Below are 60,948 nucleotides of genomic sequence, written 5' to 3' on the forward strand. Positions count from 1 at the left end.
TGTTGTTGTTGCCGAGCGGTGCTGCCTCTGGGATCGGAGCAAGCTCCGACTCTGCTGCAGATGACAGCGCATCACCGCTCGGCAATCCATCACTGTGCAAGGAGACGGACTCCTCGGCGTCTTCGTCGAACTCCTGTCCATCTGCGCCTCCAAGAATCGGATTTTGTCCTTCAGGCTCCGACTCCGGGGTCTGATCGTCGCCACTCGCAGTAGTAGCGCCCGAATCAAAGGCAGACAGAAGAAGGGTAACTAAACCCACGAGATATTCGTCTGTTTCGTCAGCGTAAGTGCCCTCCATAATGTTGACAACAATGTCTTCTAAGATTTCGAGCAATATGACGTTTACAGCGTCGATGTTATAATAGTTAGTTGCCATCTTTTGTTTGAGCGAAGATAATATGTATACGTGTACGTTGGGATTTAATCGAGAATTGCTAATGAGCTAAATACAAATCGTCCAACACAGAGACCGATCTCCGAGAAAATCTCCCAGACGACGACGACGACGTGTATTACTACTAGCCGGCCAGTAATATGTTTATTGTTCTCGTCAGCCCGCAGCATTAGAATTTCGAGCGCGTTAATTTTTCTAAAGACCATTATTGATATAATAATATTATACCTCAAGTTGGGGCAAAAAATGTAGAATATTTGTATAATTTATTTAATATGTCACTTGTATGAAAATATCACTATATTGTTACTATTTTTGACGAACTATGTGTAGGTACTTTTAATGTATTTATTTTATATTGTGGATACCAGTGTGCAGTGGAATTTACACTTGGTAAATAAATGTATGGGTAATGGGCATAAAACACCTTTATAATAAAATACCCAACCGAACATAACTTAGTCTATTACTAACTACGGCATCGAGTATCGACTGAAAATGGTAATTATCGGTAATTGTCGATAGTTAGCGACTGTGTAGAGGGGATTTCACAGGCGGGCGAGCCGACCGGAGCGACGAGGCGACGTCGTTAATTTTTCAGGGAACTACACCACCGCCAAAAATAGAATGCAAGCACCAAAGCACAACCAGCGCTCAGCAGCGGCTAATGTAAAATGAGGAACCGTTTACCGTTAAATAACGGTCATTTTCGACGGATAAATGACGGATAAATAATGTATTTGGTCTTGGACCAGGGTGAGAAATTCGTGTACTCAAAAATCGTACTGAAATATTTACAATGCCTGACGGTTGGTATTAAATTGTAATTTTTTTATTTGAGGTTAGAATTCGAACTCTTGATTAAGGTTATCAATTATAATTTCTTATCACGGGACCCAACTCTTATCACGGGGTCCAACTGTCCCCATCCCGTGAATAACATATTAATATTGTATACAAATACCGTACCAGCTGCGTATACGGGTCTAATGTATTAAATGAAAAAAATTAAATAATATTATAAAATATAAATACTATAAATAACATTTTATTGTTCCATTCAACAATTGTACATGAAAAAAAAATATAATATGCACTTTTTTTTTTTGCTCATCAACTTGACCATTTTGTATCTATGAAAGCGGGGCCTGTCCAATTGTGGTAAGAGCGCGGGGCCCGGGGCGTGAGCCCCGCTCGCCCTGCCCTAGGGACGGCCCTGTACAATGGTTTATCATTGTATTCAAATATAACACATCCATTACAACTACTGTACAGCAGAGTGGTAACCACTTGTCCGTATTTTATAAGATTGCATTTCTCATTTTTCGGGAGTCTTTATAGTGTACCAATTCAGGTATATAAGAAACAATTTGAATGCAGTCGTTCTATATAGTATATTATCAGCGATAGGTATTATACTACGCGTACTTACTTGGCCTAAAAATACGATTGAGATAACTGCTCGGGTGGCGCCTTTATATTATAATATGGGCTTAATTGTATAAAGCAATAACATTTTGTACCATTCAACCATTGTACCAAACAATAATGGGCCATACCTATATTATACTAGCTGATCCCGTGCACTTCGTTGCCCGTTAAATGTACCAACTGTATATGACTCAAACTTTGTTCAATTCGTTATTTAATATTCGGTGTATGGTGTTCGAAATGTATCTTATCTTTCTGTTTCCTGGAATAAAAATTCTGATTCGCAGCAGTATATTGTCAGGTAGGCAATTTACCTGTGGTAGGTCGCGGACCCAGTGCTGTTTGTACGTAAGTGTAGGATTTAACTCTAAATTATCGAAGTTTTACCAAGTTAATTTTGATATTATAATATAATTCGAATTGATGCCAGCTTGTACCTGATCCGCCCGAATAACCAATGGCAACCAATAATAAATAATTACTAATTTCTACTGTAGAGTGTAACCAATGGCAACTATTAATAAATAAAAATAAAATTTCCAATTTCCATCTTAAACCTCAATCTCCCTGTTTGAGCAGCTATTTAAAATGCGAATTTCGAAAAATCCTTTCTTAGTGCGCCTATACATAGTAATAAGTACATTTACTGAAAATTTCATATCCATAGCTTCAGCAGTTCCGGCTAGGCGATGATGAATCACCCAGGACAAGTCTTTTTATATATATAGATTATGCAAGCGCGTGTTTATAATATATGAACGACTTCGTTATTATTACTTAAACTAATTAAAACGTATATTAATACATTTAAATATTTCAATAGTTTTTATACAAAACTATTTTTGGCAGCAATAATCGATATTAATTAGTAATTAGTGTATTGCTAAAAATAATGCCAACACTGGTCAATTTATTTTATACTGTAATTATGCCAATATCTGTCGGTGATCACGCAGCAATAAACAGAATATTGATTGTATAAACATAATGTTAAACTTTTCAAAAAACGATTGAAATCGATGGTGGATAATATATTGGTAAACGATAGACGATTTAAACAGATAACGAAGAATGTAACAGAAAACGATAAACGATTGAAACATAACAGACAACAAACAAAAATATTAATATATAATTTTAATTTTTAGTGCCTACCTCTATATTACCTAATGTAACTATTTTGAGTCCCATAATTCAATTATCTACTGTTATTTTCAAATACAGATTTATAATTTTGGAATAACAATATATTTTTGTGAAACTGTTACTTGATAGGGCTAGTGATTTAAATTATAATCAAAATTAAATAAATGTTAAAACTAAATAGAAGTTTTAAGGTATTATTTTACATTTTGTAAAATCACATCCAATGACCGCCTGATGCCGAGGGTTTCATCAAATACTACTATAGTAGTATTAACTTTAATAATAATCTGATTATTAGATGGTTGATATAAATTGAGTTTGTGTGTTGATATAGAAAATCGAATAATTTTCTTTGGCTACTGGCTAGGAAGGTGCGTAAATGCTGAATGCTCGGCAGTATACTTACCATTTTATTATTCGTTTCTGTTTAATAATATACTTAATAAGTATATTATTATAGGTACCTATTATCAAAGATATATAATTAATCAATAAATAAACAATATATATTATAATATATTATATAAATAAATATTAATATTATACCATGACTCTAATTAAGAGATGTGGGTCATTGAGCTTTTAGCTTGGCAATAGATGTTTCGATAGATATATTCATTTTAATGTTGTTTTGTCTACTTTTCGTAGTAGAAAAATGGTAGAAAAGTGGTAGCATTAGCCTAACCGACAAAGTCTAATATTATAATATGACTAATGATTATTGGGAAAAGAAAGGATATGTTTCTCGCGTTCAAATTGACTGTAGAGTATGAGTAATTACGTCTTACATTTAATATTATTTTTTTAGTATTACACTCGTACTTGGTAGGTAGTGTATAATAATATATTTCGTCGATAATTCTGGAGGAATTGGTAGGGTTTTAACTTTAAATTCTATAATAGAAACGCATTCAAATTTTAATTGTGGAATGAAAATAACGACATTTAGGTAATTCTATGGGTAAAAACTAAAAATGTATGAGAGAACACTTGTGTTTTTAAAACATATAGAAATATCCCATTTTACCAACAAAACTAAGAAAATGACGACCAATATACTATAACAAATAACGACTAACTATAGTAACTACTACTATACTACTAATAATATATAGACATACCTACTGCCATACCATTATACCAATATACACGGTGGTACCGTTGACGATGCATATACCTATAAAAGTACAAAACAGTCATCTCGTCTTGATTCCCACGAGGCGACGACAACCGCGGTACCATACTATACCACCTATATATATATATATCTATATATATAAATAATATTATTGTATTATTTAGCAGGCTTCGATGTACAAAAACCGTGTTGGACATTTTGTAACACGCCATCGCAGTTGCCCTCTCTGCAGGCACACGGCCCTAACACGGTGAGTGTAAATATATATAAATTTATATATTACACACTAATACTCACGCGATATATATATATATAGACGTCTCTATGTGTGTATGATGGATCGGCTTGTCTTCGGCAGTTCGGCGGCCTTTGTCGACTCGACCGGCGGCGGTGGCGTACAATATACGGTGGTATAATATATATGGTAGGTACCTACCTCGCGGGCGTTTTTTTTGATTTCTTTGGCAATTTCACCGGCCACAAGTATACGCGCCCGCGCACAATGAACGCTATTATTGCGCGCGTTTTTGCCGATTGACATGTTTTATTCTTATCCCGCCCGGCTAGAGGGATATATTGTATGCGTTGCATGCGCGTATATAATGCTGCACGGAATCCTTTTCGATCCGCGTCCTTTGGCGACAGTCTCTGCCACCCCACCCCCACATCCCCCCCAGCATAACGGCCACAGCCGATCAGTCAAATTTTCCCGATACACATAGTGCATTCATTGCCCCTTATTTGCTTGCGCCCTTCGTCCGTAACCTATACAAGCGCGTTTAATCGTATATGAACATGTTTTTAAAAAAAAATATAATGCTATATATACTCGCGCGTTTCGTATAGGATTATTTTGGATATATTCAGATACACGTTTCCGATTCAATTCGCGAGCCTGACTCCACTCGAATACGTATTCAATACGTAGTGCATATAAATGTGTTGATATCCGTTCGCACTGTGTTGGGCAATCCGAAGAACCGGATGGGCGCGGCTTTGGTTCCGAAATAATGTTCCTGCCTTTTTCTCATTTTACTCTCGAATTACATTTCAACAGCGGGAGTCGCAAAAGTATTGTTTTGCAATCCCAGAAATAATATGTCTGCAATAAATGTTTTATTTAAAAGAACCTATTTTTTTATAATTAGTAATACTTATGGTTATAATTAAAATTATTCATGGTGAACACATAGGTAATATTTAAACAACCAAAGTTGGATATAGATATTTAATAATAATTTCACACCATTTATCAGCATAATATTTTTATCAATATTTAGTTATTTCAGATAAAATGACGGATTGTTCTTTGTTTACGGCTAGTAGTAAGTACCTACATTCTCAGAGATACATCATTCTTCCTTATCACTTAATCTTTATCATTCTTCACGATAATTTGTTTGCTAATTATTTAATCATGTTGCGGTCAACTAAATATTATGTGAATAATGAAGAATTATTAAACAATTATAATATGTTCGACTTTATGTATCAAAATGTCATGAAAGTAATCCATTTTCATCAAACATTCAATTTTAGATTCCGAGGGGAGCGATGAACGTATTGGTTTTACAGTGATTTGTGTTTTTTTTTGTGTGTGTCTAAAGAGTAAAGACAGTTTTTATAGTAGAAAAGTGTATCCATTTTCAATTTCTATTGTGATTTCCATCAATTATGATCTACAAATATGATAATTTTGTAGACCCCCAAAGTAAAAAGGTGTACGCTCTGCTGTACAGTGTTGTACCTAATGACTAATATGGATGTGTTCGATTTAAATTCAATGATAAATCATTATATATGTCAAACGATTCTAAGCGGATACTGTGTGTCAGCCAAGCATACTTGTATAAAGAAACAAATATAAATAATTTAAAAAAAAAAATTAATAAAAATAGAAAATTTAAATAAAGTGTCAAAATATTTTGAAAATTGTATTATGTATAGCTTATGATCATATTAACATATAGTGAAAATGTAAAGTATCTATGGTCATTAGTTTTTGAGTTACACCAAAAACATAATAATCGATTTTGTCAAAAATTCATTTCGGGTAAAAATTCCAACTTTTGTGAATTTTTGTTTGTTTTTCCCGACGCTTTCGAACTAATGAGAATTTTTAATTTTGACCACATGAATGCACCAACTTCATTCACTTTCCTATCAAAAAGATGTTGAAGTAAAAAATCTGAGCATTTTTACTACCCTTAATGTTGATGACAGACAGAAAAAAACCCACAACATTGTAAAATTGATAACTATATTATTTCGCTTCGCTCGAAATCTAAAACTCATTAAATTTGAAATTTTAATATATTATTTTAATCCTTTTATAGCTATTTCAAGTTCTAGTTTTTACGGAATTGAATATTTATTTAAATGAATAAATTATAAAAATTCATTAGAAATAGAGGCTAGATCGTCTACGTTCGTTAAGAATCGTTTTTCGTATCTGGTAATTTATCTTTAAGGGGGCTGGAGCGTGATTCATTTTCGGTGGAAAAAATAGCTCACGACTTCAATCGCCCAATATAATGTTCCGATATTAATTTTGAAAGCAGATTTGAATTCGTCACTAAGTTATCCATGCTTTGACAATTTCATTTTTCTGATTTTTATTTTTATTTTACTTAGAAATTTACTAACAAAAAGAGTAAAAATAGATCATATTCATAATTCAAATTTAAATACATTGATATAGAATATGAAAAATGTACGACAGTTAAAGCATAGTAAATTTAGAGAAGAATTCAAATCTGATTTCAAAATTAAAATCGGAACATCCTATACTGAGCGTAGTGATTAAAGTCACTCGCAGTATTTTTTGAAAAAAAATGTTCCTAATTTTATAAAGCAATATAATATGGTGACATGTACATGCGCATAAGTAAAATGACAGATGTACATCCCGGTCACTATGATGCCCCTATAAAACGTGATCAGTATTACGAATTACACACACTAATGTTCATTTACTTTCAACACATTCACACGACCCAGACAAACAGAAATATAAAATGCCTAGTTTTTACTCCTTAGAATTGATTACGCTCTAACCCCCCTAAATACAAATTCAACACATCCATTACAATTTATACCAGCAGAGCGACTTCCTTAGTTATTATTTTTAATTCATTAAATATTAAGATATCACTTAGAAAAATCATTTTGCCGTTATCTTTAAACTAAGTTCGAAAACTAAACTGCATTTTACATTTGGTACTCCAAGCATTGCCTGGACATTTTATTAAGGGGATTCTATACCGTTATTTTCTGTTTTTGTCTAACACACGCGCGACATAGTATTTTAGATGTGGTTTTTGCCAAACATACCAATTGATCTAATGAAGCCATAAGAATTCTAAAAACAGATCTTAAGTTGTCGTCAAGTCTACTTGAAATCGACTTTCCACATTTTTGATTTTTTGATTTTAATTTTTCAGAAAATTGAAATACAACAAACCTTAAATACTTTTTTTAATTTGACATTTTTAGGAATTTGGGGGATAATATCAAAAATGTGGGAAAGTCAATTTCAAGAAGACTTGACGACAAATTCAAATCTGTTTTCAAAATTCTTATTGCTTCATTAGATCAATATTGGTATGTTTTGCAAAAAAACACGTCTAAAATACTATGTCACGCGTGTGTTAGACAAAAACAGAAAATCACGGTATAGAATCCCCTTAAATAAATTACCATTTTTCAACCTTACCCGAAAGCATCAACATACGTGCAACATTCCATCATATTAGTTAATACAACGTATTCGATTTCAGTCTTTTTCGTCACCGACATGGTAGGCGTATAAATTTATTATATTTTACGTGACTCTATTCGGGAATATCTACGCGCCGTGTATGTGTGAAAAGCTCATAAAAACATTTACATTTTACACTGGATACGATTTGTTTTATATAGTTGTACGTGTTTGAGGTGATTTGTCACCTGTCTAAAACAGCATTGCATAGATTATCCGGTGAAGGATATTTAAACAAATCCGGTAAATATTTTTAACGAACAATTTAGTAAGTTATACGTCTTATTGAATATAGTTAGCGTCAACGCTTAGTACTTTAATATTATTTTATGGCATTTATATTTTAGCATGTCCATTATAATATCTATTATATTTTAAGTTATGATTAGAATAGTTTAAATCTTTCAGATTTGATCAGTTTATCTCTGAGTACTATACTGTCTTAAAATCGACCATTTTGCTGACATATGTGATACTTTTATAGTAGGAATGTATTTCCAATTTATTAAAAATTAAAACCAATTATTAAATGTTTGTTTCGTTAAGAATGTAAAATATGCGATCATTACATTTTTTTAGTGACTAATTACTAGCTAAAAAATAACGATAATGAAGATTAAGATACCTAGCTACATTTTTATTCTAAACGTACAACATTTAATATTAGTTTTATATGCATTATTATTATTAAAATTGTTGTCTTGGTATAATTTAAATGCTTGGCGACTTCATAACACTTGATTAGTAATACACCACCTATTTCAATTTCAGTAGACTATATTATTATGTAATATGTAGATACTCATATTATGCAATTGCATTTTTAAATTTTAAATTTAAGCTCCCAAGCTAAGTTCAATTTATTATTTAGCAGACTATTTTAACATAAATTATATCTATAGCTCAAAAACTTAGCTATAAAATGATATCACAATAGTTGTCTTATTATTTGTAAGTTATTGTAACGTGACTAAAAATAAGTAATACAATTCTTTAAGATATAAGTAATATACCTATACGTGCTACGCTTTATGTATTTATATATTATACACGTTTGTATAAATAATATAATATATATATATTTTTTTTTCCATTAATAAACCCGCGACAACTTAGACCATTGGGTGGTTTTTAACCATGTGTGTGTGTGTGGGGGGGGGGAGATACTGTAGGTTTTAAGCACGTGTTTGGCAGATTTTTTTAGTGCATTCCCCCGGATGGGGGATGGCGGCACTTCTCTCCAGACACCATGACTTTCCCGAAGAAAAATGCCGCCCGCAGCCGAGGTTTTTGAACCGGTGTCGGTGCACGTCACAACCGACCCTTTAGTCCGCTTGGCCACTCCATCCCCCATATATATAATATATATTATTGTTTCTTTTAATATTCATATTGTTTATATTGTATTACTAATTTCCACAGCAACAAGAATAGTGAGATAGATAAGCGCGGATCGGAGGACAATATTATTTTTACGATATTTTCGTCGCATAGGTATGAAAAATCGGGCTTAAAATTATATTTGAACATTTTTGGTTGTAACTTTTAATCCATCCAACCAATCTGCTTGCGAGTTGTTCCCCTGTTGACATCTGTACAATAATTCTGATCGTTTGACACCTTATAATAATATGTTCGACCGTTTGTCCTGTAGAGCGGGCCGATGGATTAGCACAAATTAGCACGGTTTTTTAATGTTATATAACTCTGGATCCTGTTAATATACGTTAGTGGCTATCTACTAGCTTTTTATTTTACTTAGCGCCACTACCGTCGCCCAGGATTTATTTATAATATAATATAGGTATCATTATAAATAATCAAACATTAAGACATTTTCTTACCGTTAATTCATAATAATAAAGGAGGCGTGAAATGAAAAAGTTAGAACACCTCTGGGGCTAGCGGATTTATCGTCGTATCCAGGTATATTTATACGACTAAATATTATAAATATAATAACAAATACATCACGTGGTTGCATTAAAGAGTTTGAGTTCGAACGTATACGCCCGCCAAAACACATCGCATGATGAAAATAACGCGCGAAATAATGGTAATGGCGAAGGGGCAAACGAAACGACGAAAAAAATATGTATAATCGAAATAACCGAAAAATTTTCTCTGAAATATAATAATAAAAATAACATAACAGGCGGCTTAATATATATAGAATACGGTAGCTGTAGGTATATACATATTATATAATATATATATATGGGAGCTTTTGGCGCGACGTGCAAAGGTCGTAGAGCAGTTTTGACGTAGGTTTTCGCGGGTCCCTGTATATATTTTATATATTATATAACTGTGTATATTATGTGTGTGTGTGTGTAATAATAATAATAATACACACGCCACTTTCTGCGCACATGCACCGGGTCGCCCCCGGGGGGAAACTCTCGCGCGCGCGGGGTCTCTCATAATCCATCATTATTATCAGCCGACTGCCACTCACTGCCACTGCCTTCTCGCCCCTGCAGCCCGCCACCTCCCCCGATAACGCCGTGACCGGCGGACCCCCATTGTGTTTTATTTTTACTCTTTTTTTCTCCTCTCTCTTTTTTTTTTTTTATGCTTCGTGTATGAGTGTTTTACCCTCCCCCCCCCGCGCCATCCCCGGACTATCGCACCCTCCCCGGCACTATCCGAGACACTCTATCGCACTCACCCGACACTCTCCACAACACTCTCCGCAACACTCTCTCACTCTCGCTATCGACGCGTATATACAAGGATAAAGTCGTCCACGCGTCAGTGTGTTTGTGTGTGTGGTATAATATATGTATTATATTATATTGGTGTGTGTGTGTGTATATATATATACATACGTGAGACGCGCAGACAGGCTGCAGGGACACATAATGGTAGATTAAAATGTCCGGTCCCTATTGCTTTCGGCCCCTCGCGATGATCAGCCGGCGAGAGAGTGGCGAGTGGCAGAAACGAAAAGAGGTCCGACGGATGAGAGTTGCGTTCTATTCTCGCCGCTCTATTGTCCACGGCGGCGGCGGTGGTGATGTTCCCTTTGCTCTCACGCCATTGGCAGGCGGCGGCGTATTATTATTTTTGTTACATACGCGCATATTATACAGATTATGTATGCGTGTGAGTGTGTGGGTATGTGGGTAGAAATTCTGCCCCGGGTCCCCAAATCGACCGCACTCCAAGAACAATATTACAGACCATAAACGTTTATATTATTTAGATGATATTATATCCTGTTCGGGTCCATCGACGATTTTACGACGTTTTTCGTTTTATCGAGTTGACCGATATGGCGTGATACAATATGCGGGTTTTAAACTTTCAGCGTCTAAAAATGCACTTAGGTTAATAATATAATACGACGTAATGAGGCGTGTATACTAGATGCTATTTTTTAAACGTAAGATATTAATTTTTACGATCAGATTTTGCTGAAATGTAGGTATTAATCTTCATGTTTTTATTTTATATGAATTGTCACATATTTTTCTTTATAGCAAAATAAAATTACACTGCTATTAATTGTCATCGTCTGATTACCTATGTATTATTCTTTAAAATGTCGTTACATAAATATTGAATAATTGTAAACCAAAATAATTTATTATATAAAATAACCATTTAAAATTGATGAGCCACTCCGCTTTTCGTCATACTTTCAATCATATTTTGTAGACGATTTCCTCCCTTTAGTTTTTGTTGCCTATGATTACAAATAATGTAATGACTACGATTTTCAATTTACAAGCTAATATAATGTATTTAAAGAAACATAAAAAGATCATAAAGATAAAATAAAATACCTATGTGACTAAAAATTAAGGTTCCTACAAAATATTAGGTTAAGTGAACTGTAATTTATTTTAAGACAATATTTAAAAAAGTGTTTAGCTAATAAGTAATAACTTATACTAAAGTGGAATGTATTTTAGGGGATTCATAAACAAATTCGATGAGTAATATATTATGGTTTGATCGTTTTAACTTTATTTTATAATACACATCGTCTACTACAAATAGTACAACACAAATAATATAATATATAGTATGTATAGGTATTTTATAAATCATAACACAACCGGAATTACATATTATTCGTCAAATACGATACGACCGAGATCGTGTTATTCCTATTGTATAAAATATAATTTATTATTTTACAATATTTGAATAGATGCTTTCACACTACGAATGTATATAGTTAACATATTATTAAAATATTATGTATTTATGTTCGTATACACAATTTTTGATTAACTAATATTTATCGATTTTAACCGCAGTAAATCACAACCCGAGTAAAAAGAACGGTTCTCGTGTGCAATGGTACAGAAATACATAATATAATATAAACGCAATTTTACCTAAAGGCCTTCTTTGTACGAATAGGTTAGACATATTTTGACGATTACACTGTAACATTATAATATATCATATAAATTTAAAAACTGTACCGGAGGATATTGCATATAGGATTAAAATTTAAAATTGTTCAGATAAGATACGTGCAATGTCAATATGTAGAGAAATATGCGTAATTATTAAGTAATTGTATACTGTACTGTACAGTCTTTACATATGCATGTATACATAATTATATAAACACGTAATAAGTCATATTGTAATTATGTAATATAAATATAATAATAATAATAATAATAATAATACAAACATTATATAGGAACTAAACGAAAACGGGACGGCCGTCAATCGTCATACAATAACAGATTAATTGTTAAAAAGCGCTTCTTGATCGCCGATTGTGAAAATGGCAATATTATATTAATACATGATTTATTACACTTTTACTGTAATATTATACAACAACAGTTATTGTTAAAATTACATTTTTATAATTTTTTCAAGATATACCTTTATTGCGTTTTTGAGAACGAAGTATTTATCATTTTCTATAGGTAGACAATTCGCTTATTTAATTTACTTATAAATAGTTTAACTAATGCCACATAACGCTATGTACAAACGTAATTATTGATTTGATATTATAATATATTATACGGTGAACGAATTCACTAGAACTTTCTTATATTTTCATAAAATGCCATGAATTATAGCACAGATAATATAGTTCATATTTGGTAAGTATTGTAATACAATAAGAAAATTAAATTTAAAATTTTATTTTTAATATTTTAGACTTAGGTTATATTTTCCGATTTTTGTGATTTTTCGGCATATTAAAAAAAATTAATAATAATCGTGTTTATTTTTGAATTTAAGATATTTTGTTTTTAAACTTTATCAGATTTTACTCACCTAACTTAACATAGTCAATTTTTTAATAATATCAGTCTCCCACTTAAATCGTTTAATTTGTCTTCGATAGGCACGAGTCAGAATACAAATATTTTACATTAACTACGGAAATATAATATATTTTTTTTAATTTTTTTTATTGATCGTGAAGCCCGGCAACTATGGCCATTAGCTGTTTGTTGTTGTTTGTAGGGGAAGGAACTGTAGATGGTGTAACACGTGTGTGTAGTTTTTGGCAGATTTTTTAGTGGGCACCCGTGGGTATCTGCCATGCCATCCCCCACCCGGGCATGGCAGATACCCACGGGTGCCCACTAAAAAATCTGCCAAAAACTACACATCACACGCGTTACACCACCTACAGTTCCCAATATAATATATTATATGATGCTCTAATTTTATTGCATATTTCGAGGAATGTATTATTCATTTTCAACCGAGATCAGATACAATCCCCGATTATCTTATAAAAATGTTATTATTATTATACTCGATTAAAATCAATTCTGAAAGATCCATACAATGAACAGAATCAGTTGGAAAATCAGATAGGTAGATAAAAAACGCGTAGAGTCGTTGCAGTAGTGCCAACGGAGAGTTTTTATTACTGCAGACTACATCATAGTAAAATGAATTAGAAGTGTGCTCGATTTGGATGAGGGCAATAAGTAAAAAGTCAAGCAAACGTCTCTCATCACCCTGGCTATCCTCGACAAACCGAATGCACAAAAAGTCAAGAGATGCACATGCGCGAACTGGGACGAAAATGCGTACCGTGTCGACCATACTTCTTATTAATTTTACTATAGACTATAGACTACAGTACCTCGTGCCACAGAATCTACGACGTCGGGGGCGTGGCCAGAGTATGTCTATGTATGGATCTGTATATACGTTTCACAATCGGATCACAACAGCACACTCGTGCACAATTTTATCTATCGTGTATAATAACCCTTTGAGAAGTAAATCATAAGGACACACGTGGATATACATAACCTTTAAAAAGTGTGTAAACGTCATCGCTCGTCAAAGGGTTAATGTAATGTGTCGCGAGGCCACACGTTATAATTCACGGCCTCTCGGACTTCTGCGTCCGGACATTACACGTTCGAGGACGCCGTCGGCGAGTTGCTGGTGCTACTCGCGCCGCTCAGGTGCATGGTCTCCTGTTGTTGTTGTTGTTGTTGTTGCTGTAGGTGGTGCTGTTGCTGGGCCACCGGAAGCAGGCCCTCCCGCTGCCGTTTCTTCTGTTTCATCCGCCGGTTCTGGAACCATATCTTCACCTGGGTCTCGTTGAGCTGAAGCGCAGACGCGATCTCGATCCGCCGGGCCCTGGTAAGGTACCGGTTGAAGTGAAACTCTTTCTCCAACTCGGTTAGCTGCTTGTTGGTGAAGTTGGTGCGGCCAGTGTTGTTAATCAGCATCATCGCCGCGCTGTTGCCACCGCAGCCGCCGCCACCGATTGCCTGCGAACGGGTCACGGAAACCGACGACTGGTTCAACATGTTCTGCAGTTGCTGTTGTTGCTGCTGTTGCTGGCCGCTACCACCGCCGCGGGCCGCGTCCGCCGCCGACATCTGCAGGCCCGGGTGGTGGCCGGCCGCCGACATCATTGACTGGGTGCCGCCGAACGCCACCGCCGCCGGATTGGCCGCCTGCATTTGGTGTTGATGGTGATGATGATGGTATTCGGTTTTCATCACTGCAACAGTAGGTAACACGATAAGCAAATTCAAAGTTGTAAGGATAGTATTTTATTTCACTTAAAACAGTTCTTTTCTGTTTTATACCGTATTTTCAATATAGTAAAATATTATAATGTCATTTAATTACATGTAATGTTTAATGTTTATCAAACTTTTGTTATCCTTTGCCCTTCGGGTAGAATTTTGGTACTATTTAACAATAATAATTAATAATGGTAATATATATATATCGATGAAGCTAATAGCGCACAAATACGTGATACATCATAATATCATAATGTATAGACCATAGATGTATATGGGTTCTTAATTACATAAATAATAACGACAGTGGTTGGCAAAATCTCATAAGCAATATTATTATTAAATTGAGAACAATATTTTTATTTGGAAATGTTAATATCTATTGCAATATATTATACTGGCAAGTCTCATAACAAAAACATAATTTTTCTGTCTAGACTCGTATAAAAAACACCAGTTGTTTTATAACCCACTATGTTTATTATAATAAAATATTGCATTAACATATTATAATCAAGAGTCAAGAATCGCGAAGCTGTTATTGGTGGTAGCACCAAAAAAACCGTAAAATTTCTTTTAAATATATTGAAAACAAGTTATCAATTTTTTTCAAGTACAGAATATATTATTGAATGTTAAACTAAACCCTACTCTCATTATCATAGAAAAAGCAACGTAATTATTGGATATCAGTTTTTTTGTCTATATATTTCTAACTACATACCTAGTTACAATTATTTTATAATTGGAAATTACAAATAAATATAAAGTAACATAATTTTCCTTTGTTTTCCAAAAACAATGTTGTATCCTTTGCTTAAATTGTTTACCAATAATTTACCTACCAATACTACAATCATTTTTTAGCCCTGATTAACTAACTATATGCACTATAAATTTAATCTTGGAATTCATTATGCGAGTACACAATCATTAATTAATCAATCGGAATATATACGTTTAAGTGACGCTTTTCCGTGATATATATGTATTAAAATAAATTAAAGACTATAGAAATTAAAACGTAATAATTGTATAATATTTTGTAGGGCACTATATAAGACTAAAACTAGATTGTCGGTTGATTTGTGGACTGTGTCAGAAATTAAACGGGAAGGATGGTGGTATACCGCACTGTTATAGTAGGTTAAATGCTATATTTCTATAATTCTATTCCATTATAATAGCGATCGTCGTAATTGTTCATAACTATTGAAGATACCTAATATTTGTAATGATTTCATAATCATACAAATGGTTCCAAATTAATAAATCAACACCTTCAATCTTGATTATTTAATATAGATCTCCAGTGAAAATCTACAGTTGTCCGTTGTCTTTGATGAATATTATAGGTATATTTAATTCAACTTGCATGCAGTAGCCAAATATATACGATAATTACCCGGTTGCTTTTTAGTGATCCTTATATAGTTGGGATCCAAAAAAATATATACCCTATCCCTAGGGCAATCCATAAGGTCCACTACGACATATTTTATGCACATTATCAAATCAACAATAATGTGTTTTACCTGTGCAGAGACCACATATGTATATATAGTGAAGCACAACCTAAAGTGTTGAAAACCGTTTGGGAAAGTTTTAAAAGCAATGCCAAATATACGATGTATATAAATAGTATGTATATATATTTGTTTATATACTTTGTCCGAAACTCTCTGAATTCATTTTTTCGTTTAAACTTTATATCTGCGCTCTTCCCTTAAACTAAATGACCGATGGAGAAACTCTGATAAATCACTTATTTGCGGGGCGCAGACACTAATTCGTACCATCCAGTTAAAAAAGACGGATTTGTCTTGATTCGTTTAAACATACTTTCCAAGTAGGATAGGGAGAGAAAATGCCCGTACAGTTTTCACGTCTGTTTAATCATTTCGCTTTTACCCAGAAAACTCCGTAGATATATTATAGCATTTCGACCATTTTGTAAAAATGACCATTCCTACGTGTAAGGTGTAACCTGTGTGACTGTGCGAGAATATTCTATATATTCGTTTTTGGCGTTTTTGATACTTATTTCACATGTCTACGCCGTTTAGAAGACTGCAATATTATATTATATTATTTATTATTTTCTATCGTCGAGATACCTACAACCTACATAAATTCGTAATATTATACAGAGTCACAGAGACATTTATAAAACTATAAATTTAGTGAAATATTACATTCATACATTTTGTATGGTCAGTGGTCACGTGTGACACCAAAAATATTTCGTGTTTCAATTGTTACTGCAGAAATATGTCAAGTTCGAAAATTTATCATACGAAACAATTGGTTATATACCTAGTCAAAATATATTTACCACAACATTGTAAACGGAATAATTGTACACAATTGTATGTAAATTCTATTGTAATAAAAGAAAAATGAATGATTTTTTTTTACGTACACTATTTTACCGGTAGTGATTATATACCTGTTGACTCAATAGCGTGCGTTAAATGATTATTATTATATAATTTAATATTAAATATATATATACATTATTTATGTCGTATGTAGGTATACTGTATAGTCATAATATAATAGGCGTTTAAAGTTTTTTGGACGGTCTTAGCTGCAGTGTATAGGTTCATTTGATATATATTAAAATATTAGAGTATCAATGTCACTATGATGTCAGGAAGACGTAACCACGTTGGATCTCGTATCTAACATAAAAACCATTAGGTATCAGTGCATCATATAATATAAAAACAGGATGTATACATGTATGCGTGTGTTATGACGTGTTGTATTGTGTTTGTAGAAAAACGCGCCTGCCCATTACATTACAGAAAACGGCCCACCGCTGTCCGCGTGACACTGCTGAGTGAAAATATTATGGTGAAGCCTGCAGCTGTTGTACAACGCAAAATTCAGTACGCGTACACGATTTTCACATTATTGAATTTACATTGCAGCTCGTGTAGGTACATCATAAGCAGTCCATATAGTATGATGTTACACGATAATGATAATATGTAGGTATATCCGGGGTATATTCGGTATACGTAACTCATTGTATAGAAAATAGCTCGTAATGTGTCTGTGATGAAAAATTAGCTTTTATATTATGTATGCAATTTTCTGTGATCAAATTATATTAAATAATATTGTGGTCTTGGAAAATTTTGTTTCTTTGGTATTTGTCCATCCATAGACACCGGACGAAGTGAACGATTACCTTAAAGTCGACGCGTATCTGCCTATGCTTATTGGCTATTACACTTACACATTTACACCTCTTGTTGTATAGTTTATTTTCTTATCCATTATAATATTATGTAGGTATATTATAATACAAAGCGTAATAATATAAATTATTATTTTTGTCCCTAACAATAGATTTTACATTTTTAAATAATGTATTAATGTAATATAGTGTATCACATTTATTTGTGTTAAATTCTAATTTCTAAGTATTTATTAACATAACTAATAATTACGTATTTACGTGTATTTGAATATACTAGTGAATAAATAACTGTACATATTATATACTATGAGTATGTAAATAAAATAAAACACAATATTGCTTTTAATGAGTTATCTCTGTTATAACGAACAAAATGCCCAGCCCTAGAAATTTACTATAGAACCGGTTTTTATATTAAACATTATAAGTACGGATAGTAATTTTGACAGGCACATTATATAATTATATACGCATAATTATACTTTTATTATTACTGTTTTTGTTACATTAAACACGCGTCGTCGGGTATGGGATGAGAATTTGAAACACAGCATATTTGGCCACGGTGATGATTTATATTTTATTAATTAGCTAGAGATTATAACGATATATGATAAATATAATATGCACCTATTATATAATTTTAATTATTTTGTATTAATATAATATTATAGTGACGACATTAATAAAGATTGAGTACTACAGTAAGCCAATATCTAAATAAAAGTTGAATATTTATAAAAAAAAAATGATTGTATGCATATACCGATATATTTTAAAACAACTTAGTTAGTCAATACATAAGAGCGTTTCATGTCACATCATAATAATATGTTGTCAACAAAATGTTACAGCGTCTTACAATTAATAGTGGTTTCACTCATAACGTCGTAATACTAATACGTGTTGTAGAATGCAACTGAAGAGGATTTTTAAGAGTATAATTGAACTAAAAAATAATTACACATACCATTTGTTTAAAATATTTCTTTTTAAGTGAAGGAATGCCGTGTATTGTATATTATATATCATCATTATTTATTTTTTATTTATTTATTTATTCAGCCAAAACAATTACAATTCAATAATTACGATAAATTAAATTGATAATAACTGATACAAACACCAACTATAAGCTCGTATCTGGTAACGGAGCTTATCGATTTTATAGTAAAATACTTATACAAAATATAAAAATACGATTAAATGATGTAAACATAACATACCTATTTAATAGATACTTTATAAACAAAATTAACATCAGCGTTACATATTATAAGATATTATGAACATAGGTATATACTTTTTATAATTTTATTGCTACACATATTATCATCAAGATCACTAACTATTTTATTTATTGCCTTTTTTGTATTAGTTAACCCGTGGCAACTTAGGCCATTGGGTGGTTTTTTACTGTGGGGGAGGGTACTGTAGGTTTAAACACTTGTGTTAGTTAGTTTGGCAGAACTTTCTAGTGGGCACCCGTAGGTATTTGCCATGCCCGGTTGGTGGATGGCGGCCTTTCTCTCCAGACACCGTGACTGCCCGAAGAGAAATTTTTCCCGTGGCCGAGAGGTTCGAACCGGCGACGGTGCACATCGCATCCGACGCCTTAGTCCACTCAGCCACACCGTCCCCCCATTTGATTTTTTTGAATTTTATTAATTATATCATTGGTATTATTGGATTGACTTTTTATTTGACTCTTTAATTCGTTATTTAAATTGTTCAATATAGTTTTTCCCGTATAATTGGGAGAGTTTCTTGAACTAATTAATACTGTATATATATGATAGTTTAATGCATGTATTATAGTATGTAGAATATTGAAAAAAATTTAATATCTCCCACTTATTTTGAGCCACTTCGACCGCTATAGTTTAATATACGTACCTGTAATATATTATATTATTATTATTATTATATAACACCTATACTATACTGCAGAGTATGTGTGTGTGTGTTTATCATAATACGGCGACGCGCTTTCGCGAGGGTCTAAACGAAAATGTCAATTTTTCACGTATTGGAATCGACCGAACCGAAGTAGCCTATACCCCCCACGCATGTATACGATATTCGCGTACAACGTGAGTATACACCGATAACCATAAGTGTCACCGCAACTCTCACGGGAATGGTATACACGGTTTTCCCTGGTATATAATACACATCGCGCACGACGTGTGTATACCGTACAAAAGTCAAAAGAAACTGGGAACTTCACATACACACACACACAAAGCACACGCTCACACTGGCTGCTTGGGGGGATTGTTTTCCTTTAATATCCCTTGTCTGTGATTGATGACTGGGTGGACAGAAACCGAAATGTCCTCGGGGCTAATGCGAGCGCGTGCAGCGGTGTCCTACCACCTATATGTCCTATTATATATATTAAGTATATTATATATTATATAGACGATGCAGCTACGCGTGAATCTCTCTGGTCGTATTCTCTGATTACAAGGGAAATAAATCTCGTCAGCGTCATGAACACCGCGAGCAAATAACAATAAGACGTCGAAATGTATGTAGCGGTTCTATTACTGTGCGATATGATATTATGTCAAATCGCCCGCGAGGTGACCGCCGCCGCAGTGAAGGCGTCGTAGTTAAATCTGTATAGTTATTGTAGTATTGTGTGTTACGCGTTTTTACTCGATGACATGTCGTGTTATATCAATCAATTACAATAGTATATAGACTATTTATGTGTCCCTAACATTATAGTTTATATGTATACCGTAGAGAAAGTATAGGTATAGGTACATGGAATGTGTTGAGTGTTGACTACACTGTTGAAACATATTATATTGAATATATCACTATAAAGATATTTCATTCAAATATGATAGGTATGATGGTCTTGTAATAATAATAATAATAATATAATAAATAACAGGTGAATGGCTGCTCTGTAATTGCCTGTATACACTTTTATCACTTTAATTCTATTTCCACATTTAGTCTCAAATAATTATGTGTATACTATACATACTGACTATTTTTTTTTTCATAAGTATCGGCACATTTACGAAGTCTCGAGAACCTAACCGAGACGTTTGACTATCGACACAGACGGAGCAAAATACCTAAACGACAAAGCATTAATCCGATTGTTAGTTCAATATGTCAATAGTACAATATTTAACCGAAAACGTATTGAACCATTTGAACCTGTGAGATGTTACTGAAACAATTCTCAGAGGGACACTGTTTTTTTTTTAGATTGTAAGCAAAATGCGTGGAATGTATTGGTTTTCCCTTTTATATATATAGGTATATAATATGTTTAGCTTGTGTTACTATTATATAGTCTATGTTTACTGTTGAGACTCAGACTTACTCTAAACTTTAGAATAAATGTAGCAAAGACTCCGTATGGACTTGAATATCTGCACAGATTGGACATTTTACTTTAGTCGATACTTAAAAATAAATGTTATTTTTTGATTATCTCGATTCTTGGTAAGGTTCTGCGGACCCTGCAGGCTCAATGCATACATACAAATCACAGAAACAATTACGAAAAAATGGTGGAATTTATTTCAAAAATCGATTTTTGTTATTTAATCATTTTATATAATTCAGAAAATTACTTAAGTTAGTTGACACCTAGGCAGTTTTTTTATAGTGCGTTTATACTTAATTATATTATTGTATAAACAATTTTTAAAATATTTTTGCAATTATGTATTAGCTAATTATGGAATTATGAAAAATTGTTTTCTGTTATTACTAAAAATATAATTGCTTTATAATTTACATAAATCAATTACCAAAGTACTTTTTTAAGTACCTCAAAAATAACTGTTTGTAAGCGTTCAAAATCGAATTAGCAGACATCGGTCTTAGTCCAAATATATATAAGGGCTGGAAGTTATATCACGTTCCCTACATCCCCATTATAATACTTGGGGAGAATTCAAAAGAGAACTATTGAAGCCAAAATGGCGGGACTGCAAACACAAACGATTGGCATATGCCTGGTCGTCTGGACCAAAAATTCCAAATGGAAGTGGGGTGCTGTCACGTCCTTTGCAGCCTGCCCCTGCACGAAATATGATCAACATTTTTAGGGGTGGAGCATTAACGAACATTTTTTAACCGAATGAGCACTAACAATATACCTACTATAACGGTTAGGATTTCAGACTTTTAGTATGAATGACGTGTTGGCATATCTTGACAATATTATTCTGTATACCTATTATGTTTGAAATATGAAAAAAAAAAATTTAGAGTGGGAGCAATAACATATATTTTTTTACCACTGCTGAATATTATACAAACGTTTGGAACCAGTACGATTCTGTGAAACGAGGAATGGAGGGTGCCGGGGACATGCCCGGCACCCCCTGTTATATTTTGGGGGTGAATCCGAAGGGAGTGGACAACAAACGAATTGAAATTAAGTATTCGAAAGGGGGGAGGGGGGGGTGCACGGAGACTACAAAGTAGTACTAACTGCGTAGACTTAAATTATACTGCTGTAAATGGTGCTGTAGTGGAATCACAAAGCAATCAAGTTATAACCTATACAGTATACATAATACATAAACATAAAATCGGTAAACTCAAGCTTTTATATTTAATGTATCGTCAAAATACTGGATTTTATATGTTATGTCAAAGGGGTTGGAATAAGAAAAAATATTTTTCAATGAATAATATTAATAATAATAACATTTCAAGGTACCTGCTTATAATAAGTAATAATTAGTCATTTTTGTCACATATTATTATACTGTATATTATATTACCTATATTATACTATGAACTATTATAACATTGCGATATAACCGTATATAAATGTCAGAATATAGCTATTATAGTCAGTCCCTGAAAATGTTTTAAGATTTATTGTAATCTTATGTGCGAGTAGCATTGTTGAATGTATAAACAGTGAAAATATAACTAAATAGAAAAATTTCAGGAAACTTAAAACTATATATCATTAATTATAGTAAATGATTATAATTTATAACCACCCAGAACTTTAAAAAATATAATTGGCCCACAGTGAAATTCCTATGGACCTACACCACTAGTTGCTAATTATATTTTATGTCAAATATCGATGACATATTAATGGATATTGCTATTGTTGAAGCATTTGAAAGACCACGATAATAGCTCTAACAATTAAATACGAAACTGATCTAACGGAACAATACTAAATCGAATACAGTCAGGCGCGAAAAAAGAGTATATAGGTACCTATTATAAATTTTTTTAGCCGTTGAATAAGATTTCTGGCGTAATACATATAACTGCTCGTATTATATAATATTATGCACGTTTAATATTTATTCTATTTATAATTATATATACATAACATGCGTTTTATATAGTTTAATATTCATATGTACCGTACTACCGATAGAAGTTGCCTCATGGCGATTTGACTTTTGCCGAGAATTGAGATCAATAATAATATTCAGCGGGAAGAAAAACACCGATCCCCCCCCCCCCCCGAACCCTGTGTAGGGCAGAGAAAACGTGATGTCGTTTACCTATGATTGATGTTTTACAACTTGAAAGTTATGATTCTATAATTATATTGATCAAGCATCGATATTGAACGTCAGCATAATATTGCCCATATAGGTAAGTGTAATGTATTATATTTAAATGCATAAAAAGTTATAAATTTTCGATACTTTGATCGGGATTCGTACAGCAGTAATTCGATGTAATGTATCCGAAAACGAAAACCAATTCCGATATAAAATGTCGCGTATTCGCTAACAGCACGATGTAAGCGTTCCGTTAATATTCTCTTGTCTTCAGATGAAAATTGACTGATAATTTATTCAGTCTTTAACTGATTTGTTTAATCTTTTTTTTAATATTTAACAGTGATAATAGTTTGAAAATCGTTCTTGCGTCGTGCTAGTCCGTGCCAATTTTGTATTAGTTGCATTATACAAATCATCACACTAGTATAAGTACATATAATTTATCAAGTTATTTTTGAGAGCTAAAAAATATTTGCCCCCCTCCCTCCATACCTCACCTAGTTGAGCCTTTGTATCTACGTGGTTTTTAAACAAAAACTCTACAGTGGCACGACCTATATACACACATTTACGTGCGTGCAGCATCGGTTCGTATAATATATATTGAACAAATTTCGGGACGAGCGCACGTTACCGAGTCCTATGTATATACCGCGTTCGTATATATATATATAAACACATAAACTGTGTGCATTTTATACCTATATATACATACGATTTATCTAATATTAACACGGGCGTTAATAACGCGTCGAATTAAAGTTAAGTTGACACACGATACATCACAACCCTTTCGCGGACAGGACGAGGGACATCTGCTGTCTAACACCCCCCCCCCCCCCTCCTCCCTTCTACACCATTCCCAACCATCGAAGCGCTGGGACCGTCTCGACCCCACGGCGCGAACGCGCTTCCGTCAAACAATCAACCGCTTAGGAAACACCACTTTTTCTCGACTCCCACTTTGATCTTCTTTCATTCATTCATGATTTATTCGTTTCGTTGTGAGGCCGTATATGTATATGAGTGTATGACTATAATATTATTGTTTATGCCGGTTTAACTGTTTATGTAATTTAATAATATGCTTTATCGCGTTATATTACATACTATAGGTACTTTGCCGCTGGTTGCATGAATAAAATAGCGTTCTGACAATGTCAAAATCATGGTAAATCATATTATTGGTTAGTGGTTACGCAATGCACATGGTCACACTCAAGTCCAAATTATTATTATGGAAAGTAAATATTTTTTTCGAAACTGCACGTCAAACATTACGCCACGGTATAAACTACCGGGTTTTGTTGGAGATCGCTTTTCTCACGCTGCATAACTTATTTTTGGTAAGGTCTGAACGCCCATCACAGTTCCAAATCAACGATAAACAAATTTAAAATTGCCTAAACAAGTATGACAGTGGATTTAAATTTAAATATATCAACACTCACGCATGTACGTTATTTCGTATATATTGTAAACCTTGGACTGATTGAGAGCTACTGAAGATGCCGAAGTAGACGTATTTCTATTATAACATATATGGTATTGACGTATTGCATACCTACGTGTTTAATATTTATTAAACAGAATAGAAGATGCGTATTGCGAATTACGTTACACTAATCCTTATCTGTATATAATATACGTGTTCTGAGAAAGTGAGTTAACTATTCTTTATAGTACAATATAATATTTTATTCATGTGCGAGTATGTGCATTTATTTTGTCGTAATTATTGTAACCATAATACATATTATATAGGTTTACATTATAATACGTCTTTGTGTACATTCAAATAAAGATACACACACACACACATACACATAATTAATAAATATTAAAAAATATTTATTATACTTATAAATGGCATAATAATAATAGTAGCGAGGATCGGAGTGACTTTGCGGACTAAGGCGTTAGTCGCGGCGTGCACCGACGCCGGTTCGAACCCGGCCACGGGCGGCATTTTTTCTTCGGGCAGTCATGGTACCCGGAGAGAGAGGCTGCCATCCCCCACCGGGTTTAGCAGATACCTACGGGTGCCCACTTAAAAATCTGCAAAAAACAAACACACACGTATTCAAAACCTATATTACCTTCCCCTCACAGTTCCACAAGCTAATGACCTTAGTTGTCGAAACCTCAACCCCCCCCCAAAAAAAAAAAAAAATAATAGTAGCATTATTATATTAAGTAAACGTTATTCGCGGGGATGTATATCCAATATTATGAATATTAAATATTGTTATGTGATTAAGTCCTGTCTGACTTAAGATTAAGGTACAGCAATTAGTTAGCAGTGTTTATGTAATAGCGAAGACGTGACTTGAGTATAATATAATAATATTATATGAATCGATAATGTCGCGGTGTTTAGTATGGACCATGACTGTATGTAATTTATAGCCTTTAAGGGCGTGAACAATTTAATTGTTTATAAGTTTATAACATAATTTTAAAAGGCCGAATTTTATCTTTTTGAAAATGTTCTTTGGATTCAGATTTTCTTAAACCGAACTATACGTAACGAAACCTGACATTAGATATTCTAATATCTAATATGTACATCGCTACGTATTATTATGTAATACAACATTTCTGAACCATATTATACAGACGTGTTAGATGTTTCTTTTACCATGCGTCATATTATTAATTTCGATTGACATATATTATTATAAGACTGGATTTTGCTAATCGTCCTACTTTATAAACTAGTAAAGTACGTTCAAGGTCATATATTTACTTTCAGATAAGACGAGAGATCTAGTCTGTACATAATAATAATAATAATAATAATAATAATAATAATAAATAATATAATATCATAATATAATATGTGCCTACCTAATATCATAGTGTATAATATCTGCATGCTATTATGGTATAAACATTATATTATTATTACTTATAATTGTATATACATTTAAAATATTAATTGTTAAACTGTGTGTGTACAAGCTCAGCTGTAGTAATGACATTTTATTATATCAAAATATCAAATGATTTACCAAGTATGATTTACCCCCCCCCCCCCCCTTATCATTTTTAAGTGTTTTAACAATTAATTTTTTCAAATTCTGATTTTTGAATTTATAAGTATATTTATTAAGGATCATCTTTTTAAATACATTGATTTTTATGCAATTTAAGGAACGTAATGTCAATATGTGATACAAACTTGTACCTAATTTTTATTAGTCAATTCTTAAAAAAATCATTTTTTTTCTGAAAATGTTGATAATATATTTATATGTAAATTCAAATTTAAACGAGTGTTTTTTGAGATATTAAACTTTATGTACCTACTACCAACTATTGATAATATTATCAAACATTTTAGATCGTGGTAAAATGTTTAGAAAATATGATGACTTGAAATTATTATAATATATTCGTTACTCAATAATATACATTTATTAACATTTTATAATTTCTAAAAATTGTCCGAGTGTAATAAGTACTTACTAAACTAAATATTACATAATTTACTTATTTAGTTACATTATATTTTATGTAGGTCCATTATTAATATATTTTGCTATTATTAGATAGAGTTTAATTAGGTACCTACTCAGAAACTATACTTGTTCATATTTCAATTTAGATGTTTCAGAATTTTCAAAAATAATCATCCGACTAACAAATTACAATAAAAAATGGGGGTTCTCATTTGAAAAAAATTAATAATTATCACCACAGGATTAATTCTTAAATGTTATACAATTTTTAAGTATTTGATATAGTATTCAAAAGAACATTCAAATTTTAATAAAATATAATTAAAGGATAAATTGGGGGTGACCATGCTTGGTGGTGAATCATTAAGGGCATAGAGTTATTCTTAGAGAATATTTTAATAAACAAACATACTGCAGCTTGTATGCCTATGCGCAAAGTCGACGTACGAAAAGCCAACGAAAAGATTACGAAAAAAAAAAACAAGTCAATACATACAAGCACTAAATATAGACACCCGATAGACTTGACCTGGACGCGTTTTTAACGCTCTTATTATATAATATTTATTGCTCGCGGTTTGTGCGTCTTAGTATTTATATTTAAAAAAAAATCAACACCGGTTGTGTGCTTATAGAGTTCCCTGCTGCAGCAAGTGTAAATATCTGCCAAGTCACCGAAAACTGTACGACGACAATACCGCGACCACCCGGTACATGCAGTGTATATGCAATAGGTCTGGCCCAACAGGTGACGCGACCTTTATTAATGAACGTCGTGTAATATTTTGACAGGCGATATTTTTGTACACCGCAGCCACGCATACATAGTATAATATATATATAGTTGTGTGTGTGTGTGTGATATTCTCCGTGTACATGTGTAATATATATATATGCACTTAGGTCACGGACGACGCATTTTCTCAGACAATAATATTGTATATAGCATTTTAGTTTCCTCCTCCCGAGGGAATTAATTGTACAATTTTCAAAACAGTCCTGCTGCAGCGACGATTGTCCGCTGCTGCAGATAACCGTTTATAAAATAATATTATTATAGCCGGTATAGTAATAATATGCGCATGTAAACGCACGAACGATCGTGGCACAACCCTGACGGACGAAAATTCCATTCGGTAGACGAACAAAACTGCTCGAAAATATCACACCCTATTCACCTAAATATATTATACGTATAATACGTCACGAGTGCAGGGTAAACCATGAACCGGTTGTATACAGATATTTTTAGTAGATATAAGGTAGAGTACCTGAGTACCTGTACATATAATTAATGATTATGCAGAACGATGGAACGCCATAAACAGAGGTCGCGTGGTTTTTATTTGCTTTTTGCTATGAAAATATTGTGCGTTGACGTAAATACGTCATATTCGGTGTTGTAAAATTGACCTCCTATATTATTAGAATAATACATATTAATAGTTTTCCTTCAATTTTGAGCAAAATTCAAAATCTTATTATTCTAAACTCTAAAGATAATATTTGTATTTAATTTCGTAGGGAATAGCTGAATTTACATAATATAGGTAGTGAGGTACTTATTATTTATTTATACATCCATGTACCTATAGTAAAATAATACATATATGATATAATAACAAATTAATTTAGTTCAGGGTGCTCTAACCCGCGGCCCTTTAAAATATTTTTTTGGCCCTCTACCCCTATAAGACTTATAAATACATAATATTATATAATATATTATAACTTATAACGATATAATACAATAACTTCACGATCATGACATAACGTAAATCATAGATTTGTCACGTTCGGACCGTCATAAGACCATATTATTACCACGATACCACCCTGTATTATGTGAGTTGTATACCATTATACGTATATGTTAATACATAATATATAACCGTGTTTATCTAATAGATACGTAATATTGTATAGCCAGTAGTCAGTAGTCACTAGTCATTATACCTATATAATATAATATATATAGATAAAATATATACTCGCGAGCGCATGAAGGTGGGCTGCTGCAGTTGATGCCTGTGCGCGCATATTTCATGTATTATGTATATATAAATATATAATAAGGCATGAATAGCCTTCTGAAGAAAAAAAAATAACAGATTGACAGCAGATTAAGTTGTTTTTTTTATCCTATATTCGGTCTCGTTTGATTTTAATTATTGTGTTATGATATGTGATTTCAACATTCGAATTCCAGCGCGCGCGCGCGTTTTTTTTAGTGCATAATACTGTAGTGCAGTCACCCCTTACGCGTGATTATTATTTTCAGACCGAAATCGTTAATAGTTAGGGTACCGCACACATATTCACGGTAGACCGCGTATAAAAAACCGAAAATCGCACAACGAAAAGGACAGCAATCGGAAAAACCGAGTGATTCGTATGTATACTATAATATAATATATTATAATTTATCGTTGCGAGTCTAACGCAGTCTTATTTCTAATTATTTTCCATCTATATTGCAGGTATCTACAGAGTATATTGGCTAAAGCCCTAAAGGTATTCCACGTCCGATCGCTTAACACTGCCTGAATCGTCGTATCGGTTTCGTGTATTATACACACGCACACAAACACATACACTCACTCACACAGACACAAACTTACATAATATGAAGTATATAGTTTCGAAATATCGTTTGGTGTGTAGTAGGCCATAGCCACATATTATAATAATATAATATGTATATAGTCCTTAGCGCGCGCGGTGAAACGTGGCGCCTGTAATCGACGCTGACAGTGAGTTTTATATGAGAAAAAAAAAGAATACCACAGCAGCAACGACGGCGGCGTCAATAATTTCACGTTTATAATATATTATTACATATTATATACGTTGTATACGTATAATAAATAATAATATATACGATAATAATATTAATAAACCGGCCGAGCGTACCACCTATGTTTATCTCCTCTTCGGCGTCGTCGTGGTTTTTTTTTTTACACCACGTCCGTTTTCGGATAACATATTTTCTCGTATCTATTCAATATATGTATAAATATAAGTATATATACGTACGCACACGGCAGCGAAGAACCGACACGGCTTCTAGAGAGCTCTCCCATTCAACCTTATCTGAACTGTCCAAAGTCCTCTGGTCCGCGCAACGTGAATGACACACACCAGCACGCGCAGTGCGCACGTTCCCAGGCCTTATATTTTTATAATATATACAGATACACCCGTGTGGCTTGTACATCGGTTGAGTTTTATAATATTTTTCATTTTTTTTTTTTTATTATTTCTCCCGAACGGTCGCGATGTCGTATATTATACATAATATAATATACCTATACTTTATACCTACAACCTACTACGCACACGGTCTGAGACGAGTTTAAAACGTATATTACAATATTATAATGCACACGTCAAACATTCGTATCGGAAACCAGTTTGTCCGATCGTATTTGGATCGCAGTGAACTTGTATATACATAACATCACATTCGTATGGAGGAGCGCACATGACGACCACTATAATATAAGATATATGTATGATATATCATATTATTTAGGTGCCCAATGCCCATAGTATACACATATATAATAATATGTACACAAGACGAGCTTATACGTCACTTATACACCGCTAACGACAGTGGCGACGGTGCAGGCGGCGGACGGTATATTATACGCAATTAGTATAAACCTACACGGATATGAGGATAAAATAACTTATCTTATAGAGTATAGATAATATTGTGCCCAGTGCTCACAACCGTCGAGGCTTCGATAACTTTTTGTGATACGGTGAAATAACGTATTAAGACAGGGTCGACCGTTTTTTTTTTTGTGCCGATTGACCACCACTGCAGCATTTTCGTTTTATATATTTATACCAAGTCACGAGTGCAATTAGTACAAATGTATAGGTACATTGGTACAATATACATACATATAGTATTATACATGAATAAATGCGTAAATATGTTTATGTATATATAGCCAAATAGCCAATAGCTATATTATAATATATATATATATATATATATATATATATATATTATTTATTTATATAGGTATTAAGTAGGTACCTATACGGATATATACTTGGCATAAGCTCTGTACTTTTGATAACATCACGGCGACAGTCGTATGTAACATTAAGTAAGTCATGTATATATGAGCGACTGGTATTTTGGTCACAGTCGATCGTCGTGTGGTTGAGGTTTGGATTTTATTATTATTTTTTTTTTTTATGTTTAAAACTGGTTTGCGTGGCAAGTATAGAAATAAAGAAAAAAATTACGTGTTAAACGACAAACGCGAGTGCGGCGATCATGTGAACCGTGATTAATTTACACGGAGTACCACTTAACGTTTATGGCATTTTTCTCCCTAGCTCGGGTACGGGTTATTACCGACGATGACGACAAAATATAACAAGGGCGAGCTTGTTGTGTATGCCTTCGCGCCGATCAAGTTCCAGAACGCCTATAAGAAAACGTTTTTATATATATATATATAAATGCACTCAAAATTCGTTTGGATAAATTTTATATCTGCATACGTTTTCATACGTTTAACTATTACGTGCACAAGAACAGTGTGTACTGAGTTTTTTGATAGTTTCGATACTTTAAAATATACAGGTGGTGGTCAGGTTAGGTTAGGTCAGTCACCCGCCGTGTTTTCTCATTTTCCTGTGTAAAGGCGAATTCGGTGGATCACTATTTATACATCTAAATGGCTTTATGATATACAGTATGTCCCAAAAGTCCCGTATCACCCTTAATATCTCCATGTAAAATCACTATATTTAAACGCGGTTTTTTTCACAGTACTAAGTATGAAAATTCTGATTGAATGGCATAAAATTCATTTATTTTTTTCTTTAAATTCAAAAATTTTCAAAAAAATTTTTTACGCATTTAAGAATTTAAAATTTTTAAGATAGCCATTTTGTTGAGCATATTTTTTAAAACAGTTCAAAAAAAAAAAATACTAAAATTAAATAAAAATGAACCAAGTTAGAGCAAGTTATGTTTTTGAATAATTGTAGTAAAAAAATAAATATTATTATTAGATATGAAATTAGATATTCATTATTGAAATGTGAAATAATAATATTTATTTTTTTACTACAATTATTCAAAAACATAACTTGCTCTAACTTGGTTAATTTTTATTTAATTTTAGTATTTTTTTTTTTTGAACTGTTTTAAAAAATATGCTCAACAAAATGGCTATCTTAAAAATTTTAAATTCTTAAATGCGTAAAAAATTTTTTTGAAAATTTTTGAATTTAAAGAAAAAAATAAATGAATTTTATGCCATTCAATCAGAATTTTCATACTTAGTACTGTGAAAAAAACCGCGTTTAAATATAGTGATTTTACATGGAGATATTAAGGGTGATACGGGACTTTTGGGACACACTGTATATTATTTTCTAGTAAGAGGCGTGTAAAGATTCAGAGATAATTAATTTTCCTATAAATGTACGCGTAATATGTAAATTGTAAATTTAATTATATCAATATTAACCTTTAAGGGTATATTTGATACCGACCCGTTTTTTACGGAGTTCAATATAGGCAATTTTCTATGTGTGTGTATGCGGGTCGTGTAAATGTGTGTGTAGTAAGTGATCATTAGCGTGAATGTATAAAATAAATAACGGAGCGCTCCCACACGTGCACGTACAATATGTTAATAACAAATTACACAAATATTAATAATTTTGTTTTTTTTGGTCAAAAGTTATAAGCTAGAACAAACTGCATGATTTTGAACGGTCGAATTTTAATGCTGAAAAAATAACTTATTTACTTGATTTGTCTATAAGTGATAGGTCGTGGGGTTTTTTTTTGTCCCAAAATCAAAAAAATTATAAATGTAAAAAAAAACAGTTTTTAATTTTAAATGTCCCGACCTTTAATAACTGAAAGAAAAATGCCTCGATGAATTGCTTGAGTAGTAGAATACACAAAAATTTCAGAAATAAAATTCTATCACCCAGCTGTCTCGCTTTTTGGTCTCTATTACTGGTATTACTACATTTTTACATTGGTATCCACTCCCCTTAATAGTTACGATTATATTACCTACATCGTTTATCTTATTCATAATAGTGGTAATTCTTAATAATTATATAAAATGGCGCTATAATAGCCATTGCAATAATTAAAGCCTGACAAACCAATCGAAAACAGATGATAACTAGTAAAAAAACCTAACCTGTACCTACCAATCGTACACTCCGAAGAACGACTTTCGGATTTCATAATTTCATTACATTTTCTGAGTTTTATAACATGAAGATACGATATATCATATATATTATATATTATACTTAAACTGTTGTCTGTAAATGCAACTATGGAAGTGGCGAATATACTGGAGTTTACGCATACACCACTTAAGTACCTATATATGGTTATACAAATACCCAATATATTATAATATTTAATAACTAAAATGTATATTAAGAGTAAATTATATAGGTATATAATAGTAGAAACACGTTACGTGTTTTATAGTAGGATAAAAATAAAGTATATATACCTATTATATTATTGATATTTTACATATTATTATAATCCAACCATAAGTATTGAATTATGAATTCAGTCATATTTCAATCTCAGACGCCCTTTTATGTCTGCTGTAGTGAATTGTGATGCTTTTATATTTTTAGATTCTGAGCGAAGCGATGAATGTATGGATTTTACAATTTACAATGATGTGTGTTTTTTTTTAATTTTTTTTTTGTGTCTGTTATCACCTTTTAGGACAGTAAAAATGCTTGGATTTTCTTCAACAGTAACTTTTCTGATAGGAAAGTGAATCTAGTTAAGAAGTAAAGAAAAATTAAGAGAAAACGGGAATTTTTACGTAAAATCTGTTTTTGAGAAAATCGATTTTGGTTTTTGGTGCAACTCTAAAACAAATGACCGTAGGTATATAAAATGTTGACTGAATGTTTATATTAGCATTTTCTATACACCATAACATTTTCCAAATATTTTGACTTATTTTGAGCTGTTTACGGACATTTTCAGTTTCCATTTTTTTTTAGTTTTTTTTTCTATAAATATCAATAAAATGTTATCTGTTGGGTAAAAAAGCTTGAAAATTTAATAGAAGGTTCCTAGGTTATTGTTTCAAAGGCAGATAAAAAAAATTAAAAATCCTTAGTCACAGTTTTTATTTATAAGCATTTAAAGTTCAAATCTTGACAAAATACGGAAAAATCACGAAAATTAGCAAATTATTTTGAGTTGAGAATTCATAAAAATTTTTCTTTTTAAATCTGAGATTTGAAAATGTAATACAAGATTATCCATAAGTTTTTCTACCTTTATCAAAAAAAAAATGTCTACAAGAAAGTCAAATCAAATTTTTATGAGCGTTTGAAGTTCATATTTTCACAATATTGGATATTCACTCGATTTCTCATGTAGATACATGAAAATTTTACTGAATTTTTATATTTTCATTTGATATACACAGTGAAATTTTGAAAATAACTTGACTTATTTTGAGCTGTTTACGGACATTGTCAGTTTTAAATTTTTTTAGTTTTTTTTTCTATAAATATCAATAAATTTTTATTTGTTGGTAAAAAAGCGTGAAAATGTAATATAAGGCACCTTTTATAATGTTACAATAGCAGTTGCAAAATATTAAAAATACATAGGCACAATTTTTTTTATAAGCATTTAAAGTTCGAATTTTGACAAAATTTATCAAATTTAAAATTTAATGATTATTTTGTAGTTAAAAATTTATAAAATGTTCAACTTTTATAGCTAAGGATTGACAATTTAAAACAAGGCTCCACGTAAATAGGTTATATATAAATTACTCTATTCACAATAATATCATCAAATATACTTGGACTGATCATCATTTATACTATCATAGGCTGACTGACCGTTTTCGCTCAAAATCGTTTTTCTTATACAATGATATTATATCATTGAATTCAAATTTAACACCATCCATTACAGTGACCCACTTGTAACCTACTGTGCAGCACGCGACATCCACTTTTTTATTTTTTTATTTTTGTGTCTGTCATCGCCTTTTAGGACAGTAAAAATGCTTGGATTTTCTTCAACAGTAACTTTTCTGATAGGAATGTACAGCAGAGCGACATCCACTTAACCACTTTTATTTTTATTAATTTTTTATTTTTACAAGAAATATACAATATATACATTTAAGCACAATAAGTAAATGTGAGATTAGAATAAAAAAAAACATTATGAGGTTGCGTGAATAAGTAGCCCATTTGAAGCACTTAGCTTAGAAGTGTATTTTTTATTTATTAAATTAATAATTTGTCTATCCCTCTAAAAGCCTTAATCATTCAATATTATTCGATTGCTATCCTATAAGTTATTTTTTCATATAACTGAATTGGCCGATAAGAGGGGTATTCACGGTTTTTATGGAAAAGTGAATTAACAAATTGACGATTCAATAGAAAAGTATTCCTTTTGCAGAACTTCCGTTTATTATATAATATATTATAGGTAATGACATTCAATGTTATCTACTAATAGCACATTTGGAATATGATCAACTGATCAGTGATCAAGTAACTCAAAATAATTTTTAATATTTATCTAGCTTATGGATTAAATGAATAACTTAAACTACTATAATTATTATTGGGTAAGTATTTTTAAGTTTATTTTTTACAACTTTTAATTTTTATCAAATCGTATTAATTTGGTATTTTTTTTATTAAAAATTATAATCGTATGGAACAATAGTGGCAATTCGCGTGACCAACCGCAGCGGCATGCTAGAACCAACCATCCGTGTTATATTACACTATTATACAATATACAAGTGTATACATAAATATATATAATATATATATACATATACATATAATATATGTTAGATAAGGTTAGGATAGTATGTCACATACGACGTGCCTGTAATTATACATACCGTATATATCTATCTATTGTATAATATTGCTATTATTTGGCAACCGAAAATGCAGTTAAGTGCATAACATACAGGGACATACTTTTGACACGAGGCACTTATTTTTTTTTTTATTAATTAATACGAGCATTTGAGGTCTTGATAACGATGACCCGCTCCTATTTTATCAAAACTTTAGATACCTTCACGTAATCGCTATATTTTCTAGACATATTATAAACCATAATATTATAGCAGAATAATGCTTCTGGATATTTACGTAAATTGTAATTCACAGAAAAATAATCAGCTTCAGTAAATTAAATTTGAAAAATAAGCGGCCATAAAATAATAAAAAAACGGTAAATCCTAAGGACCCTATACCTATATTATAGTTATTAACTTATGAATTATGATTAAAAGTCTTTGGAATCGTATAAAAATGCAACGATCGCGGTTTGTAATGTGATAGATTTAGAAAGAAAGAAACGTGTCGCGAAAATAAAAAAAAAAAACATTGCCCCATATCTACGGTATCAACGTGACGTGCGTGCGTATATTACGAGGCAGCGGCAAAATAATATTCATGCGGATATACTTGCTACTATTATAATATTATACGATGCGTGCGCCTACCTACCTACCTATAATATTAATAATAATAATATACATAAAATATACTGTACGGCGTGTATGCATACTACCATGACTGCACTTGTACTGCACCTGACAGGCCGACCGGCCACCAGCGCCGACTGCCTGTCAGATGTCGGTGACCGATAACGAAACTCCACTACGACGGCTACACTGCACGACGTGAGAGTATGGGCTAATGCTCGAAATAAGTCCACTTATTGTCTGTCAGTCCGATCCAATGCAATGGGGGAGGGGCGGTGGTGTTAATTTTTTATTTTTAAAGAATTTTATATATTATTATTATAACGTTTCCGTGAGCCCCGTCCGAAATGTCGCGGTTTAATGTTTATCGTGTGCCGTGTATGTAGTATAACATCACGAGTATTACATAGTATTACGTCTTATTAGTACATAATATAGTGACGCGTGTAATGTGTACGCGGGATTATGTTTTGGATAATACATTGATTGCGTTTAATATTTACAACGATATAAAACGATAACAACGTGGATTGATAACAGAGTTTTTGTAGAAAAATGTAATTACACTCGCGATGCAATTTCTTTATGCGATTTGATTCATGAACAAATGACCATAACTTCCTGCCACCCACTCACGATGGCCCGTGGTCGAACGCAATCACTCACATTCAACTTATTCAAGACGAACGTGTACGCGCGATTATTATAGCCCCACAGGTACTGTAACGGACCGCGATGTCATCCAAGAGTGGTGTGCTGACAGAGTTCTAGAAATAAAACGATCTATATATTATAATGAGGGAGTCGTCGTATAATAGTTATGAATAAAAAAAAAAACAATAAAAACATATTTATATATATATTCATATATATAAATATGTTTTTAGTCTTGGTGATTATTTCAGAATAAATAGAAATTGGGGATATTTCTTTAGCGTTTTTTGGCTATAATTTTTTTCAATGACAATAATAACGTAGGTAGTTATAATCGGTATTCAATTTCCAATCTATTCTGCGAGGACACCAACTTTTGTAGCTTTTTTACTGTTACAAAAATTATGGACTAGAATAATGTACAACAAACTATATTATACAATCGTAAAAAGCTGTAATAATTATTTATTTTTCAGAAGATCGAAAACACCCAACAACAATCATATCGATAACGACTATACCTATACTGAAGTGTGTATTTATGAGAGATACAGAAAATAAAGCTATAGTCTCTAGCATTGTAATGCATTGATTCATATGTATCTAAACTAAATATGCATATGTAAAAAGTGGCAACTGCGTCAATTCCGCACCGCTGATTATAATCACGGATCATACATATTAATATATCTAGAATCTAGATAATTAATATAGGTGAGAGTATATTATAAATTATATAACTGTTAAATTCGTATTTGCGTCCATTATATTACTTTATTTTGTTATTATTATTATACAGCGACGATACATGTTTTTTTTTTGGATCGGGTAACGCGCTTAGGACACGATAATATGTAAAATATTATATTTTGTCCTTTTAAATTCCTTGACACCCTCGGGCTCTCCCGCACGTCGATTTATACTGAACAAACGCGCGTACTATTTAGTCGCCAAACTGGTCCGCTGTCGATTTATAATGGCGATGCAAATTAAAATTACAAATCATACGTACAAGAATATTAATGATGCACGGCGATTTAATCGTGGATACCCGCCATGTCTGGCATTCGTGAATCGAAATAATTATCAAAACGCATGATTAATGCCTCACGAGTATCTCAGATGCTATTAATATGGTACTATCGTCTATCATAATAATTATTGTCAGTGGTTTATATTATATTACAACTTGTTAACGATTCTGGTTTATTACTTTATTGTATATTATTCCCAATCGTAATTCGGTTGTTACTTATGACTATTTTTTACGATACACTTTGTATTTCTTACTGATGATCGCATGCAATATAATAATTTTATTATAATGCTCTCAATGATTCAAATACGGGAGGTATTCCATATACATATCCATCCATAGTCTCCCCCCCCCCCCCCATTTACCACTATACAACTTGAATAAAACAATTTTTTTATTTTTTGCTTAGTATTTAAAACGTACTTTATACGTAGAATGAATTAATTTTGAATAATACAGCATTATGAATTATAATGAAATAATAATATTAGAATATAAGACTATATATATATTATATATACAGTGGATTCTGCCTAATGGGGGCACCGGTTAATATGGGCATATGGACAAAATGGTCCCAATTCCAATGAATGTTAACCAACCAATTTCGGTTTATATGGCCAACCGCTTAATGAATTTGGTCCCGACGTGTCCACATTAATAGCGGAATCCACTGTATATTATAATTTTCTATAGTGTACTTCGTAATTGAGTTGACCATTGTAATGAATATTGTGTTAAATTTGAATTCAGTGATAAATGATTCAATCATTGCATAAAAAAACAATTCTGAGCGGAGACCGTGTGACAGCTTCTATTTCTGAGGATATTTAAAATGTATTTATATTGTAATAAGTAGTTTATTTTTCTATTAGTATAATACAGTAGATTAATGTTATATGTATCAAAACAAGGCCGCTATTATATAGATGATAATTAATATTATATTATAGTTATTAACTTATAGGTCAATGCCTAAGGTATACGCCATAATGTGTACAGTAAAATAGTACATATAACACTTAGATATAATTATTACATTCCCAATTATTACATATCTGTAAAAAAAAATGAAGAAAAAACACCAATATGCGCGTCTATATAATGTTAAAACAATCGCCAATGTATGTATAATAGCGTTTCCCAGTTTGGCAGCGTTTGTTCGGTGCTAAAAGCACTTTACTGTTGGTTATCGAATAGCGCTTATTATATACATATAATATCATAAATATACATACATACATATATATATATGTATATGTAAGTCTATCCCTCTCGGGAAGGTTTTTCGCGCGACTTACGTCTTGTTTATGCTTTTCGGTGAGTGCGGATGGGGGGGGGGGGGGTGGCAAGAGGAGTATGGAGGGTTATATGCAAGGTGGCGGCCGTCCACAGTCAATTTGGTTAATGGTATACGCGCGCAATATACCAGGGAGGATAAAAGTCGGAACCGGTGATGGTGTGCAGAGGGTCTCGTTTTCGGGTTGTCGACTCGAGTTTCCCGCCACCGTACCTCCACACCTCCAGTGTTGTGTGACGGTAGAAGCGCGATGGGCGAGTGGGGTGGTGAGGATTTAGGGGCGACGTCCTGTTTATATACATGCACGAATTCCCTTTTAATATAATATGTATATATTGTATAATATATGTACATGACTACATGAGCGTCCGCCACTCGTGTAACGTCAGGAAAAAGGAGCAGGACGAAGAAAAGAAAAAAATTAAAGAAAAATCTTACTTCTGAATTCTGATACCGCATATATAATATTATTCAAACATACACTCTGAACTTGTAGTTGTATTTACACATTATTCGGTATATGTTTCAAGTAAAATGTAGTTAATGTATTAGTTTTTTTAGACACTAATGAGTTTTATAGGTCGTGGTATTCATGTTTTTTTTTAATAAAACAAAACTTACAGCGATGATAAGCGATTATTATGATACAACTTCAAATTGTAAATAAAAAAAAATATAATTACCTACAATGAATTTTAAATTGTTATCTTATAAAAATATTTTTTTAGTTTAACCACGTGTTAAAAGTAGGTAACCTACGTGATATATTTCAGTAATTCATTTAATTTTAGCTTTCTTTCGTAGCATTATTTCGATGTAACTATAGTATGTTATTTAATTTTACGAGTTAATTAAATGTTACCGTGTACAATATTATACAATATCGCTGTATACATGCTATTTTATTTTCGTTATTATTTTATTCTAATGAATTATTTACACAGCCAGGTCCGATTAATTCCAGTTATCACTTTTAACTACAAATTCAGCTTTCAACAACATTTCTACATTTAAAAAAAAACACCACACATGCTTTGGTATAAGCATCAAATAATAATTGGTTTAAATTGTCTAAATATTTTATGTTATTCTTGCTTCTTATAGGTTATTTACAGTACAATATTACAATGTAAATTTTACGTTACAGTTCATTTATATATCGCTGTATCAACTATAGGTAAAATCCAGACCAAGGGTAGATACTCCAGACGAAATGAGGTTTACTATTACAAGAATTTTGCATTATGCATATTAGGTAACTGCGTCTTTTTTTTTTCTTAATTAGGGACATATAACAAGTCCTCAAATTAAATTTGATTTTAGAATGCTAATACCACGTATAACTGTGTAGGTATCTCAGTATCTGTTTATACTGAAGAGATGAGGCGCGTGTAATAACGATTTTTATTTAGCTTAACTGCTCGAGTATATTTACACTCCAGATATATTACTAATTTATATCAGATAAGCATATATTTACCGACTATACTCATACAGTTCTCCTACAGTCCTACTATTAGTTATACTCTAGAGCCCAAAAAGCATTTAGAAAATCATAGGTAATATCTGAAAAACATTATCGTTGTTAAAGTTTTTTTTTTAAATAAATATAGAAACCTCTATGTATAAGTAAAATATCAATCGTAGGTATATACAGAGTGTGACACGAAGATTTTGAATATTTAAATACTATTTCAACGTAAACTTGTCATATATTCGCCGTGCACATCACTTCACAGTGCACTGTTCGTTTATGATCTACAGCTGTTCGCAGAGGTATTCGCTATAGGTACCTATATACTATATAGCTTAATATAGGATAGCGTTAGTTCAGCTGTACGTCATCCGAATGTATATATTTATAGGTTTCTATAAAGTATATACGTGTACCTTATCCGACGCAAAGTTCTGACACAAGACGGATCACTTTCTTTTGGTACGAAGTTTCTATGTATATATAATATATTGTATGATATATTGTATTATACATTTGACCGTAACACAATACTATGTGAGATTTCTATAACAAAGATAGGGTATGTAGGTACCTCCTATAATATATATATATATTTTTTTTATTGTATGCCGAGGCGATGAATTCGGTGATTCGGACATCTCTACAATAATATAGGTAGTATAGTATAATATATTATATTTATACATGTGTATACATCTATAATCTCTATGGTATATACAAAATAGAGATTTAAAAATCCCGTGCTACTTACATATAGGTGCCTGCCTACCCTTCACATGAGACTTTCTAGCGTATAATATATACAACATACCAGTACCTAGTGTAAAAACCTGCACTTATATGCGGCCCAACTACGCGATATCGAATGCAAGACAGGTTGCGTGCCACCCCCGCGAAAACGCAGTGTGTATTAATGGTGGATTTTTGTTTTACTAGGTGAAAGTACAATAAAATCAGCGCGTTTATACATATATATATATATCAATGCGTGGTTGTGCACGGTGTGATAAGAGAGACCTCTAAACCGGGAACTATGTAATTACTGTCCGATGACTAAAAATGATATTATTTATATACGAGCGTACAACAGCTATAGGTCAGTACACGAGGGTGAAAATAAAAATTAAAAACGTTGCGTTCGAATTTTCGAGTGAAAAAACAGAAGTGGCCATGTAGTTGTGTGTATATATATTATAATGCACCGTATAATATGGCGTGCGCGGTTCTATTTTTTTTTTCCATTCACGAAACGGACAATCGGCGGACGTCATTGTTGCAGTGCGGTGTTTCTAATTAAAACACGTATAATTATTTAATGTTCCGTTCGAATAATAAATAACAGCCCCACGATTTTTGAACGACTTCTTACGAATTATTAACCATGGTAATTATATACAATTATTAAGAACAAAGGTAGGTACGCAAAAATCATGCTAATTATTAGTATTGAAAACAAACTATTTTCTGTCGGATTTAATATTAAAATAATAAAATATAATATTATGTACACTCAGTTTTAAATACACATTTAACCATAAATTGAATTGATAGTGAATTTTAATCTTATTAATAAATTATAGTATTTTACAGTTTTATACATTATAGTTACTAGGTACCTATAGTAATTGTATAATACTTATAGGTGTAAAATGTAAACCACATATACCACAAAACTGAAAAATATGTTATAATATATATTATTTCTAGAAACACTCAGTTATATCATTATGTTGTTTATGTTATACTGTAATAAAACAAAATTACTAGTCCTGATAATTTATATACCTATATTAAATTTATATTTATATTTTCTATCAAAAATGTTCCATCACTTGGATTTAAATTCGAATATATTGATGTATTAGAAATTAAATGAATAAGTGTTTTATATCTTAGCTGATTTTTAGTGTGTTCTTATATCTAGTGACTAGTATGTTGTCGTACACACTCATGTATTTTATACACGACATAGAATTTAAACTCGCTACTTTATTTCAATAAATTACCTGAAAGAGAAAGACTCTTGACAATGATAGGCATAATATAGTAGTTAAGTAGTTCTTTTCAATAACAGCCCGTCCTTTTTAACATAATATAATATAAAAATATTTATTACAATTATTTTAAAAACATGAATACCATTGAATAATGAATAGTATACCTATGACGGTATTCTACAATGATGATTTAATAACGGTTTGGTTAGGACATATAGCTTAAAATTGCGTGGCATTTATACATATGTCATAATCCAGTCACTGAAGTCCAGACTGTCCAGTTAATAGTATATCATAAATTATAAAACATTGTTGGAGTATAGGTATAGCATAGCTGTATAGATATAGTAGGTACCGAGAACTGTATGTACGTTGTTCATTCTTAGCTCTTGGTCAAATCTGTATTAAACTGTATAGTCGTTAAGTAGTACTATATAGAACCTACATTATAACACTGTATGTCTGTCTATGTATGTATGCCTAGTAAATATAATATAATATATATTATAATATTAATATATTATTCACGCTTAAGCTCTGTATAATAGTGTACCTATACATGTATATTATAATAACGGACGTATTGCTCACCCACCCATACATCTATATTGACGTTTTAAATTAAATCAAATTGTTTTGACAGCGGACTATGATAATTTATATCGTGTTCGTCCTGATAAAAATAATAATAATATGTGAAACGTAAAAAAATTACGCCATTTCATTGTGAAAATCCGCTCACGTCATATACATAGATATTAGTCACCGATGCCGCCGCGTGCAGTATACACATCATAATAATAATATATTGATGTGTATATATATAATATACATTGTGTACACGTCTTATACAACAGGTATGCCAGTGGAATAACTCGTGACAAGTGGTGGTGGAGGAGGAGGAGGATAACGATGATGAGATCGCAGAGGGAAAATCGTTTGTACAATGATTATAACAATATTATATTATATTATATCCGCGAGAATGTCCCGCCGAGAACGGGCTCGGAGCTCTCCGCGACCCGACTCGCGCAAGAGGCCTCACAGTGGCCTATTACAGCTATATGTACGGTATTATATACATAATAATAATAATAATAATAATATATAAATATAAAATAGCAGCGGACGTGTCACGTGGTGCGACATTCTTTTCCTACAGCACCACAATAAGCCACAAAGGTATATAGATAATATGTTTTATTGTGGTATAGTATTATACAGCGGCCGGCGGGTATCGAAAATATTTTCATTATTATTATTTGTTATAATAATACGTTTACGAGTATGTTTTTTTACATTGGTCACACACATACACACGTGTACCCTGGGTGATCAGAATATTATTTCATGTTAAAAAAATAGGCTGATAATGTACGTCAGCTATTCAATAACAACGAAAATACTACAATGTCTGTAACACTGTATCACTGATCATAGCCCGTATATTATAATTTATAATATTAAAAATATAAAAATATACGGTTGTAATTTGTAAAAGGTGAGAGGAAACGTGTTTTTTGAAAAATGGTGTGAGTCAACAATATTCTGGCATGATGGACCATATCTCTATATTACTCGAATCGTCACCTTGGTGTTTCTAACTTAATTTCCGAAATTACGATGAAAGTACCATCATGGCGTCATAATAGAATAATATATTATAATTTTGTCATATAGAGGCCCGCAGGATAGGGTTAATGAAAAAGGTTCCCACGTTAATAAGCGAAAGAATAAAGTATATTTATATCGAATTCTTAAATGGTGTCCATAATAGTACTTTTTCCGAGGAACAAAATGCATAATAATATTATTATTTAATTCATTTACACAAGTATACTTATTTATTTCATTAAAAAATATAAAAATTAAAAAATAATATAATAAATGTAGCGATCTCCCCAATGGTCACAATTCCAAGGGTTATTTTAATAAAAAAAAAAAATAATAATAACAATATAATCATTACAATTTAACCATACAAATGCTATATGTTTATTTTTTTTTAATGAAAGTACTTATGAAAAAAAGATATAAGTATACAAACATTATGAACTATTATGACCAATATAATACCGGATAAACCAATAGTTTTAGTACCCTTTAGAACTTTGAAATAATAGGAGGCCCTGGATATAAAATTAACATAAATGTCATAAACATAATGGTTATATGTACCACGTGCAGATGACTATATAATGAATTATAAAACTATGTTTATGGATTATTTAGACAGACAAACAGCTAAAGCTTTATTATTAACCTTATAATATGTTGTACTAATAAATAATTTTTTTTTTAATAAAATTAAATAAGTACTTAAATGTAATTTTTTAAGGGGTCCAAAATTTTCTTTCACGTCTTTGCCACCAGAGTTAATTATTTATATTATACCAATCTGTAACTTAAACATGTTTCAGATGACTAACAACTAGTAACAAGGGATATAAAATTGTCAGAAGACTATAAAAATTAACAATAATAGTTACCTATAATATGTCGTATACAATTTTTTACAGTTTGAAAGTTGTAATCGTATCAATTACTACCATAATAAATGATAACAACAGAAACTTCTGCGCAATTTACGATACTGATCACCTCCTACCCCAGTATATTTATAGACACAATTGGTAAAAAATATTTACAGTGGAACTTCCATACTTCGAAGTCTCGAGGGAAACCAACAAAATTAGTATTATAAAGAAATTCTTTGAATAGAATTACATAGTACGTTTGTATTTATTTTTTATTTAATTTATCGCATACATGCCTATTTAAAAAAATGACATTGGCTTATATAATATTTATCATATTTTATAACATATTATATTAGGTGCATTTTATTATCTTTATTTTAACTAAAAGCTTAATTTTATTCGAAATATATGATGTGGTAATCTGTGAGTTTAGTTTGCTTATTTATGTATATATATATATATATATATATATTGTAGTTTTTAAAATAAAATTCTATTTCATTAAGTTTAATAAAAATATTATCAGGAATATTTACTTATTGTCTAAACCTAGTATCTTCTTAACGTTTATCTTCGTCTTCGTATTCAATTTTACCAAACATTGAAGAAACATTTTCTATTGTTTCGGACGTCCCATCGATGCTCCAAGCTTTCGACACATCAAAAATACAATCCCGTAGAGTAATTCTTGTTCAGTGTTCAATCTTTGAAATAACGTTGTATTAAATTGTATTTTTGAAACAATATTAAATTTGATAGTCACTAAAGTATTGTACAATATAAGAAATTAACATATGTACTAATGTACTATTGAATAGTTTCTTCGTAGTATAGAAACATCAGATTCGTATACGGAGTTAAATATACACATAAATTAACATTGAAGGTCGTGGTCTCAAAAAATATTTCGTTAAACAGAAAATGTTCTTAAATGAATGTTTATTATAATATTTTTTATTATAATAATATTAATTTACCTACCCAAAAAAAAAAAATAAATCAAGTTACGCCACAGATACAATGTTACACAAAAATGTTATTGTATCAAAATACGCATCATAATAATATGTGTTACTCTCTTAAAAACGAACCGACGATAATGCACAATAATATTTGATATTTATATAATTTATGTTATAATAGAATCGTAAACAACAGACAAACAGTATTTTTTGGTAAAATCAATGTTTATATTAACCATTAGTTATTATTAGGTAGGTATGTTATCCTATATATGTACTAAAATCCGTTATACTTCATACAACGCGTGTAACGCAATTATCTGGCAATCAAGGTTTTCCTAAGATTTTCTAAACCTATACCTAGTACTCGCATATGAAAATATATTCGAATGCCTGAAATAAATTATAATTTCTATAGTTAATGATCGTTAGAGGTATGTAAAAATGTCTATTCCTACCAGAAACCTGTACATAATACGTATATTATATACATATATGTTACGAGCAATATAGAAAATCGGTTATTTCAACAAATGCCTGGGCAATGTATGGAATGCCCCGATTTTTTACATTGTTTGTAATATATATATAATATACCTATGACTTATAGTTCATTCTATACAACCCTTGCAGTTGACGTATCGTCAGGCCAGAGATGATCAAGGCTCGTTTCACCACTATGCATAACCCCTGTGAACTTGGCAGCACAACATTAGCAGGCATCGATCCAATCGATCCAACAAATTTGTGGTTTGGATTGTAGGATATTGTTGGACAACTTACGTTGCGCTGCCTAGTTCACGGGGGTCTATGCATAACACATAATAATAGGTATAATACACATCAATTGGGAACGTTGACGCACAAATAGTTTGTTATAAATCATATAATCAATCAAGATTTCCGTCCAGATTTTCGTAATGCACTGCACGGCATTAACTTTTATTTACAATATTTGTATACACACTCGTGGACGCAAAAATAAAAAACCAAAAATTAAACGAAAAACGTAAAAAAAAAAGAAAAGTGTTATCGAGAATTGAACTTTGGGGAACGGATGTGGAGAAAGCAGCCACGACCACCGTTTTTTAAAGGCGCTATAAAGATACTCCCTGATTGCCGATTGGACAATTATTCATGTTATGGACCAATAAATATTATACATGATACCGTTAAGTTGAATATTCTAACTCGATTAACCTGTAGGGTTACAGTGTTTATCAATACCCAATGTAAAACGACTGTAAACGATATCAGATTGAAAAATACCCATATTACTAAAACCACCTAAAATGTTGTAAAAGCGCATCAATTTTGGTTTCTATACTGTAACTACTAACTCGTATAGAGTTGTATCTATATAGGTAACATGTAGTGGTAAATTCTGACTATGAAGTATGGCCCATATACTTATAAGCATGATCATTTGTCATAATATATTATTATAGTACCTAATACACATTTATCCCAAATATTAAAAAAAAGGTTTTACGTATAATTTATTGATGAATTCTATTTTATTTATAACTATAGGTAATTAATAATACACAAATGAGTTTTTTTTTATAATAACTAATAAGACTTTCAAAAGATTGTCATGCACTCGTAAACGATACAGCCAAACATAAATTACACAAATCATTGACGAAGCACAAGTGAATTAGCATCCCCTTGGTGGTTATTACCACGATGACTGCTATAGTTGAGCGGGTCCCGGAATAGCCGGCATTTTACAGTGATAACAAGCGTTGTATACTCGTATAGCTTGTCTACACAGCTATCGCATACTCTGTCAGTAAAAGTTATGATAAAATCATAATAAACATTAACGAGTTACCAAAATTATTTTACCTCCGTGTTATAGATTCACGTGTAAATGATACCATGGTTACACAATATCCAATCAAAATGTGAAAAATGCCACACGACACGTTTAGGACTAAATAGACGGAAAATATCATGGTTAACCATTCATCACGAGTATATACCGTATAAATGGTGTGCCATCAATTAAATTGAAAAATTCAAGATCGCGAGAATTAAGTGCAAACATTTTAGCGATCGACAATATTCGGTGCATACGACATTTCAGCGTATAAGTACTATTATAGATCTAAAGCGTTATTAACTATAGAATTGTGACCAATAGTCGATAATAATAAAATTGGGTTGTAGTTGTATAGGGTGTTAATTGATAAAACCGATCCGTATATAGGACGTTTCAGTCTTTATATACTATGGTTCATCATGGTATGAATACCACCAAATAATAAGATTTTATGAAGAAGGGTTTTTTAAATCTTATATGTTTTTATTTACTTCTATAGTTATTAATTATTATTAATCTGCAATATTAGTTTACAATACGTACAATTGATTATTATGTAGAAAGTGTATTACGTGCGATAGCGCTTGAGTGAGAGAATACTCCATAATAACCAACATACAATAACCTACGTGTTTTATGAGAGCCAAATGTATTCATTCTTATATAGATACCTACTCATATAAAAGTCAATCATATGTAGCACAATGAACACGAAAAATAATTTATGTATTATTGAGACTTAACCCAAAAACAACCTAACCCAAGGTCCATCACTCTGTATTCCAGACATTTTGTACGTCATAGTTAATAATATATACGCTGTTCTGTAATCATTTGAAACACCAAGTGCTCCACGAGGATTTCCTATGTACAATAAGTGGCGATGTCATCACTCCGTTATACTCTCGTACCGTATAGTTGAAAATTAATAGATCTATATGATATGATTCGTCCTACACGGCTGGTATGATATTATATATTATAATTATGCACAATATCATCGCGGTACAATGAATGGTATAGGTACATTCATAGTTCATACGATCCGTTTATATCGGACTGCGCGCTTTAATATAGTAATACTACCTACGAACTAAACGTGTACTCGTCAATCGCAATAACAGCGTCGTTGTATAATATAATATAGGTACGGTATATAATATTGTGGATGACAGTTGTAGGGGTGGTCATCGCTTAATGCGTTTCATAAATAGTAAAATTGTATTGACGTCTATGATGATATTATATATATAAAGGGAAATACGAAATACGTGTACGTGTATACCATATACCTAGTATGCACGGGGCATAATATTATATATGCGTATCGAATTACACTGGCGACCGTTTTGTATGTGTTTAGCTGCCGATGAGTTATTTTACCGTGAAATGGATATTTGATTGCGTAAAGTCCGACCCTCCGTGTAGAGATATACAATATACACAACACATAATATATGTAGGTTATACATAATATACCATAATATGTATTATGTATATTATTATAATAGGCAGCGTGCGTCTAGAGGATAATAACATAATATGAGTATATATAGGACTGTAATAAAAATTATAAGATATATTATAGTACCTGCCTATATATATACGGCTATATATTTCAATCCCCTTCTCTTAATCCACAGAATCAGTTACGTTTAACTCTATATTTTTTAATCAAAATTCAAGAATGACAACATTACAAATGATCGCATATTATTCTGATCGTATAATGTTCACAGTTTGTTCTCTTTTTTACAAATATTTGTAATTATATATACATTCATATTATAATAAATTAAATATTTTGTTAAAGAGGATTTATATACGACCTCTTTGCAATAAATCCAAAAATGTGCCTTAGGAATTTTTAAAATGAAAAAAACACTAAAAACCTTTAGTAATTAAACCTTTTTCATTATAAGGATCCTGCAGATACATCTATGTATTCACTAATTATCTTAAAATATTAAAAATCAATATAATCAACTATTTTATCTATTATAAAAAATTTTTTTATATACAAAATATATAGGTGTATAGGTGCTTGAGTATATTAAATCCCTTTCGTTAGTCAACACATGTCACACACAATATATTATGCATGCAATTACAGCACCCCCACATAATTCTGGGCGCACACCATTATAAATAATAATTAATACCTAACTACAAAATATTATTGCACCTAGAACGATGTTAACTTGTTACGTGGGTATTACGTATTTTAGTCGTCTCGTGACAACCAGTGGCTGATTTAACGTTAATTATTTCGTTAATACCGTCGGTGCCTCCCACTGTATTTTTTTCTGGGGACTATAAGGCCCACTTAAATTACATCGTTTCGCAATTTGCGACACAGGTTAAAAATCACTGGCATCTTAACAAAATATTAAAAGTGCAATAGTAATATAATACCATAACATTCCTAATTTTTAAACGAAAAACACTTACCAGCTGGTTTAGGAACATTTCGTTTGACTTGCATCCACTTGTAAGTAGGCACCGCCGTCTGGACGGCCGATGAAGCTGCGACTGTAGCGGCTCCGTGCTTTTGCTGGGCACCACTGTTTGGCCGGCCACAATGTTGCTGCTGCTGCTGTTGTGGTTGGTGATGGTGGTGTTGGTGATGCTGTTGCTGCTGTTGGTGATGGAGGTGGTGGTGATGTTGCTGCTGCTGTTGGACGTGTTGCTGCGGTTGACCGGCGATCATGGAGGTGCGGTACGCGGACGCGTCGTCACTGTACGGCGACGTACCGTCTCGGCCGCCGTAACACTGGCCGCCGGAGGACGCTTCCTGCTTGATGACGCGTGGACACCGGTCGTCGCCGGGTGTCGAGGTGGGCTGCAGCTGTAGCGGGGACGCAGCCACGGTGGCCGTGGTCTGAGCGGACGACTGAACCGGTGGCGGCGGAGGTTGCGCGGACGGCGGCCGCGACTGCTGCACCGCTTGTCGTCCGGCGGCCGAGTGTTCGTTGTTGTGGTTCAGGTGCATGTTGAAGAACGCATTGTCCACGGACGCACCGCCGCCACCACAATACGACTCGTTACGGACGGCGTTGTCGTCCCGATGATGGCCACCGTAACCGTTGTAACCGCCGCCGCCGCCGCCGTCGTCCGAATACGTACCGTAGTCTTGGCCGTGCACGGCGGACGCAATGCCATTACAGTCCAAGTTTGTGTAGCTCAGACCGTCGGACGACGTAATGATGACGGCCGCTTCGGCTGACTGCAGCGGGTGTTGGTGATTGTGATGACCGTGCTGGTGGTGGTGCTGATGGTGATGGTGGTGGTGTTGGTGATGGGCATGGTAACTGCCACCGTCGACCGCCAGCTGATCGTAGGCACCGTCACCGCCGCCGCCACCCCCATAATACGACCGGTAATCGGCCGCCGACGCGTTCTTCTCGTAGTAAACGCCACACTCGGCCGCGTAAGCCGGTTCCAGCGGCGGCCGGCCGCCCAGACACTGCGGCAGGTCGTAGTCGGCCACCAGTCCGCTGGCACCGCCGTAATAATCGTCGGCAGTGGTCGGCGTGTGCGTGGCGTACGACATCATGTCGCCACTGCCGCTGACGCCGACGCCGCCGTTGACTACGCCGCCGCCGCACGTGTTGTTGTGCATTCCCATGTTTGTCGTCTGCGAACGTATACAACCGCGAGTATAATAATATGACAGGTAATAATAAAATAGTCGTTAAATATTAAAGTGTATAGTGTAATCATTAGGGGTGACGTCATGGGTGCCCTTAGAATGCTGCACTTAGAAAAATGTTTTCCTTGTGGTAGATATTATAATATCAGGTTTGGTGCGATGCTCGTTTTGGCACGGACCTGTTCCATGCCTAATTGAATAGATAAGTACCAATACCGAATTTTAATATCCATTATTTGTAATTTGTATGAATTTTAGGTCATTTTATACGTAAATTTAAATTCTGTTGCAAGATTACATTATAATGGCATTTTATATAGGTACTACATTCTAATATTAATATTATGTGTACTCTATATACCTCATGAATAATTCTTTTATGACCACTGAATATAATCAAACCAAATTCTACATCATAATATAATCAATATAACACTATACGATTTTCATAATATTAAAAAATTAAAATTAATATGTTTTTATGCATACATTGAATATAAATTGCACCTAATATATTTTTGGTTTAGTACCTACTTTTAATAATTTCATTCTTTTAAATCTTTAGAGCATTTTTATAGAGAATTTTCTTAGTTTTATGTTGGAATTTGTATTGATAGTAATATTGTTGTTACAGTATGTCCTTATTGTCCCTATCTCCCTGTCCCGTGTTATTATCACCTATACAACAATAATCTCTCTACAATGTAAATTCTAAAATCCTTTTAACATTTCCAAAACTAAAATGTAAATATTGTTTGAAACAAAAAATAAATTACATTTTCATTTTATTTTAAAATGTATTATGTCATTCAAACGTCGTAATGCCAAAGTTCATCCAATAGGATTATTCTTAAATCCATCTATTCGTAAAAATATATTATGTATAATCTAACAGATTGTGGAAATAAAATATTAAAGTAAAAAAAATAAATATATGTCATTACTCATTATAATATATAATAAATTCATATTTTTTTTCAGAAAACTTATTGTATCTATCATATTAATTGTCTTATATACATTCTGTTTTTTTTCTTTTACATACTCTATTATTCTTATGCAAAATTTTTAATTAATCTGTAATATGTATTTTTGAAACGCCAATAACCCCGGTAGTTGAGGCGTATTTATAAATAAAAAAAAAAAAAATTCATATTTTTGTTTCTGTATACATTTTTACGTTTTTTTTAATGTTCCGTTAGGAAAAGGAATCAAATCTATTTTTAATTTAACTAAGGGAATGCAATCCAAGTATAATTAAATGATAATCTAACTTCTCAAGTTTCAACACAGTACCTATTAATTTATAATTTGTTATTTCATTAAAGTTTTAATTTAAAAATTAACAAGTGAATGTTTGATAAGTTTTTTATTGATTATTTTTCTGCATTTAAACATGACATCTTAATTTGTACGTAGTTAATTTATGCGTCTAGTGTCTACATTAAACATATTAATTTAATCAGCTGCAGCTGTCTAAAACGATCGATATATATATATAGGGCTATAAAAAGGGTGAATATTGTTTTGGTTTTAATTATTAATAGTATAATAAATTGTTATTAGTATAATATATACCTACTACCCACATATATATTATAATAAATAATAATGTACACGATACAAGCCACATATCGTTAATTGTTAGCTTTTCTTTATTTTATATATTCCATATTATACCATAATATAAATTTTTTTCAACTCAATTGTGTTGTGTTTTAGTTGTAAAATCAATTTATTCAAATATTTTATAAATAGACCATCAATATCAATCGGCATTCACATATACTAATAAAGCATCATAGCATTATATTTATTAATTTTCTGCAGCATTCAAATTAGTACCACTAACTGTTACCTATACCTACTTTCTTTAAAATAATATTTGAAATAAATGTCTCTGCTGGAAACTAATAGAGAAACTATATTGCTGCCATTGTTTATAAAACGCTAATATTGTTTTTAATCAACTTGAAATTTGTTACTTATAATACATGTACACTTACTTTATAGTGCAGCCTATACCCATATTAATACATTATACATGTACTTACTTAATAATATTATGTCAGAAGTCATAAACGATTGATATGTAAGTATTTCTAGTATTATAGCGCCATATTAATATTTTATATAATATGTTGTAAACGTTTTTTAATTAATTATTATACTAAGTAAACCTTATTTTCGCAAATTTATGATAATTAACCTACGCATGTTAGACTCAACAAGTATAAGTGATTAGTATATTACAGCCTTGCGCTTGCTTTATATTTATATAAGTATATAACCTACAAAATATATTATCATTACATTGCGTACTAAAAAAAAATCAATAATGGGTGTATAACTCACGGTGGTCGCGAGTCGCAATGATTTTAAGTTTAATTTAAAACATATAGATATATAGTAATATATTGTTAGTATCTTATAAACCTTAAACATGTCTTTAATATACCTTGAACATTTCTCAGTTATAAGATTGAGATTTAACTATACATAATATCATAATATAGGTACTAGGTAGTTAATAACAACAATATTATTACGTATACCTATCGTTGCAGTGATTTAAATTTTTTTAACCGATCGACTACTGCAGATGTTGTTTGAGTAATAGAGTGATATAGAAAAACGTGTAAACACACATTTTCGTGTAGATTTAGAGAAAAATTTACTATTCTAACAAATGTCAGATTTTCCGTGTGCATAGAATGAAATTGACTGTAACTGAATTACAATATGTCTTTTTGAAGTTGATGTATCCAGGTGATGTTTATCTGTTATCTTGAATGCGACAAATATTGAACCAAGTATATAATATACAAACAACGTCTGTTTCTTTTCAAGTTTTGACAGTTTTTGGTAAACTTTTTTAATAGAAAAGTTTGGTTGTAAAACATGCTTGCAAAACTAATGGAACAAGTGAAATTTTGATTTATTTTTAAAGGAAAAAATAATATAGGTACCTATGTTTTTTTCAATCCATTTTCACACCAATGCACCATTATAGTATAATATGAATTTTGTAGTTAAATATTAGTGCATGACAGTAAGCTTGTACGTAACAAACATTGTTATAACATTTGTGTTTTAACATATATAAACTACCATACCTATATATTATTATGATTTATGTGTGTTTTACTCAATTTTTGTTTGGTTGTGTAAAATCTATATTGACCAACTGAACAGATTAAGATTTAAGATATTACACAGAATATATACAGAAGATTTCGCTCATAACAGCTATCTTCAAGGAAAACGTAGAGAATCAGATTGTTTTATCCGATCGTTGTTATATCCTAATGACGAAAACAAACTGCACGTGTGAGATCATAGGCGCAACTAGACCTATAATTTGGGGGGGGGGGGGTTGCAAAAGTTGTAAAGAATTCCCAATCTCCAAACCCTTAACACTAGACTTATTATTAACAACAATTTCAAATGTATATTTATGTACTTAATTTTTAAAATTTTTAATAATATGCATAAGTGTGTAACAGTCACAGATTAAGAAAAGAAAATTGTCATAAATATTTTAACATGATCTTTCTGTCCAGTAAATTAGATATATATAAATAATTTCTTTTACAGACTTCATTTCAAATCTATAATGACATTACCTTTATTTTTATTCAGGAGAGGACATTTTAACTCTGGCTGATTTGAACTAGATGTAGAACAGCTTGAAACTGGAATATATTCTTGATCGTTAATTTCGTGTTAAGTACTTTTTGTTTTTTTTTTTTAATTCTATAGGAACTAGATATATATATAGATTATGTCTTATTACTTGTTTAATATTATTAACTATTATAGAATATTAATAGTAACATAAAAATTGAAATATTTGATTTTTATAAAAAAAAAAACCATAACAATTGTCAAACACAAATTAACATTTTAACTGTTTAATTGTTTTTTTAAGTTATAAGAAATCATCAACAAAGAAGCAATGTAAACGTGCTCTCGTTCAAGAAAATGTTCGTTACCCAGTGTTCAAAGCTATTTTGTAAATTTATAATATAATATAATTATTATGATTATTGTTACACAAATATGAAATAAGTACCTAATGATAACTACATATATGTGACCTATTCTAGCTAAATATAAGCTTAAGATTATTTCATAATACCTATTATGTAGGTATACTACGACATTTTGTATTTATTGATAAATATTTTCTTTAAATTAATTAAAATATAATGGGTAGCAAAACTAAGGGTTTTATTTTTTAATTGCGCACATTTGAAATTTGTGGGTGCACAAGTCCCCTGGGCACCCCCCTAGTTGCGCCAATTCATGATATTTAAAAGTTTTAAACTAACCAAGCACATGGCTGGGAATTGTTTTATCCGGAATATCGTTATATGCGGCATGCATCGTAATTCGTAATAAGCGGATTCTCCTGTATTATATTATATAAACATATAAAGTATAACCGTAACATAAACTGTATAATGATTTTTGCTGTTTAGTTAGGTAAAAAATTGTTTTTTTTTTTTTAAATTATTATTATAGTTCTATTTCAATTTTGTATCAAAATGTGTCTTGTAATTTATAAGTTACCTATAGCGTTTTACATTATTATATTATTACTTTTAGTTTTTAATATAATTATAATATATAATTTGTTAGATAAAAATATTATGTTTTTTCTCCTAGAGATTTTTCTATAGAGGTCAAAACTCAAAACGTTTATTTTGGGTTGTGGTGAGCATATAATATTACATTATACATGTGGGTAGACCTATAATATCTACCTACAAGTACAGATACTAATGCTAGGTATAACCAACCACTTGCCTACCTTTTTTTCTTTTTCTCCCCCGTTCAAAACCCGGGAACGGGTAGGAACTGTTTATCAAAGTACTGCCACCTGGTCCCTGCAACCACTTGTCTACCTATCGGCTACCATTATAGTACCTAACTGTTAAAATGTTCAATATACTTCGATCGGATTACGAGAAACTAATGAGTATAAAATAGTATATTCCGTCTCTGGTTGTACCTGATAGATAATAGGTCTGTTCATCGATAACATCACTTCGTCCTGCAGTGGCGACAGGGTCGGCGCATACCACCGTAGCGGGCGCGCACGCGAAACTCGTGGGCAAAAAAACAAAAATATATAAACCCGAAACTCGCGGCACTCGGCGGCCCGAAAACTCAACGGACGGAACGCGTGGTCGCGACGACGGCAATATAGCACTAAAGCGGCTCTAAAACAATACTAATAATATTTGTTGCTGCGCGGTCGGTCGGTATATATTATACAGCGTACGGCCGGGCGGTACGTGCCTAACTGGACGTCGACGGTTTATCGCGCACTACCGAGGTATACAACTGCACGACGGTTACCCACACCAATTCGTATTATAATACACGCCGCGATAAATCGTCATGCTACTGGTTGCGCGCGCGGTTACCTCCTCCGTAAGGCGCTCGTGTGTATCGTTATCGTTGCCGTCGTCGTTGTTTTCGGCGATCCGCGGACAGGGTGGAGTCCGGCCGCGGCGTGCCGTACGGTGACACCCATCGGGTACAGCCGGGCCAATGGCCGCGCGCCACCCGGTCCACGTGGCCGCAGCATCCCGTGGCTGGGCGGGAGCCACCGCCGCTGCCGGTGATCGATTGTGTTCCGGCCGCCGATTCCGGGCCAATGGGCGGGTGGAGCGGACGCGTCACCCGCCGTCGCGGCCTAGGTATCGTATATTATCCTATTGTTGTTGTTGTTCTTGTTGTTCTTGTGCTTGTCGTTGTCGTCGATGTTATTGTGTTATTGTTGTTGTTGCCGCCGCCACCGTCGCGTATGACCCACTTTTCGCGGCGCGTCTTTTGTCAAAAGCGGTCGGGCTCGCTCTCGGCCACCGGTCGGATGACGCTTTTCGTCACCATATATAATTTTTATATTGTACGCAGTATAATATATTATAAATATATAATATAATAGACAATATAGTGTGTGATTGCGGTACCTATGCTTTGGATATTATTTTGTCGATTTAGGTTTCATTAAATTTTTCTTCCAAAATATTTAACTATAACGTTATAACTAATACCTAGGTACATAAAAAATATATACGTTGTCCTTACATCATGCTTTATCATAATATGTGCCAATCTCGTATATATAATCGTACTATAGTCGTATACAACAAGGAACTGGCGATTTTTATGTTTTGGTTTTCCCACAAGGCTGCAATAGAATATTAGCATACGATATTTTTTTTACAGAATTTATCCAAATACAAAACAAATATTGTAAATTATTTTTACTCTGTGGTGAAGTCGCATGAAAATTTAACAAATAAAATTGCATAATGTACTAAGTATTTTATAATTGTTATCAGAAATTGGTGTGTTACTAGAATTAATAGTTACTTTTATAAAATGCTAAGGAATATGCATGATAGTAAAGACCTGAAATGGCCGGCCCGGCCCGACCCGGTCCTCGAAAAGCCCGGCCTGTAGTGACATTGGACCGGGCCGGGCCTTTAAAATAAAATAAAGGATTGGACCGGGCTTTTTTTTGTGAAATATTTTGGATTGGGCCGGGCTCGACTTTGAATAATAAATCAAAGGTTGGACCGGGCTTTTTTCTTCGACTATAAATAATCATAATTAAAAATAATAAATAATAATAATAGAACCGACGTTGGTACAAATATAGATACAATCACAATTAATGTAATAATATCTTGATTAGTGTATTATAAAGCTACCTATTTAAAGATTAAATAAAAACGGTAATTCGGAATATTTATAAAAAATGAATTGTTTTTGACTGAAGAATACAAACTGCCAGTTGTTGCTACAACAATAGTCTACGGTACTATATTTCTAGTGCACCCATAGTGCCTCAAAAAAAATGTCGGGCCATGCCTGGGCTTTTTTTTCACAGTGTTTTAGACCGGGCCAGGTATTGGTCTTAAGAAAAAATTGTTGAACCAGACCGTGCATTTTATGAACTTAGCATTATTTTCGGGCTGGGAATGGGTTTTTTTTTGACAATAAATGTTTTGGACCGAGCCGGGCCGGGCCGGGCTTGAGGATAAAATGTATGGACCGGACCGGACCGAAAATTTACGGCCCTTGCAAGTCAATAATGCATAGCTGAATTTTTAAAATTTCTGTTTTATTTACCCGAATTTTTTTGTACTATTTATGCTTTATGATGACATACGGTATGCCGCATACCTACCTATATATTTATAATTTTTATCCAATTATTAATTAATAATATAATAATTAATTAATTAACATAAATAATATGTTAATAGGTCCTTAGGGCCGTTCTTACAATGTCCAGTAAATTGATGGCCAACGATAACCGACTGATAACAGATTTTATTACCGGCAGAATTCGGCTAGTTAAGACGTGTCGATTAACTTTAACCGGACATTGCATGTAAGAACATATAGGATGACATACCGTATTTGCTCAGAATCGTTTTTCGTATGTTATGATTTATCATTGAACTCAAATTTAACACATACATTACTACAACTTACTATAATTATATAGCGAGGTACGCACTTGACATCTATGGTGCAGCAGAGCGCTTACTTACTTATAACATTCCTACTTTTTAACTCCTGTTTTGTAAATAATATCACTGATGTTTAATATTAGGACATGCGTATAGTAAAAAAATCCGTATCTGCAGAGTCAACTAAATGTATTATAATATATTTTAACAATATTAATACAGCAACCCATTCGAGACATATGAAGCAGTAGCATTATATCCGAAATCCATGTAAAAAACATATTATCATTTACAGATTATTAATTAAACTCTACTCGAAATCTATACATAATGCGGTCACAATATAATAAATTATACAATTATATTTGTGTAAATAAACGAGTAATAATTATTATTGTTCTTTGTAGATTACAATATAATACCTATATATACTCTAGTTTCTAATACTTAATATTATATTATAATATGTTAAAAATTTAGAATATAAAATAATATATAATACATTTTTTTTCCTATATAACTATATAAGTAATAATCTGGTATAAATTATAAAACCATCAGTTTCGACAATTTTAGTTTTAAATGTAATCAAATTAATACATATAAACTATTAAATTAAGAAAACATTTTATAAACCCATCGTGATGGAGTAGATTAAATGTGAAAAAATAACAAAGTGAGAATTTGAGAAAAGGATTGACTAATTAGCTGGGATATTTAAAGAATTAATCCAAGCGAGAACATTTTTGCACGAGAATAAAATAAATGTACAGTTAAAAAGAATATGTGGGATGGCTGGGTAAAAAATTAATCTCAGTACTTAGTACATAAATACATAATAATATGTATAAATATTGTAACCACCAGTGAATGTTAAATTATTCATATTAATTATTATTCCTGTACCTACATATACCTATATATATTTACCTATAATAGATAGTTGTATTATTTTATTTTTTAAATATTTTTTACCTACACAGAGTTTGAAAGTGAGGAACTATACTTGTTATTATTTATGTACCTACCACCATAAATAGACAATACCGCATTACCTATGTCGAATGTCGATACGTCAAGTATATATATTAACATGCATTATATGTTATACAACAGCGAGGCGTGCATATATATTATATACACAATATAAATAGGTACAATATTATTTATTAAAAATATACTTAAACCTATATAGATTATGTAGGAAATTAGAAAAAAGACTGTGTCACGATATAAACTCAGATCGTGTTTCAGTTTATTTTACAAAACTGCGTATTCGGAACGGTCGTTGTGGCTTAATAACACTGATAATTAAACACACCCCAGTTAGGAAAGTCATCGTCGAAAGCCAGCTATGGGACGGGGCTTAATTAAGAGCGTTCGCGCCGAAGGGGTCTGACAGTCCAGAGTCATAAATTAATGTAAGCCCACATTTTGTCATGACAAATTGGCTTGTCTTAAAGCTA

At 32.2% G+C, this 60,948-nt stretch overlaps 2 protein-coding genes across 2 annotated transcripts in view; both read right to left on the bottom strand.

Moving 5' to 3' along the window:
- LOC132944423 (uncharacterized) overlaps nt 1–376 on the bottom strand; it is a 720-nt gene extending 344 nt beyond the window's left edge. The window contains exon 1 of the mRNA XM_061013742.1: nt 1–376. This exon is cut by the window's left edge and continues 72 nt beyond it. Within this exon, the coding sequence (XP_060869725.1) occupies nt 1–376 (376 nt within the window).
- Nucleotides 377–13,481: 13,105 nt separating this feature from the next.
- Nucleotides 13,482–57,406, bottom strand: LOC132945411 (dendritic arbor reduction protein 1-like). Its single transcript, XM_061015146.1, has 3 exons — nt 57,001–57,406; nt 50,783–51,968; nt 13,482–14,839 (listed from the first exon to the last, which is right to left on the bottom strand). The coding sequence occupies exons 1-3, from the start codon at nt 57,031–57,033 to the stop codon at nt 14,238–14,240; spliced, it is 1,821 nt and encodes a 606-aa protein (XP_060871129.1). The 5' UTR covers nt 57,034–57,406; the 3' UTR covers nt 13,482–14,237.
- Between the last annotated feature and the right edge of the window lie 3,542 nt (nt 57,407–60,948).

The sequence above is a fragment of the Metopolophium dirhodum genome, chromosome 5, assembly GCF_019925205.1.
Source record: "Metopolophium dirhodum isolate CAU chromosome 5, ASM1992520v1, whole genome shotgun sequence".
Classification (NCBI taxonomy): Eukaryota; Metazoa; Arthropoda; class Insecta; order Hemiptera; family Aphididae; genus Metopolophium; species Metopolophium dirhodum.

Coding starts and splice junctions, on each gene's coding strand:
- LOC132945411 (XM_061015146.1), bottom strand. CDS start 57,033: ATGTTATCGATGAACAGACCTATTATCTATCAG. Junction 51,969..57,000: donor ACAGACCTATTATCTATCAG/GTACAACCAGAG, acceptor ATACGTTCGCAG/ACGACAAACATGGGAATGCA. Junction 14,840..50,782: donor AAATGTTCCTAAACCAGCTG/GTAAGTGTTTTT, acceptor CTACTGTTGCAG/TGATGAAAACCGAATACCAT.